The sequence below is a fragment of the Oculina patagonica genome, chromosome 5 (genome assembly GCF_052425735.1).
Source record: "Oculina patagonica isolate OP01 chromosome 5, crgOcupat, whole genome shotgun sequence".
Lineage (NCBI taxonomy): Eukaryota > Metazoa > Cnidaria > Anthozoa > Scleractinia > Oculinidae > Oculina > Oculina patagonica.
In genome coordinates, this window is record NC_135762.1 from 3,608,434 (window position 1) to 3,680,522 (window position 72,089).

Here is a 72,089-nt window from a genome sequence, read left to right on the forward strand (position 1 = left end):
TTATACTTGTGTAGATTACAATTTTAATTTAAATGATAATGCGCGCTTTTTTTCTGCGATTTTCAGAAGGCTATGTCTAGTGGCCTTAGTCGTGCTAAACATGTCTGACGATACACACGCCATTGGTTGCTCGAGGGATGTTACTGGTAAAGAGGCCCGGGTGGTAAAGAATCTGTAAAGAATTGCGTGACGACAAAGTTCGGAATACGGATTAAGTCAAATAACAAATTACAAAACCAAATTTAAACAAATGAGTTCATTCCTAGTCGCAGGGTATGTGCGTCTCTAATGGTGGATTTCCACTGACGCGTAATTTTTTACGTGCGGGAAAAATTTAGAGACAATGTATGAACGACTTGCGTGAACGTTTACGCAAGTCGTTCATACATTGTCTCTAAATTTTTTCACGCACGTAAAAAATTACGCGTCAGTGGAAATCCACCATAAGGAACGTCACCCACGCTTCAGTTTTAAACGAGGGGAAGAATGTAAGCTATTCGCCATTGTAGATTCTACCGTCAAATTCGGGTGTGAGCTAAAGAGCCTACAGCCTGCAGCGTAAGTCGGTAAATTCATTTGCTGTTTGTTCCGTTTTGTATATGTAAATGCATTGCTCTTTGTTTCGGCTGTCGCTTTACTGATGAAGTGCGAACGCTCGAAACTCTAATAAATGACCATTTTGACGGCGTTCTACCCGCCCAAATTTTGTAAATTAGTTTCTATGGTTGTCAGTATTTTAAACATTGAATATTTGTATGTGGCACTCACTAACAAATCATTAAAGTGTTCTTTTCATCCATATTAAGGCTGTCGCACAGCTCCTGGCACTGATGTATATCCCTATTTAAACGATATTCAGTCATGGTGTCCACATCTGCATGTTCACTTCGCGTTTCCGAACTAGCACTGATTTTTAAAGTTGAAGAGCACGGCTATACGTTTAGATTCTTTTCTTACAGTAAAACGTTTTAATTCATTTTCTTTCCGGCTCAGTATTTTGTCTGTACTGATCCCGGTTACGGAATGAGTTGCTCTCGGCGCAGCGCTACTAATTCGAATTGTTCGTCGGAAATCAGAGCAATTAAATCTACAGTCATGTACAGTTTCTTTGTCTTTATTCGGATCTTTATTGCATGTTATATTCGGAAATGCCGAAAGCACTCCCAAGGCGGTTTCTCTAAGATTCCCACAGCAATCCCAGGCAAATTGTTACAGGGCAAAAATGTAAAGAAACTAATGTACGAAGAGTTTTATTCACTTCAAAACTCTCCATTCTGCTCTCGATCAGCCAAATCGTCCGCTACAACTCAGTTACAACTCGAAAGAACTGCGACGGAAAAAATCTCCAAATAATTGCGATAACGATGTACGAGAAAACTACTAAGTTTAAGAAGCAATGTACAAAATAATGCTCAAATAAACAATTTACATTTTTCCCTATACAGGTTTCCAAATGGAAGTCGCTTGAACTTTCGACACACTACGCCCAAAATCTTTGACTTGAAATTAAAATATTTAATTTCCAAATCACTAAATAATTCAATTCATCATAAGAATTTGCCTTTCCCTAATTGCTTACATTGCTAGGTCGGTCGAGATCTGCTCGTAAAAGCATAATTTTCAGCTAAATTTCTTGTAACTACCTGAACTCACTGATTTTACAGAGTGCGACTGATGTACTTGGCGAGTGAGCGTGGCTTGATTTGGCGTATACCTATACCCTATACTCCTATGAGGAGTAGGCGCGTCGTTCGCGAGGCCAGCTTTTTCATATCAATTAGGCTCATACAAGAATCTCCGCTATTTTACGGGACTCGATAGAACAGCGGAAAACGGCGGAAATCGAGCCCACGAGCTACGCTGAAACCCTGATATTAACTGAAAATCCGTTAATCTGATAACCGGAGTTTTTTTGTTCAATTCTTCCGCCGCAATTTTCACGTGGCCGGGTGTCATGACTATCATGTGTCTAACATGGAAGTCTATAACTCTAGCGTCTAGAAACACTTGGGTTTTACCCCATTGTCGTCATCTTGTTGTTCAGGAGCTAAAATGAAAAGTACAGGAAGGACTTACTTCACGTACTTACGTGAACACGACTCGAGGCACGCACGCAAGTCTTATTTGACACGCGCGAGTTTTGATAAGCCCAGGAAAGCTTCGGGCAATTCTTCAAGCCCCTCGCCCTCGTTTTTACACAGTGAACGACAAATTGGTTAAATGTTTTTACAAACAGTCAGGTTGTTTTCACTTCAGTTATAATCTTCCGCTTTGACTGAAACGACGGTGTGGCCGGAAATGCCTTTAACGATGACTCATTAAAGTCTGTAATTATGCAGGAATGAAATTCACTTGTCACGAAAGATACTGATAGATCAACAAACTGCCAACGACACGGACGATTTTTCACTAAAAATGCTCCCCTTAGAGTGAAAAGTCTACAAGAGTTTTTTGTAAAATACTCCAACACGTATTTTAGGCCACGCTCTTTAGCGAAAACTTTTAAAGTGGTACTTAAGAAAACAAATTGTGTTTCTAAGTGACCAAATACACCCGCTGACACTCCTTTCTGCTTCGCCCACGATAAAGAATGTGGAATTTGCAATCTAAAGTCAGATGAAAGGCGCCTAAATCTGCCATTCCATGTCAGGCATTCACTAACATAGTGGCAAGGGAATACCTGTATTAAGACGTTTGCTTTCGCCGCCCCTTCAGTTAAAGGTGAGTGGGAAAAGTTTTCTAATCTTAATAATTATTTGCTTTGTCGCTCTCTTTATTAATTTCGTGGAATTGAGATACTCTGGGATGCTATATCTCGGCCTCAGACCTTAGATAATTTGTTGGTTCTTTGCTACTTTAGCATAAAAATCAATTTTTTCCGGACCGAGCTCTGATATTAATCTAACAAGTACGCTACTCTCAACGAGTTTTGTCGTTTAAGAACTATACTCAGGAGAAATCAAAAGAACGCCCTGCAACAAAAGCAGAAAAATTGGCTTCCCAGGGAATCATTTATCTCACGATCATGACGGGAGAGGCAGTCTAAAGAGGATAGACATTAGGTTCTCAGTTATAAGATCCGATATTGTTCAATAACGAACTTTACTCGTAATGTTACTTTAGTAAGGCAGCGTTTTCACTGACACGTGGTAAGGTACTAGCGTCCTTTCGTTTTCATGGTTCTCTGCTGTCCATCAGTTTTTTTTACGGCCGCCAGTTCATGCAAGTTTGAAAACTGGGAAAAGAATACTGAGGTATCAAACTTGCATGGCAATCTTGAATTCGTTCGGGTTAGCATACAGAGTCAGAGCGATGAGCGGAAGACCCAACCATGTGAATCAATTTTTTCCGTTGTTTAATCCAACTGTGTAACCTTGGTGACTAGATCCGGGACGATTTTATATCAACGTTAAACTAAGCGTTAACCAGGTTTCTGATTAGTGGATCTGGCAGCATTACAAGCAAGACTACCGAAACGCCGAAAATTTCCACCGTGCGACATGTCTGAAGCCCGTTGCTGATTTTAAGCGAGACTTTAACGCACCATAGAGTCGCGGGCAATATAGAAATATAGATATGAAGCAATATTTGTAGGAGCGTATGATGCAACAAAACGTTATATGTACTCGAAACACTGCATGGTGTAACAGCAGTCGTTTTTGGTATTTCTTACTTTAAGTTGAGGTATGAGATATTACTAGGGTGCTCATTCAGCTTCATGCTGCAGATGAATAATCCAGGTCAAATGTAACTGAAAGCGGAAATTCAAAAAGAGGAATATTTTATACTTCCTGTGCCAAGGGATTTTGCATACTGTGTGTAAATTTGGAATGAGTTTTCAGAAACAACTAAAGTCGACAAGCGCGGAACTTACTAAATTGGCTCCACTCTGCTTTTTCTATGCTGACAGCGTAAGTATGATGGTGCACAGGGCCATAATGACACGTGCATGTCATGCTTTGTCATGGCACTCGCTTGTACGCAGACTTTACGTCATGGATGACGCATTTTAAACTGATTTCGACTGAAATTTTTCAATATCTTGATTCAATACGTTCGGCTCGAACCGCGTAATGCGTCTCAATCTTAAACATCTTAATTGCTGGTGTATTATAACCTGATCATTTTGATTGTTTGGCGTTTTTCTACATTAGTGAGCTGTTTTTCTGAAGGTATAATAGTTCCATTGAACGGACAATTACAGCTCAGATTCACTTCAGTGCTCCAGGCCATTATCTGCGTAAACTTGAGTAAACGACATTGTTGACACATTATAAAGGAGTTATCGCTGTCAGGTTTCCGTGTTTGGAGTACATGTAGTTAAAAACTTAAACTGCATCATCATCATTCATCATCAATGGCATTGGCTTGGTCTGACTGTGGTCAACCGGCGTGGAAATCATCAGTGATGATGACTCACGTCCAGGCTGGTGGAACAAATGGTGCTTTCGTCGTTATGTAAAGAATTCTCAGCTATCTCGAGTTTGTTCAGTTTGTTTTGTCGACACAATATTCACTTAAATGCCACAGACAACGTCAACTTCAAATCGGCAGTCTTGGCTTGAAATAAAATCTGGTATTCTGTAAATTTATATATATAATTTTTAATTTTCATGGAGCCATTCAGTCACAGCACAATGATAACGACGGTTATAACGAAGCCATGGTTGTCTTGACTGCTGATCATGAGGTCCTGCGCCCTTCAAATAACTCCGGTTACGGAACAATAACGTAACTTTAATTAAAAGTCCTGGGAGAATCCCGCAGAGTTGTCGCCAGGGCGTATACTTTATAATGCAATTTTTGGCCAGATGACATCATCTTTGACTTAAACTACTTGAAACTTTTTTCCATAGGACTTGTTTGGTTTGTTGAAACCCTGCGAAAGGAAACAGACATGGCCTCTTTCTATGAACCAATGTCCGGACAGGCATGGCGTGATGAGCTCCACAGTTTTCTTCCTCATGCATTAGACTGCGTGGATTCTAACTGTCTTCTTCCTCTCTGTGTCAACTTGAAACTTACCTTGAGGCATGTGCAACTCTGTGAAAAGGTAGACAAGTGTACCATATGCCAAGGAATGAAGTCCCTCGCTGCAACTCATTCCAATTCATGCAGAGACTACTACTGCCGTGTGCCATTCTGCATGGAAGCCAAGGTGACTACGCAGCAGCAGATACTAATGGACCAATTAGTAAAAACATCTGATGCAGGTCTAAAAAGCCAAACGGAGGACGGTCAAGAAGGTGGAAAAGACAATGTCTCCAGCAAAGTCACAGCTGACTCTTCTCTCGTGCTAGTTGCAAGTAAAGCAACACCGAAACCAGTTGATTCTCGTAAGGCACCGGATCTTGACGGAAGTCCTGAGCAAATAGCACCTTCAGACAAAATCTGGCCTACGGCAGAGTGTCCACAACCTGGCTGCAAAATACCTACGCAAAGCCCTGTGTCAATGGAATCTGTCCAAACCGAATGGATGGAGCGTTCGCCATTCAGATCAAGCGCGAAGCTTCCAAAAAGTTCCCATCCAAGTGCTCAGGGACAGTTACATGGTCGCTTATTGGTCAACAGTGAAACATCCAGCCCACGAAATTGGTGTGAACAGACATCAACTGCAACAGCAACAGATCACGCGAAAGATCATGCCGGCGTAAAGAGAAAGTTACAGAGTTTTATCTCTAATAACAAGTCCACTCCACCATCCAAGGTTCGTCGCCCTTCTGCAAACGAGCCAGACACGCAAAAAGAGGATTGTTTCGAGATCGAAATTGTAGAGAGCAAATCGTCTGGACGATTTGCCCGCAAAGCAAATGGTGCAGCCACTTCAAATGATGCCAAAAACCGCCATCAAAAGCGAAAACCAAGCAATCTCGAGTTCTTGCCAAAAACGCCCTCAAGACATGTCGCCATTAAGCAAAATAAACAGGCAAGCACAATGCCAGTGTCATCACTTCCACTCTACGCCACAAAGAGGAATTCGTTATCAAAGACCTCCACTCTTAAGACCTCATCGCCTGGTCTCCAAGTTACTAAAGACCCCGTGAAGGCTTGGTATGCTATGTCCGACTCTTCCGAAATGGACCTTGGCCCAGATGTTCAGGTTGAAGATCATATCACTGATGATTCAGTTGACTGTTATATCGATGAGATGTTCTCGACACCCCCTCCGTCACCAACATTTGGAATGTGGCTTGGCGAGACCATTCAAACCAATGATAGTACCGCATTGAAGACGGTCCTCTTAGAAACGTTGTTTCAACTACTAGGCGTTGTGACTCAGCCAAAGACAGAACAACAGGAAGCTGTTTTCGTTGAACTGTTAGAACGGACACTTCGTGTGATGAAAACAGCGATAGCAAAGTAACCACGGAGAGTTAAAGGACACTGTGTGTGATAAAAGGACATCACGAACAGAACATTCAGTATTACTCAGAACATTCAGTATTACAAATAATTTTGGCATTTCATCTCAATGAGCTGCAGCGGCAACCTTCGTCAAAATTGCTATATTTTTCGATTTCCGGACATTCGATTTTCCACTAAACCATCTTTGTAATTCAGGAGGTGTAACACCCTCTCTTCTTCAGACTCAGAGGAATGATAGGGGGAGACTATCCGGCTTTTAACATGGCATGCTTTGATCGTACAAATAGAATCCATTTGCCCATAATTTCACTATTTCGTGAGTGTCTCTTTTGACAGAAGTTGTAAGCTACAGTTTAATTTGGAAACCTGTGATGGAAGAATGTTATTTTTTTCTGCAACGTGTCTGGGTTTTAGCCCAAACCGGATCTATTTTTTTTTAACTGGTCCGTTTAAGTCCTACTGTGACCTGTGCAGTCCACATCGTGCAAGCTCACGGGTCTATGTTCGACTGTCACTTCCAGAGTGTGTTATTAAGTTTGATAATAATTCTTTTTATAAAAGAATCACAAGTACGCCACATTTAATGGTGCAAAACATAGATATATGCTTAGTTTATTATTCAATTATTTGAAAAGAACAGTTATATTTATCCAGTGTGTGCTTCTTAATAAAACGAGTGTCTTAAAACTAACTGGAAGTTGCGTTTAAAGTTTCATTCAAGTGCTCATCCATCTCTATCGATCTTTAACATTATCTGCATAGGCTACCTTGTTTTTAAATAATCAAAGTTTGCACGAGTGGATAAGACCGCCTTTAGAAATTGGCGAGGAAATGCCTGCAGCCCTGAAAAAAAAGATGCAAACTCAAAGGCATGCGACAGAAAAAGTAAAGCTGCAGAAAAAAGGCCTCCTGAGAAGAAAAACAAAATCTTCACGTGCAAAATACAAACTTGTACATTTCCTCTAGGCCAATATGCAAAATCAAGTGAATACCCAGACCACCTTTCGGTCTTATCGCGTGCAAAGTTGTGCTTTTCTCCGACGATCTTTCTTTCAATCTTTCTCGAATTAGCTGTATAAATTAGGAGTTTGTTATTCGAATTCAATAAAAAAAAACCTTCTCGAAAAATTAGAAAAAGGTCCTTAATTAAGTTATTAAACCGTTATGCGTACTTCACCTTTTCCCCAAGAAATGACTACCGGAAACAACGCTCGACTTTTCTTTTATAAAAAATCAATAAATTTTCCCTAGCCTTCTTAGCAGACCAAATAAACGTCTTGTAGACTTTCAGACTTGGTTCGCAAATAATTATTGGAAAGGAATACTGTTTTTTTATTGATCCAGTATCATTTTATCAGACAGGCAAATATTAGGCAACCCTCGCACGCTATCAACTTATTTATAAACGTTACCTGACCACTTAGCTTGTTCACATAGTTGTTTCGCGACACATTCTTTCTTGCTTGCTGTCTCAAACGTCGAGTGATCTTTTTTTAGCACTATTGTGGTAAAAATAGTCGGGTGCAAAAATAAGAGACCCTCAAAACTCAGTTTATGGGGGGGGGGGGAAATTGTGGAGAGCAAGTGCTTAGTTAGGGGCCGTTTTCAGATCTCCAAATCCTGCATTTAACGTCTACTGGAAGTAAAGATAGGACACCTCTTCCCCAGCACCCAATCATAAATGGCCTAGCTATACAAAAGTCTCTCGAAACTCAGTGAGTAGAGCACCGTATCCAACCGTATCGGTATCAGATTTTTTTCTTAGTGACTGTCCCACACCTCTCACAAATGTATGTTTCATCTTAATCATTTATAAACTGAGCTAAAAGTTTGCCATCTTCATTGTTTACTACAAATATGAAATTATTGTTGTCATTTTAGAAAATTCCTACTTGAAATACAAAATCAATGTTTTTATTTTTTATTCAAATACAATACAGTAACCGTGGCAGAAAACGTTTTTTGAACACTTAGAGATGGGGCTGATTTTTCACTTGTCTTGCTGTGGAATCTGTCAGCGCTCCTCTCATGCCCCAATTAACAATCTTGTTTTCGACTTTCCGACAAGGAAAGGGGATTCCTCAGTCGCGTGTTTTGAACCTTACACCATTCGAATTGTAAAGTAACCAAACTTGTTAATTGTAAAACCTCTTTATGTGTTTTTGCCCCCAACGGGTTCCGCACCAACGGTGATTGTAGATGAGAATACTAACTGATTGAATTAACTGATGGCAACTGTTTTTGACTTTCAATCATTGAATCGAACGAAACGTCAGGAATCCTTCGTAAAACAGTTTTTATTCTCTTTTCTGAGGATATATTATTCGCTCTGATATTCACAGGGCGAAATGACATTTACTAATCTTAAAATAAAATTAAAAGTCCCTAAAATATATTGAAATCTTTAAGTTAACACGTAAGACCTCTTTTAAGAGGTCTTCTTAAAGAAATTTAAAAATTTCTTTAAGAAGATAGTTAAAGTGAAGCGTTCAATATTGACTTTTAGTTTTACAAATGACACTTCCTTCCGTTAGTTTGGCGGATTTTTCTAGCATGGAAACTCTTGCTAAGAAGTGCGGAGGAGTAAAAACCAAAAAAAGAAGCTAATTAAAATGTTTTACCCCGCACTGTTAGCTATCTTACAGTGACAATACACCCAAAAAAGAAGAATAATTTTATTTTAAAGGCCTCACATAGAATTTCTCTTCAAGATTATCCATCAGCAGTTACGCCAAATAAGCGGATGTTTTATCTTTGAGCGTTATTTCATTAATTACTTATATCATTTTCCGTTAGGGACCGTGAATTTACTAAAAGTGAAATGAACCATGTCCTACACTGTAATAGCCGTCAAATGCCAATTAAAGCTGCATGCAAGGCACTCAAACTGATGTTTTCGATTGTTTTAATTTGGCCTCTCCAGTTCTTTGTTTTTACAAGTCTTACAAGTTTTGAGACTCGCAGGTTGAAAATAAATAAATTAAACCTTTACAATTGAGGCATAGTTTTCGACGCTAACGGTACCTGCCAATATCTGAATATAAAAGAAACCCTGACAATTAAGACTGTGGGAAGTTGGAAAATTCCGGAGTGAATCCATCACACATTCCCAGCAGGTACACCCCGGAAAATGTACTTAGTATCCTTGCTTAAAGTAACCAGCAGTTCAGTAGAATTCTAATTGATATCTGAGGCAAACTCAGGCAAACTAGCAGTTTGTATGGGAAGAGGCCTTCGAAGAAAACAGCGAACGCAAGCTTTCGACAATAAAGTGAAGTGATCAATACAGGTACGTAGACTCACTTTAATTGCTTTATCACTGATCTCAGTGTTATCTCAGCTTATATATTTTAATACCCCTCCAAAGGTAGCTAGAGGATTGTTGATATATAAGAGTGGTACTTGGTCACGAGGATAAAAAATAACATGGAACGATTCATGAGTGTGTTGAATAAGTAAAACTTAAAACTGCAATGGACCGCAAACGAAAATGCTCTTTGCGTCGGCTCTCTTAGCTACTGAGCTGGCGTCATTTAGATTTGCTACACTATGCTGACGAGCCCCAATAAGGGCGAAACAGCTGTTTACAGTTGCAATCCTGCTCTATCGGTTCTAGCAGTGTTGGTGTCTCGCAAAGTCTACTTTTTTATTGTTTGTTTTGTGATCTAACGTAAAGCAGTATTTTAAACAAGCAGATCGATGGTTTTTTTACAATTTTTTCCCCAAATTTGTACAATCACCCGAGGTACTTAGATGTTTCAGATTATTATAATAATTTACCGTAACAGTTATCACACTGACAGTCTGAAATATTATAAACGAGTGTCGTACAATCAGAGTATAAGGAAGGTAAGGAAAAGAGCTTGTTGAATCGATCAAAAAAGTGACCAATCCTTGAAGCGAGTAGACAATGCCACGGTTTTGGTACGCATTTGTTGGGAAAGCAGAAAGTTAAAATTGTGTCTGCTTAAATAGAAAAGCAATAGGATAGAATATGATTTCCCCGCGACAACATGACAGTCTCGAAAACCCTAGAAGTGTACAGTAGCGTAATATTGATTAATGCAAGTATCCTAGAAAAGTATTTGCATGAATAAGATAATTGTAGGCGCATCCCGCCTAGACCATCTACTGGGTACGTGGTATGTCGTGGGATAGAAAGGTTCAGCCCACGTGTCTAGACCGAATGGTAGAATGGTTAGAATGGGTACGAACACAAATAATCGCTGCAACAAATGAATACTTAGAACATATCACAACATGTGCCGGAAATATAATTTCATGTTTCCATGAGAAAGCCCAAGAAAACCTGCTACAAAAACAACAAAAATGTAATGAGAAACAAAACGAATACCGTAAAATTCTGAACATAAGCCCTGCGATTATATTTGCCTTTAATTTCAGGCGGGCTTATTTTAAGGAAGGGCTTAAACTAAAATTATTATAATATCTCAATTGACCACTCCTCCATGTAATGGGGCTTTTCCGGGCCAATGTAAACAACACTAAAGAAAATTTTGCACGTGAACGTACAACATAACATGGTTGCAAAACAAACTGGTTTGAGGCAGACCAATTGGCTACTTACAAACGTAGTCAAGAAGTTGAACTCGGGAATACCGAGAACAGCACCAGCTGGTGGTCAGAACGGGATTTAAACCCGCGACCGCAGATTTGAACCCACGAACCACTCGATCACGCTCTCACTGGGGGCTAATATAAGGGGCGGGGGGGGGGGGGGGGTAATTTTCAGATGGAAATTTGCGTTTCAAAAAATATCTTTGGGTTTCTATAAATTTGGACGGGAAACTGTGACTGAAATTTTTTGGTACCTACATGAATACCATGATAGTGAACTCTCTAAACATAACCATATGAAAACCAAAATCCTACAGTAGCTCTGAGCATTCCCCAACAACGTAATGTTAGTACAAAACAAGTCCTACAATAGAGGCTTTTAATCGAAAAAGTTATATCTTTCTTTCAGAGCTTTAACTTAATATAAGTCCATAAAGTTACATTCGGGAGCGCTTATTTTTGGAAGGATTTTTTTGGCGGGAATGGGGGCTAAATTAATTTATAATTCGGGGGAGTGGGTTATTTTCGGGGGGTGCTTATTTTCGAAGATAACTATTCGATTTCTTTCCACCGGCATCACGTAAAATTCTTATTACTAACCAGACCACCATTCGGTCCAGTCCTTAGGCTTACCATTTATAATTATACTACAACGTTTCTTGGGCCCCGTCAATACGTATACATTTTCAAAAGTATGTGCCGCAAAAAATTGGGCGATCCACACTCCCGTTTTTGTATAATTGCTTTTGCCTGTCCACATTAAGGCGATCTCGTTTGAACTGAAACGCATGCAAACTGATCCAAATCGGAGTTTGAGAAAACGCATAATTATGGTACCATTTTACCATGTTAACATGTTTCCATGTAAACATTTAGTGCGTTACCATTTCTGTGTTTTCATACATCGTCCACACTAAAATTCCAGTTTGGATGCCATGTGACCGCGGCTCTTTTGTCAGCATTCAGTTCGAAAGTCTTCGTTTTTACGCCAATGAGACAACCTATAGCCTACGCAGCAGGCGCCTATGTTGTTTTCGTGTAGTTTTTGGGAATGCAAAAGGCGCAAGATGGCAAGACGGCCATTTCCCAAATGCGCGCCCAAAAAATACACAGGCGCCATCTCGCACATCTCCACATTTTAAAGCGTTTAAAGAAAGTATCCGTTTTCAGAGCAAAAGATTAGCGTTAACCTTTTTAGCGTTTTAATGTGGACGAATTTAAAACAAACACACAATAAACTGAAGCACGCTTGAAATCGCATCAGAGTATGCATGGAATAAGACCAGAATTCTTCAAGACGCAAAATCGACCTTTAAAAAATAACCAACTCTTAAACCTTGAAGCTAAAGGATTTCTGTGTGTTGTGAGTTTCGTCTGCGGCGCAGGCTAAAAATAAGCTGGAAGCTTAATTTTTTTCGGGTACTATTATAATATTAGAAAGCAAAAGCTATTATCCAAACCAGCCATCACTTATTATCTATGCTTTTTAATTTTTCAGATCTTGTTTTCACATTCACCAATACAATGACAGAACAAGAGCAGGGACTGGCCAGAATACTCGGCACCAATCTCCAGAAGTTCCTACAACACGCGTTGGATTGTTCAAATCCTAGCTGTATCCTTCCTCTTTGCGTGAACACCAAGCTTACGTTACAACATTCACAGGGATGCAAAAAACACAAGTGCGCCATTTGCCAGGAGATGAAATCTCTGGCTTCAAAACACTCCGATTCTTGTGTAGATTTCCATTGTCGCATCCCTTTTTGTATGGAGGCAAAACTCGATACACATAAAAGAGCTCGAATTGATCTGAGTGACTGCTTAGACGCTATACTCAAAGACAACGAAAACGCAGAGGGCTCCACAGAGATAGAAAGGGTCGACATTGCGACGACAGCAAGATCACCGGGGTGTCTTAAATCTTTAAGAAACAGCCAAGACAGAGAATCAACACCTATCCACACAGCAAGAACACAGGGGTGTCTTGAATCTTTAACAAACAGCCAAGACAGAGAATCAACAGCTATCCACACAGTTGTTACAGTACCAACATCTCCGTCCTTTTTAAAACCCCTTATCAGCATGAACAGCTATTCGCCAGTAGCTTCGAGTACAATGGTTAATCTTTCAGCTCCGTTTTGCAAGACCTCATCAATTGCAAATTTGCCTCGGCTTTGTCCTGACCAGGGTAGAGGACAATCAAGCATAAACACAGCAACTGATACCAATGATTCGCCCTGGTGCGGTTTTATAGAACCTTTTCCAGCATCTCAGGACAGCACGTTCACGACAACTACCCAAGAAAGGGCCACTCCGCGGTCGTTGGTAGTGAAAAGAAATGCGCGGGAAAATACCGCCAGAAATCATCAACCTGTTATGACTGGCCTTTTATTTCCCTCCCCTCCCACACGAAAACAAAATGCTGTAAGTCTCCAAATGAGCAAAAACGCTAACAAAGAGATTCAGGAGTTGATAGTAGATCATTCACATATTGCCTGCTTTTTATCTCGAGCAGAGGAAAGTTTTCGCAGTGGTGGTACGCCGCGAGCGATGAGCTTCGATCGCTGTAAAGCAAGAGACAAAAACGCTATAAACACTCAAACTCTGTTAAAAGCACGCCTTTTTGACGCATTATTCAGTATTCTACGCTTGATTAAGCACATCAAATCTACAGAGGAACTATTGATGTGCATAAGATCATTGAATAGCGCATTACACGAAATAAAAAATCTCAGGTAGTGGATGGATGCAAAAAATGTAATAAATTTTAATTTCCGCCATTTGATTCACTAATGTACTTGTATTTTCACATTTCAAATAGTTCATAACTAAGTTTCTACACTGAGATAGGCAAAGTACAAGATACTTAGTTAAAATATTCTAAACTTCTTCTCGTCGGTCTTCCCAGATTGTTGAAATTATTATTATTATTTTATACAGAAGAGTAGTTGTTTGCCCCCCCGGGGGGGGGGGTAGGATCGGTTAGGTTACAGTTGACGGCGGCCGACAGGCTACTTCCTGAAACTGGTAGAGTTGTGGGAATCGCTGCGTTCCGCCCACTAGCTCTTGGACTCGCCAAGGAAAAATATTATGAATTATTCCTTATCTTAATAGATGATGTATAACTATTACAATAATTGAATCTGTGCTTTCTCTCTGTATTTCCCACGAAATGGTAAATGGTAATGTTAAATGTCACGATACTTTTAAGACTTCAAACCACTTTCTGGGTTTTCGAAAACCGACTAAACACTAACCGAGGATTTAAAGTAGATCGAGGGTTCAATTTCTCTTGTATAAAAGTGTTTTTATTGCTTTTATTGCAACTTTGATTTTTATTACAATGTTTTCGAGTTTGAGATTGGTCGACGTCAATTTAGTTTTTTTTTTTTTTTTTTTTTTTTTTTTTTTAACTGGAGGACAAAAAATGCAAAACATAAATCCTTACTGAAAAGTTTGAAAACTGAAATCAAAATTCTTGCTAATCATGGATTATCAAGATGAAGTATTCAACATGGCACGAGCGTGGGACAAAGAAAAATTCTGAGTCCCCGACGGGAATCGAACCCATGGCCTCCCAGAATACCGGTTGGGCGCTCTAACCAACTGAGCTACGAGAGACTCGTTGTGAGCTAGGCCATTTACTAGGTTGATATGTGACACGCGTCCTGCATACTGCTAGGCCAGCAATGTCGAAATCATCAAGTTTGTAGTAAATAATAAAGACAGAAAGTTTTAAGCTTGGTAATAAATAATGAATATGAAGTGTTCAACATGACACGAGCATGGGACAAAGAAAAATTAATTTAATTGTGCTTTGAACACCTTAGCCTCCTACACAGACGTTTTTTTGGCTCCTCACGAAAGATTGCGTGACGTGACAAAAGAATGTCTGCGTAGGAGGCTGTGAACTCGGAACTGGGCCTTTGATGTACACTTTTACGTTCAAACTCCTAAAGCCTCGACAGAAGACATTTCTCAGGTAAGCAAAACAAAAGAAGTTATAATATACCAAAAATAAACAGGAATGTTTACACCGTAAGCCAGATTGCACGAAAACAGGGCAGCACCTATTAGGCAGAATACCCGGGAAAGAAGGCCGGAAATTTGTGAAGTGCACTCCAGAAAGGAGTAAGGACGAGCCCTCGGGACGAGCCTATCCGTTCCCTGCGCCTTTTGTTACAATAAAATAAAAGCCCTTGTATTCATGTTACCTTGCATGTTCACTTTATTCAGATTACTTAACTTTCAGAACTTGACAGCGACAAAATTTAAATTTGAAAAACCCGTTCCGGATGTTTAACATCCATCGTCAGTTAAAAAGAAGTAACAAAGTGCAGATATTAGACAAAGTAAAAATACGAAATAAAACTAAACGGAGCAAAGTGTAAAAGTGAAATGCATGAATTCATTTGATAAGCGAGGATAGTTCACACTGGCCATGTGTGTGTCAGCTCCTTGATTTTTATTTGAAAGGGTGTGGAAACAGATTCAATAATTTGCGAGGATCGTGACTGAACGCTGTTGGTAAATGGATAGAAGCAGATACTTTCCTGCCTTGAGAACAAAAAAATATGACATTAAAAAATTAAAACTAACACACCTAAAATATTCTTATGTGACAAATGCTTTAAATACAACGTAGATAAATGAAATTACAGTCATGATAATCTCATGACCTAAGGGTTATATTCAGATACTCTCGTTTTGAAAATGCTGTTCAGGTTAACATAATGGAAACGCCCTTTTAAATTGACCACATTTATTGTAACTGATTCCACCGAACGCCTGCGCGCAGCCATCTCCTATTTCTTTGTTGTACGAGAGAAAGGGACACTGTTCAAACTTTCCCCTACGCAGGAAGGAAATATACTAGGTCACGTCTGCACCCAGGCGATCTCACCGACGGCTCAAAAACAATTTTCCATTACGCCCACAACCTTGTTTGTCATTCTTTTGACATTTTAATTTGTCTTGCCTCATAAATATGTCTCACTGGAGTTGACTGAAGTATCCAGCTTGCGAGAAAGTTTGATAAATATTATTATATCACCTCTCCAAAAAATATGTGTTTATCATTGCTATGTAACTAATGCCAAATGATCGCGACTTCCAGCCCCTGGGTCTCCGACGATGATGCGTGATATCTGGAACGTCGATACCGTTTATCGATTATCAGTGCTAGACGTACAAATATCGCTTTTATTTGTTTGCTGGCCTTTCATGCATAACAAACTCAAACGATGGAAAAATACATACATCATAATGAATAACATATCATGACATGATTTTTCGAAAAAAATTAGAAGTGTGTGCTCTTCCATAATGAAACTGGAATTAATTCCAATGGATTGTGCTTATAATGATGTTATTAAGATTAAGTTACTTATACCAATATGTTAAAGAGGCATTATATTCGGCACGTGCACGTCAATACCATTCATGTGAGACAGGCAAATATCGCTTTTGTCTGTTTAGTTTTGGTCTCTTTCATGCGTGGCAGATATAAACGATGCAAAAATACACTTCCCGGCCCGGGATTCCTGCCCTATTGTCGCTGCCCCTTGGCAGATATTTTTAGTAACCTCTAAACGTAGATTAAGATCATTTATTTATTTATACATGAACTTACATAGAGGTATACAAGATTTGATCGAAGCGTAATGTCAACAGCCTTTTATTACGTCACGCGATGAGAGCAGAAACGTAAATGAAATCATGCATATATCCGTGCGGACAAAGCGAATAAGTGATGTGAAAAATTAGTTCCAAATCCTTACAGCTGAGACTAAGCTAAGACATTGCTTTTTGTGCTATAAAAAGGGGAACCTATAGTATACCTTTTTTCGCACCCGAATTGTAATAGTCAGGTTTTCGATATGCGATTTTGAAATGCTGGTGGATATGTGCGGTTAGTTATCAGACCTCATCCACAGATCAACAGGCAAAGCGTGGGTGTACAAATGTCAATATCTATTAACACTCCGGATCACTTAACTTTGTTATTCACATCTATCTGACAAAATCTTACGGTCCTGAACAGTTATTGTTACGGTTATTTCGCGTTATTTTCCTTATTATTTTGTCTTGCCTGTAACTGTGCTCACATTGTGGGTGGCTCCTCCTAAAATGTTCTGTGATTGGTAATAGGATTTAATGGCGCCGAAACCCATTGTGGAATTGCACGATTTTAGGCATCCTACTGATGAACGGTTACGGCAATACGATATTTACAGAAAATATAAACGGCAAACTGATCCTGATGGCTAAAGCGGTCAAAAATAAACAAAGTGGATAAAAAAACTGAAAAATATATTGAAAAAACTTTGCCCTATACAGTATTTCGGTTTGGTTAATACAAACCTTATTCAGGGGCTGGGCGGAAAAAAAAAGGTGATATTGCAGATTTTTATTACGATATTTACAGGAGTGTCATTACGTTAACGTTCTGTCCCCTTTCATTTGTGATCCGCTATCGTTATGCATCGCACAGCTCAGCCCTTTTGCCCAATACTGCTAAATTTCTAATTTATTTCCTTGAGAATTAAGTATATTTGTTTAACATGTGCATAAACTTAATACTATAGCTGGCGAGCTTCCAGGGTAGATATATTTTTATGCCAATTTTTATGCCAATCAGACTACGGCAGATCAAGAACGCAGAGTTCTCGCAGATACGTTTGAACTCCAAACAGTACACGACACGATTTTTAACAACGAATTTCACATGCAACATTTTTGCGATAAAAATCAATGTCTTGCAAAATGACGAGCTGAACGATTTTTAACGCAACATTTGGCTAGGGCAACATGTTGCAAGTTTTTGAACTGTTCTAAACAACTGCAACATTGTTGTACGACTTTTTAACTTTACGTTAAAAATCGACGGGTGTTATATATTATTGCCGCAGCTTTATTGCGCTAAAAGTTGTCTAGGGTAACATGGATTTAAAAAACATAGTCGACGCGAAATTACGTCCCGCGCGAATCACTAGCTTTAGTTGTATTTATTCGTTGCACCGTAGTAAAAAAAATTCATTTCCTATAACAGCAACAAAATAAAGAAATAAATTCTCAAAATGATGATTGACGAAAGGTTCGTAAAAAGAGCGATGACGAAATGACAGGATGTCGCCGGCCCACTCGGTCGTTTCTCGCCTACGTTAAAATAACATTAATATTATTTTATTACCGTTACATATGACCTTTCTAAACTCTGATCGGGCTCTAGATTTCATCTTGTTTGTATAAGACTACGACCTTTATTACAGGTGTAACTTTACGGTGTTTAATAATATTTGGATAATAGTTAATGCTTCTAGAGAGAAAACGAAGGCATTGAAAATTACAAGGAAGCGAATTCGAACTGAATCCGGGCCGCAGGATTCACGCTGACAATCCACCCCGGAAGAACACTTGTTTTTCTAAGTTTAATGGTCTTAAATAATTCCGCATTGCAATAGAAATCGGTAAACTTCAGTGGATGTGAAGGGTATAAAAAGAAAGGAGCTTCAAATTAAACCACTCCGGTCTGGGCTTGAGTTTTTCAGCGAAGTCTGAGCAGCAAAATCCGCCACTGCGGCCGATCAAGTGAGTGAAGATTTCTAATTCTGGATTCCAAAGGTATTATTTTCTTCTTGTATATTATTATTATTATTTTATGTCGTTTTCGAGGCTTGATGGTTTTTTAATTACATTTATTTATCAATAGATTATTACTGGCGAGTGTTATACTAAGCGATTTCAGTTAGACAGAAGAAAGCGAAGGTCTCGATCTTTCGAAAAGGTCTCGCACATTGCTATCTAATATTGTTCGCGATATTCAAACGAAAACGTTGTCTGCAAATCTAACATTTGACTAATCTCGTCACAATTGGTTTTACTAATGATTTCCACAAAAATGCATCTAATATGAATAGTATAATGTCAGAGGGAAGTTTTGCTTTTGAAACAAAAGTTTTTGTTCTGACTAATAGGATGCGACTGTGACAACTGGGCGAACACAATAACGAGGTTTTGGAGAAAAGTAGTCACACAGCTTGAGGCAGTGTGAAGTCTTCCTTTAGGAGTTCGTGCTTAGCAAAAATATTTTGTATAGTCATAGTTTAGGTAGCAAACAGAGAAAAAGATAATGTAAGATTTAACTAAACCGGTTAAAAGCCCAAGGACAAACATCAGCACAAGCCCAATTTCTGATATCAATGACGTCAATTATTTTAATTCAAGCCAAAATATGTAAAAGGTCTTTATGTTAATTTCCCTTCAAATAATCTCCTTACTCGCGATTTTTCTTTTTTTTCTTTGATACCCTAACACAATTTCGTGATAAACTAAGCAAGATGATGAATTCAAACGAACTTCGGTTGATTTACTCGCACATTGACCAATCCTTGCAAACTATATAGAGCTAAAGTCTATTAGTCGGTTTAACACACATGGAATAACTAACAGTTAGATACTGTTTCAGCAGTTCCACATATCATAGTTCATTCAATAACGTTTCGTATCTGATAAACGCCGCCCTAAAATAGGTGATTTGTGACCAACGCCCCTCTCTTAAAACGCCTTGAATGTATATCAGTAACATTAAACGCCTCTTCCGAAAATAAGAAAAAAAAATCCCAATCAAATAATCCAATAATGGAATCCTACGCAAAACGCGCAGATCTTATAAATTGTTTAGATTGTGATGCTGGGTTTGACAGGCGCTTTTAAAATTCTGAAGACACTACCAGCACTTAAGCCACCCAAGGGGTCCTCCTTTAACTGGCTTGTTTATGGATTATAGGGAGGTTAAGCATTACATTAGAGAGGTTAAGCATGACGTTAACGGCAGACGGCAAACGGCAAAGATAACTTCTGATTTTGAGTTCTTTCTTCTAATCCGTAAACAAAGCACACATAAATAGAATAACGTCTCCTACAATTCATTGCAAATACAAATAATTTCACTCTACTGAATACACAACTGAAGTGAGACGGCAAAAGTTTCCTTTTTGCCGTTTGCCGTTTGCCGTAAACGTCATGCTTAACCTCTCTACTCTCACCTTGCGCTGTGAAAACATGACCAATTTACCGTACCCCGAGGGCCCCGCTTTTAGTGGCGTTTAGAAAATTTAAATGTCAATGACTCATGCAGGACTTTTTGAACTAATCTCCCTACTCCTCCCTTATGGGTATTTTTGCTTGTCCCCTTCCACTGCTTTTTCGCTTTTCAGGAGCAACTAATTAACATGTTAGTTAAAATATTATCTGAAGTTAGTAGCTATATAGTGCGTCGGATAGTCCCGGGGGGGTACTCCCATAAATTTCGGATAGGGGTGTGCCGCCAAGGTTCTTAAACCCTGACCCTATTTAAGGATAAAAAAAGCGAAAATTGATACCCCTTTTAAGGCCCAAAACCGAAAAATGACACCCTATTCAAGGGGAGGAGAAGCGTTCCATGACGACCCAAATAACGGCGAACCGCGCACGGCAAGACACAAATCTCTATAAAATCGCTTTACTAATACCTGAACAGAAAATTCAGTTTTAAGATACCTTTTTTGGTTTAGCTGGGCGTTTATTTTAGCTTATAGAATTTAGGTACCCTATCTAAGGATCACACCGGGAACTCATTGCAAAAAGGAGCAAAAATGATACCCTATTTAAGGACCGAGAACCTCAAAAACTATACCCTATCGGGCGGCACATACCTATATAGGCCACATATGGGAGTAACCCCCCCCCCCCCCCCGGGCGGATAGTAGCCCTCGCAAAGTCTCGTCTAAATAGCTCGCTACACTGCCAGCGAACAATAAAACGAACGACAGGAAAAGTAGCGACTGCTACACTGGAGGACCAGTAGAATTACAAGCTTACTAAAGCTGCTATTAATACAACTGTACACAATATAAGAAATCTCTCATAAAATGTCTTTGCATTTTTTAGATTTTTTCTTCGGGGAATTTTACCATGGCAGAACGAGAACCTAAGAACGCAAGAGAAACTAGCCTTCCAACAGCCGCGCAAGGACGTCTTGAAAACGTCCAAAAGTTCCTGCACCATACGTTAAGTTGTGTAGACCCAGAGTGCTTACTTCCACATTGTGTCAACATGAAGCTCGCGTTGAAACACACACAGGGGTGCAAACAGGCAGACTGCTCAGTCTGTCAACAAATGAAGTCTCTGGCTTCAAAACACTCTGAGTCCTGCGCCGACTTTTACTGTTGCATGCCTTATTGCATGGAAGCAAAACTCGGAGGGTTCGTACATTCTCACTTTGGTCAGATTGAGGGCTGCTTAGACGCAGGATCCCAAAGTCAGAAAGGAGAAGCAATCCCTGCAGTATGAAAGCAGCAGCAGCAGCAGAAACCAAGACGGTTTGTCCAACGCCCCTGGCAGAAGCGTAAAGGAGACTACCACGCGTCAGATTATCGAGGAGCGTCCTCCTTTCAACCTAAGCAGCAGAAATGAATCGCCGCCAAATCAGACTACATCCACACAACAAGAATTCTCACTACTTAGAACGAACAGCTATCCGCAAGTAAATTTGAAGAGAATAAATCGATCTGCTTCTCTGAACACGCCCGCCACGTATGCCAAGACTCCTCGCCTCCAGTCGGAGCATCGTAGATGCAAATCACTCGTAAAACAAAACTCTGTGACGGCCACTTCCCAGTGGGACCCTTTTATGGAACCCAGTTCCGCATCTTGCGAGGACCCGTTAACGGCAAGAACACAGGCAGTCCCCAATCCACTGTTTTCTGTAAAAGGAAGTATACCGGGAAATGTAACAAGGAAACAGCAAAGTTTGAAAGCAAATTCATCAATTTCTACTGTACAAAGCGAAAACGCTCAAAGTCAGCAAGTCAGACAAAGCACTGACAGAGAAATTCAGAAGACGACATATCTCTTGAATACTGCTTGTTTATCTTCTGTTGCACAAGCTTCCCACAGTGCATCACGCGCAATAGGCATAAGCGATCACGTGTCAAGAGACTCTCGAACTTTGTTGAAAGCACGCCTTATCCACACATTATATCATCTTCTGCATCTGATTATGCAGAAACTGGAAACCAGAGAGGAGATTTTTATGTGCATTAAGTCATTAAGGAACGCTTTACACGAAATAAAAACTCTGCAGTAGGCAAAAGCTGAAAAACACGATTGGATTTGAGCACCTTTTGAGATTCAATTCATTTAATTCCAGTGCTGTCATTAATCTTAAGTCCTCGTATATGTCAATTATTCTGTTTTTAAAAACCTCAACAACCAATAAAATAAAGAAATTAACAATGTACACGTAGTTATTTTGCACAGACCACGTACATGTACAGTGGAACCCCGATATAACGATATGCCAGGGGAGCAGTACAATTATATCGTTATACCGTACCCAATCGAAGCGAGCGGCACTGCCGAACCACGAACAGTGACGAAGCCCCAAACGGACGAGAGGGGACGAGAACGAAGAGGACCAAAGGAAGCGCCCAAACCGCCGAGGAAGCGTACCAAAAAGGTAGATCGTATAAATATCGAAACTCCCGATATAACGATATGGCCGTAAAATAACCGAAAATATCGTTATATCGGGGTAAACCTAACATATGCCTTTTTTACTGGATAAAGAGGCTTAGAATACAGTATCATTTTCGTATATCATCGTACAAAGCTGTTGTCAGAAACGTTGAGATTACTCGATTACTGTTATGTTGTTGGATTAAGGACGTCGCGCGATCTCATGCTTAGAGCAGGGGAAAGTGGGGGTACGACCGGAACGAAGAAGAGGGCGCGAGGATTCTGTCGAAGACCAGCGGCTCGGGCGATGAGAGGGGGGCGCGGAGCGGACGGATGGAGGAACGAGACGGAGTGACGGGGGGGGGACAGCTGGACGAGAGAGAACGAGGGACAGGGGGGACGACGAGAGAGGAACGAGGAGACGCACGGCACCACCCAAGCGGGGCGGGCGCGCCGTGTGACGGGCGGACGTGCGATGAACGGGCAGAAGGAGCGCTAAACAATTAGCGCGAACGTCCTTAAATTCAATATTTTGCCTAAATTGTGACTGTGTACTGATAATATTATTATATCGGGGAAGATTTGACGTTCGGTTCGCTAAATTCTCATCGTAATAGAGGATTCCTCAGCGGAAAGCCATCATTACTTTTAAGAATAATCTAGTTTTCTTATCGATGGATATTCAATAAACAAAATCATTTTCATCATCACGCGATGATTTTCCAGGCATCTAGGTCGTCGAAATGTCTTATAAGTAAGAATTGCCCAAAAATTTTAATTGGTCCTGTAAAGGAGATGTTACACGAAACGATTTTTAATGGCGATTTTTAATCCATGTTACACAAGGCAACTTTTAACTCAAGATTGCCGCGACAACAGTAAGTAAGTAAGGCATGTCGATTTTTAACGCAACCTTAAAAATTCGTATAACAATGTTTCAGGTTTTTAAAAGCCGCTCAAAACCCTGTTTCGTGTTGCTAAACAAAACCTGTCCGTGAAAATCATCCAGTGCGCATAATCCAGGCGTACGTACCATTCCCATTCCCGCTCTTTCGATTTGGCGCGAAATTTCGTGACGTCACCGACTGACATACAGTGGCTCTCTAGCTGACACACAACCTGTTCCCAGGCCCTTCGCGTACTTCACAATCATCCATGAAAGGAAGATATTGTTTAGAAACTAGCCTGCTTGTCAGGTTGTTTGACCTTTCTGACTCTTGATTATTATTTATTCGTAAAGGTGTTTGCCACCTGACAACCTCTAAAAGAAGCTCTTCCAGAAAGACACGCTCACGCTCTACCCAACGGATAACGCACCTAAATAACGCGCACGTATCAAAAGATTTTCGTCCCGTGGTATAACCTTGATGCTCACCAAGGGTTCATTAACTTTGACCAGGGCAGACAAAAAACCTTCAAAGTGTTTCTTGACCCTTAAAAGATCATATAACCGCAGATTTCAATTGGACAAAATATGTATACCTGTATACCAAATTTACGCGGATATATTTTTTTATTATTTCCGTGCTCCGAACAACAACAACAACAACAACAATAATAATAATAATAATAATAATAATAATAATAGTAATAATAATTTAATGATTATTCCGCGCAAATTAACATACGGATATGACCAAATGTGTCTTACATAAAATTAATTTAAAACCTAAAAAAATTACAATAGTAATATACAAGAATACAGCTAAAAACTTTTCTAGAATAAAAATTAAAAACTTGATTAAAATTATAACTAAATCTAAAACTTAAATTCGTGAGAAGTCATGCTGTAACAATCAAATGCTTTCTTAAACAAGTAAGTATTAATTTCTCGTTTAAAAAGATCGTAGCTTCTGATCGCTCTTATTTCAGATGGTATTTCATTCCACAGTCCAGGGGTTGCTGCTTGAAATAATTTCTCTCCAAAACTGTACAGATGTCACTGTCTGACGCGTTCTACTATTTTTTCCTTGGTTTCTCTCTTTTCGAGACCATAAAGGGAAGCCCAATCACAGTTTACTCACAATTAAAGGAGATGGGATCACGGTAATCCACAGGCAAAACGAACGTAAAACTGCGCGTGCGTGATTTAACGTACAGCGATGTATGCGGTGACGTAATAATTGACTATACGTCACAAATCTTAATATTGTAATTACATTTTTCTCCGTTTAGTTCGCGAGTTAAATCAAGATATTCACGCTTCCGAGTGCAAAGCTTTTTTGTAAGGTTCCGCAGGTAAAGAAAAAAAGAGAAGCAACATTTCGAACTTTGGCATACCCAAGGTAAGGTTGAAACTGACCATACTGACCAAATGTTAAGCATGGAAATGCAACTCAAATTGAACTAATGAAAAAAGAAAATGTTATTAGCGCATCGCATACAGGGAGCGCTGCAGATTGCGCGCACTGAAAGAATAGCATATAAGGGAAGAAAAGAAAAATGACATCCATTTTGTCTTCAAAGGAGGCTCCAGATTATATTTTTAAAGTAAAAAATAACTGATCCTTATGCTATTTATTTTGGCCCCTCATTTTTCACAATTTTACATCCTCTGAGCATGGTTGATTCCAATCTTGTCTTCCCTTTTCTTCTCTAGTTTTTCCTTCTCGCCATGGTCTCGATCGAAAATATCGAGTTTTTGTTTCCAAGTTGGCTAACGTCGAGTCTTCACGCTATCATCCACCACTGGGAGACTTGTAGGGAGAACTACAAGAATTGCCAAGCAGTGATCATGCGCAGAGTCAGTCGAGCTAGAGATTTTGTCAGAGAAGCCGCCCAGAGCGACGGGTGGGGGACGGGGGGGAAGAGAAGGAGAAGCCACGGAATTTATTTGCAAATATCCTGTGATCGGAGTATTCCTGGCTGTTGTTGCAGTGCTTGGTTTCATCCCCATTTTCGCCTTCTTATCAATCGTGTCCGGATCCTTTGTGGTCATCTTTGTCACAGCGCTTACTGTTTTTCAGGGCGTGGTTTTGGTATCTCTGGTGCCTTTCCTTACTGTTCTGGTCCCCATACTGATGATTGGAGGCACGACGGCCGTTTTTATTTACACTTTCTACCGTTCTGTTGTGAGAATTCTACAGATCATCAAGCGAACAATCAAACGAATCCACACGGGACCTAAAGAAATGGCCAATCACACGCTCCCTTCACGAATTAATGGCAAACCAATCAGATTTCGTAGCTATAAAGGGAAACCACCTGCAATCCCATACGCATTCCCTCCAAATGAGGAGGAACCATTTGACGAAGAACTGTTCTACAGTTCTCTCAATTGGTGCTAAAAAAAAGCAACCCAAACAAAAAAAAATAAATACAAAATATAAAATATAAAAGGAAAATATAAAACATAAAGCAACAAAAATTCCAAAAAAATATCATTTCATAGTTAATAAAAACCACCCCATTTGAAATAATTCCTTCTGTTAAGTCTTCCTGATGATAAACCCAACCCGATATAAAGATAGAACTATCCCCCATCACTAAATCGAAGTCTCCCTTTTATAAACCCCTTCCCATTTAGAGATATAAATATAAATACCCTCTTTCCCTAAATCCTTGTATTAACCCCCCTCTGATGCTCCCCATTTACAAATAGGAGTAACCTCTTCTTTAAAACCCCTTTTTATAACCACTAACCCATTTATTCATCCCCCTTTTCCATATGAACAAAAAACTATGTAAACACAAATTATGGGGATTAACATTTACCACACCCACTGTTTGCTGACATTGCCTTGTTTCCGTGGATAATTTTGAGCAGATTCCTCAGGCAAGACATAATTAAACTTACGGACAAGTTAAGTGAAAACCATTTAATAATACAAATCTCTGCTAAAGCTGCTGCTGTGTTTTTGTTGTTTTTTGTTTTTGTATTTTCAAATTTAACTCGAGTTAATATTGTACGTCATGGATATTAGTCAACAGGAGAGACAACTTTTCGAACAAATGATTGATGTAACAGGCTGGCATTAAACTACAATTATTGAGTATTTGGTGGATATAAAATACTTTTATGACAATTTTATGACAATAATAAGGCTTTCATTATTTTATGCAATACTTTTTATCTCCCTCCAGCTCTGGCCTTGTAGAAGACTAGTGGACTAGTCGAAATATCGGCCAAATCCAATTAAATTGTCCAATATAAAGTGTCGTCGTACTAGCCGTGCATTTAACCACTAAGCCATTTTCATGAGTTGTCCAGAATTCAATTTTTGTAAAAGATATTTGCCGTCGGATTCCCATACAAATGCTGTAATTTCTACCTACTTTGCCTACTCGTCAAGAGTACTCAAGATGGCGTCGAAAACCGTGATAAGGCCTATTACCTTTGCTCTTGCATGTAGTGGTTCGTGTTCGCCTATAATTCGTGTTTTTGATCAGAGCGCTATTCAGACTGTTAGTAACAAGGCGTTCGGTGCTTGCGTCAGTACATAGTATTTATCGCATGATAAACAAACGGTGAAAAAGCCATTCGGATATTGACTGAGACTCAGATCGAGGTTGATCCAAATTCTTCCAACTCGAAACTAGCACTGGTCAGGATCAAGGGAAGGCCGAAAAAAAAAACGAAGAAATAAATTTCAGATAGTGTTTTTAAGACAGGTGTCCAAATAGTCTGGGTTAATGCGTTGAAGCACTTGTTAATCAGTTGCCGATTGGTATCAACCAATCAAAGAATAGCGCGAGGGCTTACGCGTGCTCCGAAAGGTGACGAAAACCACGAGCTCAGTCTGGTCACGACCAGGGAGGGGTGGGGGGGGGGGGGGGGGTAGTCCGCCGCTGGCCCTATCTCAGACTTGGAAGGTAAAAAATGGGACCCCATCCAGCGGCACATACCCGTATAGGGCAGGGATCTTGCATAGAGGAATCCGCCATCAACTGGTATCTATTTGCTCGCCCGAGTGCAAAACATGATGTGTAGTTTTCCATGTCCCATATACACACAGCAAACTAGACGTGACTTCACATTGAATAGCTTTTACAAATTACCAAAGAAATAAATCATTGTTTAATTTTTGTCGAGTTCACTTTATTCAAAATTCATTCAGTCGGTTTAATTGATAGTAATAATTTAAAAATGTACAGTGGAAATTTTTAAGAGTGTACAGTGAAATATAAAATTATTTTCAATCCTATGTTATGTAATATTTAATATATTACTATGTATAGTATACTGCGTAAACTCAATTTAAAAAATAAAATTGCCTGACATGTAATTATTAATAACATTTTCTGCTTGATTAGTTGAATATATAAGTGTTAAATAATTTGTATTTAAAAACTCTTAAAATCAATACAAATCTCTTCAGATTTGTACAACTCAACTTGAAACAAGTATTCAATGTCAGTCTTAGTTTTTACATCTTTTGAGAATATATAGTTAATATGTTTAATAATTTCAAGTGAACTGAATCGTAACTGATCATTTTTTAATAAAAAAAAACATTCAAATAACAAAGGGAAAACCCCTACTTTATCGTGTCACATTGTGACTACATAATGCTAGTTTAAAATATCTTACTGAGGAATAATATAAATATCTACAATTCCGTGAGCAATAATATACATATCTAACGACTCACTATAAAATACTGTATATATCTTACAACCTTCTCAAATATATTATATACATACCTAACAAATTAGTGCGATACAAGTGATTGATTTAAATTGTTGAAAATTTCCCCGTTCTCCTAAATTCTCCCCACCTGTTTGGAAGGCAGCGTCTTGACATTGTAGGAGAATATAGCTTTTGATCGGATTAACTTTATCCTGTGTAAACGTAGGCGATTGTTATTTCTCGTTGCTTCCATCTCCAGACAGTCAATCCACTTTTTGTATCACATCCATCATTAGCCAGGACTCTGATTGTGTATTTTATAGGCTGGCAGTAATGTTTGTGGGAGCAACCCGGACAAACAGCCCGTATAAGCGATGACGGAATCTCGTTTGGTCTTTTCTTGGTATTTTCCCATTTCCACTGACACGGGGAAGCACCCATCATCCCGGATGTGACGTCACGGAGTTGTCTGACGTCACGTCTTTTCCGTGGCTTCATTCGAAGGATTTCTTGGATTCTGGAATCAGCCCCTACTAAAGCGTTTTCCACAGTCAAAAAGTTTTTCTCTTTTATACGCTTCAGAGCTTTCTTTGGACGTATTCTTCTGTTGCATGGACTTGGTACTGGAGAGGATAAAACTGCTACAAGGAAAGAGGCCAGGATGCAAGGAATCTGCGCGAGAAAAGATTGTTTTTGATTATTAAATATTACATACATAATAGCGTTGAAAAAAACCGTAAAACTGTTATTCTTTACAAAGTTAATAAAGCATTTTTTAGTCAAAGTACAAGTAGCATGGCAAGTGTATTGAGGATTTAAAGGGTCACTGTCACCAGCTTCACTTCAAAAACTCAAAAGCCTTAAGACATATGGAAACTACGAATAGTGGTCCAGTTTTGCTAAAAATTGCTATGCCAGTGACTGAAGCTATAAACAAGTGATATTATTGCGATGCCATCAGAAACTCAGTTAGATCTGAACTTAAAAAAGTCAGGCTGATCTTTTCACGTTCTGCTCTTGTGAACTACGTAGAAAAAACACCTAAAGATTATTATGGCTCCCTTCTTCCTTCGACAACAATTTACTTAATATCTTCATCTCGATTTACTATCATGCTTATGTACGAGAGGACCACTTTGCCGCCAATTTTAGTACTTTTAACCCGGGGGCCCAAATGGGCAATGGGGAGGCCGCGGAGGGGGCACGACTGGACGACAAATGGGGCGCAAGCAAAGGACGAAGGGGCACACGGGAGGACGAACGAGGGAAGAACGGAACGCCGAAAAAATGACCGAATGCGGAAGACAAACGGCCCCAGAAAGGACAGTGGGGCGAAAAACCCAAAAGTGACAAGATGGGGCAAAGGCAAGAAATGACAAAGGGGAGGGGCGAGAGGCCAGCGGCACAACCCAACAAAACCAGACCCCCCCCCCCCGGGACTTTTAACCCAAATGCAGTTAAATTCCCATGGCAGGGTCCCTTTAATTGAGCGTTTTAGCTCAAGATACCGGGAAAAGAGAGTGAACTAGTACTGGCGGCCGGAAAAGTACAATTGCCAGTTAAAGTGCTGTTGATATTGGCAACTAAATACATGTCAGTGCTGATGTAAAAATAACTTGATCAAGACGGTGGTTAGCTAAAAACGTAAATATTAAATGTGTTTTGATGATTCTACGTCAGTTGTTAATCTTGATTTCCAAACTTAACTAATTGAAAATCAAATATTGAGACGAATTGGCGAAAGGAAGTTAAAACGGAAGGATAAATTAATTTCTTTGGGCTCCAGTCGATCTTTCGGCTAAAGTCGGGCTTTTTCAATTTCTTTCTCTATTTTTTCCAATTTTGGGAACCCATCAGTTCTCTACGGTTTCTGAAGACCTCTGATTATTGCCCCTATTTTCAAGTCATAATTTTTATTACTTTGGTTTTTGGTTTTACGCCATTTGATTTAGACAAGTCCACGTGTGACAAAACTAAGTAAAAAAATGCGTGACTCTTGGCTGTACAAAATGACTACCGGCGCGTTTAATTAACGAGGCGCGTTAATTAAATGAACTATTAAAGTTTTCTTATTAAAAGTTCTTGAATGTTTCCGTTCAAGAAACTAAAACTCTGGGCCAAAACTATAAGATTGAATACTTTTTACATGTTTTTAAGAACGTAAAAGAAGTGAAAAAGCGATACTGTAATATATAATATATATGTTTCCGTTTTTGATTAAAAAGCTCTGTGCTGTTTCATTATTAAGTAGTCATTTGTGCTAAAAAAAAAGTGTCTGGCTACAGCAAAGTCTAATTCACCTGAAATCGTACAAAACTTACTAAACGGTGTATCAAATATATAAGGCATATGTTTTCCCTCGCCAACAGTGCTGTCGACAGGCAAATTAAACCGATTATCCAGGTTTTATATTTCACTCGATCGCCCATTTTCCTGAACCTTAACTAAAATACCGTACTTATTAAGACTTTGGCTTACCATAATGAGCTCTGCCAAATTCATATCGGCAGCGTATGGGCCAAGAATAGTCCTCTCTGTTTAGTGCCGTGGATGGAATCAAACTGGCTTAAGAGCTTTCGATCGAGGTTTATATGCATTTCTCATTCGATTTCTTTAAAAACTATGGATTGCTCAATATGGGGGGGATTCCCTTCAGTTGTAACGAAAGCTAAAAAAAGATGGATCACGAGATGGGTGGCCGACAGGGTGGGTGAATGTTTTCACATGAAGCCAACCGTACCGAAAAAGTATATTTCCGTTTCCGCGTTTCAGATTCCACGAAATACTATTTCTACCCCTTCATCTCGCACAAAAATTGTGTAGATTTTGGTTTTGCTAAGATGTTTAGAGTATAATATGTGAATAGCCCACTATAGTTTACTCGATTACTCATGTCGTTTAAGCTTTTGTTTGAGTTTAAACGGTCGTGGAACGCCATTGTAATATACCTGAAATGTACCTACATAAATTATTGTCACGCAACAATTCACTGGCTGTCACGCTGATGACTACTTTGACCGTAGTTTCAAACGTTCTGGCACAAGTTTGAGCAACGGGTTTCTATTTTAAAGTATATCTCTCGTGTGTGCCTTGAACTCTTTAACATACCTAATCCGATTATTTCCGAGCCAAAAGTACCATAATATAAGTGCTGAAGGAAGGGTCTTTAATAGTGAAAGAGGTCTTTAAAAGATTGCATCAGGCTGGAGTTTGCGACTCATTCACAGTGCGTACATGATTCGTGGGAATTTTCCCGCCACGGTTAATTATCAGTGAAGTAGAAAAAACGATCCAATGCAGATTCGAACCCGGCCGGTAAAATTCCCAGTGCACTACGCGAATCAGTGAACGTTCAGTGACATCATCTGTATATCATAAAATATTTTTTTAAAAGCTATGGCAACACGATAAGACAGGTCAGCATATTTCACAGCCCTCGCCAGAATACTTCACATGTAAGAATACAATTAACATTTTTTTAATGCCAAAATAGCTCGTTGCAAATGTCACAAACAACGCGACGCTGGCAAAACTACAATATCCCGCTAGATCTTCGCAAAACATAAATTCACGTATAAAGTCTTTAAATAAATATAAAAGAAAGTCCGTCTCATGTATTTGAAACTTTTATTTCAATTTATTGGGACTTATGCTCTCATATCAACTGAGAGAACTAAACGACGACGTTTTTTCACTATTACAAACAATTTGCGCGTGTAGCAGGAAGTGATTACAGTTCCCGAACATGCGGAAGTAGATGTACAGTATTGCGTTACATGCTTTGTTGTGATACAAAGTGTGACACGCCTCGTAGTCAAGGTAACCCTGTTTGCGTATTAGCAAGCAGACTTCTTCCGGAAACAGAAGCTGAACGGTTCTCCCTTCTTTAGTTCTTCCAGGAATTCGTTCCCATCGGTAGCACGTACTTCTTCAGAGCTATTTAATAACCATCGATATCTTGTTTCGCCCGTATTATCGGGATATAGCTGAGAGCTAAACGTTTCTTCCTTCTTTAGTTCTTCTAGGAATTCGTTTTAATCGGTAGCACGTATTCGTTCAAAGCACTTAATCATCGATATCTAAATAGTTTATTTTCTCCCTTATCGTCGATGTTTATCTAACAGCTGAAGGAAAACCTTAACAAGATGTTTACTGTCAAAGTCGGTCCAGTGTAACATGGCTGAAACAGACTACAGTTTTTGCAAACCCGAAACCGACATGGTCCATTGAACGTTCTGTACAAAACTCATGCGGTAGATTGAGTTCGACTACGTTTGAAAACTGATATTATAGCCGAACTTGAAAAGCATTGTTGGACTGATCATGAAGTCCACTGTTCCATTTTTTTTATTTGTTTTATTTTTTTTTTTTTTTTGGGCTGTCACGTTTTAAAATCCGTTTAGGCGACTCCCTCCATTGGATGAACTGTCTCGAGTTGACCCGAAATGGTGGCACTGCACAGCTGCATTCCCCAGCCTACAGGCACGGCGGAGCCGAGGGGGCGGGGGGCAGCCCCCCAGAACCGAAAAAAAAGACACAAGAGAAAAGCAAGCCCCCCCCCCCCCCCCCCACTTCAAGCACAGCAGCCCCTCCACTGGAAAATTGCCCGCCGTCCCGGCCTAGCAGGAGGTGCAGATTTATCTGAACGCCGCCAACTTTTTAAGGAAAAAGGCGTCAGGCTTATGTTCAAGCCTTGATGTCCTAATTGCATACCCCACACGTGAAAATTGTTTAATCTTACAAAGGTTATGTTTAATCAGAACTAGCAATTTGAACCATCATGGAACCAGGGTGCCATCCATTCGTGTTCAAAAAAATAAATTTGAAGTCGCATCTTCACAACAGTCCTACCCCTTCTCTAAAGGAAAAGGGTCCTGGGGACGAGGTTGTTCCCCCCTCTCACCCCTACCCCGCCCTCCTTTCGAGGACATCTGGTTCCGCTGTTGGACAATTGTGGCTGTTGCAGTATTACGATATTTGATAATAAGAGGAATTCTTGGCAACTTAAAGTCCTGGAACCTTGGGTAATGAATGAACTGGAAGAAGTAAATCTCATTTGCGGCCGCGCCCAGCAAAAGGGGTCCAAGCCTGAGCGACAATCTGGCTAATTTCCGCCAGTGGTTATCTTTAGTTGCATCAACAACAAATATAAATATAGGCCAATATAATGAAAGAAACCTTAATCTATAGAGGAAGGACAGATAGTTTTAAGTCAACTTAGTCTTTATTCCACAATTTTAAAAATGCTTCAGAAAAAACATTTCCATTTTCGATTGATGTCCTAAACTGTAACTAAACTAAACTTCGAACATGGCCACACAAACTGGCAATCTTTACATCAGTTACATGTATCACCTGACAGGAACTCAAATCGTGATAAATAGTTCAATACTGCAGAGCTGTATTGTATCGCCCTGTATCTACATATCTATAAATATATCTTCATATCTAATGTTCTGTTGAGATAAACACGACTTCACGCGATGAATTAAATCTGAATATATAATAAAATACCGCACTTTCTGTGCATTTGTAGAAACTGTTTCCCGTTGGAGACAACTTATTACTAACTCTTTGAGTCAACTATACGTACTTCCGTGCTTTGCACAAAATTTTCTCAACTCCGACCGGACAACTGACATGTTTTGTCGTAGTATAGTATTGTCTACGTGGAATGCATAATCGATCATAAATACTCTTTGTATAATAAATATCAATCGTTTTACGTTCAAATCAGTACTAATAAATAAATCCTAACTACTTTTGGTGGTTATTTTAATAACATTTTTTTGTGGACAGTGTTTGAATTCAGGTAGATATATAATCTTCTAATTCTTCTTTCTCTTTTTGTCTTTCTTCTTCTTCTTCTTCTTCTTCTTCTTCTTCTTCTTCTTCTTCTTTTTCTTCTTCTTTTTCTTCTTCTTCGTCTTGAGAAGAAGGCGTCAATATTGTTCAAGACGATGTCACGCAACGTTCACTTGCGTGACCGCTCAAGTTCGGTTTTAGAACTTTCGGATGTTTCGTAATTTTCTCCTAACTGTAGTCAGGATCGTACACAAACGCAACAGGAAGAGTTACTCTCCCCCATTTCCACACGTCCATTTTTTCTTTGTGAGTTCTTAGCGTATTACAATCTCTCACAAGAACCCGGTGATCATAATCCACCGACTTACAGTACCAGTGACAGCCTTTACACACTGCTTTTGATAAGAACCTTGGTTTTCGGTTCACATTGTCGTCAACTTCAACAGTCCAACTGCAAAAACGTGATCCCGTCCGGTTCAAGCTTCTTCTCTGACGAGGTTGAAGATTCAAGCTGTCTTTGAGTTCTTGCCATGAATGTCCTTTCACTAACAACCAGCCAGATTTGGAAATATGCTCAACTACTTTCCGTGGTGTCACTAACCTTTCACTGCAAGGCGCTGAATGGATAACTTGAACGACGTAAAGTAAGGCAATGACTGCTTGTAAAGTCTGAAAAATACGAACAACCAAAAATTACTAACACTGCAAAGTTGCAGAATTTGAATATAGCTGAGTAAGGAAAATGGACATTATACGTGTACTTAAAACAAGCTACAAAAATTATTCTCAACTTTACAATTTACGCTGAAGGCTGCTGAAAGCGTGTTACATTGTGATAAATCGACGAAAGTTTTTAAAACTGTGAATTTTACCTTTCTCTTTTCGTTTCAGGAGTTTCAAAATACCGACGCTCGAGAAATGATACACTTGGCTAAACATAAGCTAACATACGAATATGTAAATTTTTTTCACTTAGTTGGCTAAACCTGACAAATACAATGGGCCCTGCCAACCGTGAAGAAATTTGACAACAATAAGCGATATACAAATTAAAAACAGCTTAGAAAGGGATTTAAAATAATTTATCTTAAAAAGACAAGTTCTAGCTAAAACTTTAAATTCATGTATAAAATGATAAATTAAATTGAGTGCAAAATTAAATAAACAATAAAATGATTTCGAAAGTGCTGGGATTGCCGAAATGTAGAATTCAAGTTATATAGGAATTTCTCCGGAACATATTTAACACTACAGTAGCCAATTTGCTATAACTATGGCTAACGCTATAAAGATTTTAGACTGCTTGACTTACCTTATAGATTGAAAACCACATATTTTGCAGATGTACCCACGCTTTTCAATTACAACACTCGATCTCTTTTTTAGTGCGCTTTCTGCCCCCTCGTTCCGTAAAGGAGAATTGAATTTACTCTGAAATTCGCAAAGTTGGCGCTTATATATCACAGTTGGCCCCATTTTCCGCTCAGATGATTGCGTCACCGAGATAAACCCTTTCGTTCATTATATTTCCAACAAGGAAAATTTCGCGCGCCTAAAATAACAAACTAAACAATGTGTACCACATATTAAGTAACACATAAGGACACCAAGGGGAATCCCATCCTCGCTGTCCATACTTCCGCTGCTGAAACGTTTCAATTCATCCGAAGGCAGACGATTACAATAGTTTTATATATAGCGATTTCGTAAGCGGTCCCGTTTACGGCGAAATCGGGTCGTAACCGGTTCGTAACTTTTCCGAGGCTTCACGACTCCCGTGGCGCGCGCGCGTGTCGCAAATACACCGGCTGATTGAAGTTTGTACATGTTGTATGATAACCGTTCCTATTTTCGAATTTATAATGAAGTTAAATTTCGAACGAGTACGTTTATTGTTGTTCCAAGTGGCCAATTGGCTAGAGTGGTGCATTTATCACAGTCGTAGCGAGCCATGTCCTCCCTCCCACGAAATATGAACGAGAGCGAGAGTTTAAAACCCCATTGAAAGGTGCCTAATATCCGAGTTGAAAACTTAATTGCAAATTAATTTTTCAAAAGTGCGCCGCATAAAAGCACTACTCGTAGCTTTCAAAATGATTTGCCATCATATTGCAGACTTTTCCATCCAGAAACATTAAAAGTTAGAACCACTTTTCTAAATTCAACAGTTGACTCAGTATTGATAGCGTCAATTTGATTATCGGCTACATTGCTCTAGAATTTGCATTATCCTATCTTCCGCTGTCTTCGCTTTTTCGCTCTTTGAGCTCATTTATGTAATAATTGTCACTGCACTATCAGCAATTTTAGGAACGCCTTTCAAACGTAGCTTTGTGCCACACCTATTTATATGAATTGCAAACGCAACTAAATTTAGGAATGACAAAAAATGTTGATCAGTTTGTTAAATCAGCACTCTTTACAGGAAAAGTGATAATATTGATTGTTATTTACATGCCGCCCGGCATCGCGTCAATTATATAGTTACAATTCAAAACATTGACCATTATCAAGCGGTGGAAATTCTTGTCAGTTTTCTGGTAATTTCTGCTGAAACGACTTCATAACTGCATGATCCTGACTTGTAAAACAACAGGAAATCTTGAATTCAAGAATTCCAAGTTCAATTGAAGCAATGTCACTTTAGCCGGCGATTCTTTGAAAACAAATTGATGCCACGTGCTTGAAAGAATTAGCCGAACGATCCTCTGAGTTTAACTCATTTTTTTCGGTTAAGATAATAATGTTTATTGCTCCAACAAATGGTTCTATATGCGCAAACTAATCAGCTATGCACAGGTAAAATTTACCACAGTTGCTGTGAAATAAGCGCCTTTTTTATTTCGCGTTTGCTCTATATTGTTCAGTTTCGATGGTTTCGATGGCATATGTAAAAATTTTCCCGAAAACATGACGTCTTTTAAGTTAAGTACATACACTTAATGGAGTGATGTCACGGTATTTTAAATAATTTCTCTGATTAGTTAAACCAATTTGAAGGAAGCCTCAAAATATAGTTTACCAACGTATAAAAATATCAACAGAGTAATTGAAATCCAAAACTAACCAAGACTGGTTTTGACTGACGACAAACTTGAAAAACTTTGCTAGCCAATTTTTCCTGAACAACATTCGTCTGTGCCTGGACGTAGCTCCTTTAATCAATATCATTTATCACTCCCCTTCCAATTTAGATTGATTTTTTTCGTCATGTTTTTTTTTTTTTTTTTTTTTTTTTGTATTAAATAAACCGCTATAAACTTGACTATTCTTAATAAACTAGTTTAGCCTGAAATCAGAATATTTTCCGACCGATTGTCTAGGCTTGGTTGGTTTTCTTTACAACAAGCCCTAATACTGACTCAAAAATTAAATGCAGAGAATTAATTATATACGGTAAGTCAGTTTTGAAAGACTGGAGAATTTTCATCCCACATATTTTGAGTAGTAGAGAACCCACGCTCGGTAAACATAAAGCACAAATTTAAAGGAGTTTTATATAACATCCGCTAGGCTTATGGTGCTCCAAATCCTAATTTAAAATTAAACAACAAAATAAGGAAGCAAATGCTAAAGGACACTGCTTGCATAAACATCAATTAACATTGGTTTTAACTGTACTCTGTCGGCATCTTTTAGATCTCTGTACATGTAGTGGTTTTTTCGTGTTGATTTGCGAAAGAAGGTCAAACTCTGAACATCAACAATTGACTGAGTGCCAGATATAGCTAGATATACAGATAATCAACAAAGAATACAGCTTTTAAAACAAAGTCGCGTGGACGGAAACATGACAGGAATCTCCATCTTTAAATATATTTACATCTGAGAAGGTACAGTAACTGAAACTAAAATTATACATATTTTCGGTCAGTGGGCCTGAATTTAAAGGCCTAGCAGGCCGGCGAAGAACTCTGGATTCTTCAACATGAAGGCACAGGGAGTCGATTAGAGATATACTACCCTTGGAAGCAAGGCTAACCTCTATACTATCGCCCAGCTTCGTTTTATCAACGAGGATGACCCAATATTTCGCTTGCCTATATCAGGGTACCCCTGGGTGACGGTAGCGGCACCGTAAAACAAGTCTGGTCCGAAGAACACAACTCAGCGATCCAGGACAAGACTTGGATGCGTACAAACCCAAAAATAAAATGCCAAGTGTTCAACATTGCCTAGCCAGTTTTACGAGAAAATGGGTATATAAATATAACAAAAATTCCGCCTTTTTCATATTATACCAGCGGCATCTTTTGCAAATGATGAGTACAAGAAAACGTTAAGAAAACGTTTAAAAATATCTAAATTAGTCCAATTTGTACAATTTTAATTTTATTATCCACAAGCTATGCATTACAGTTAATTTAAAGTCATCAATTCGACAACAGTTTCAAGCAGCACGAATTGAAACAAAAGCACTCAGCTGAAACTGGCATCCGCGCAAAGACCGTACCACACCTTTTCCGGACAGGCTGTTTATTAGATTATTATTTTCAAGTTTGTGATTGTGAGATCAATTCTATTCGGAAATAACCAGATTATTCAGTTTTTTAAAGCTAAACTGGACTTCCTTTTCTTAAAATATTACATTATTTAGTTGTTTAGAACCTTTAAAGGAAGGATTAACTTGCTTATATGAGGTACTGTGGAACGGTTTTTACGTGTCCAATTTGCAGCTGAATTTGTAATACAATATAACTGGAAAAATATACGATGTTTTAAAAATAGAAACGTTGTAACGTTCCCAAAATAAAAATATCGAACGGGACCTTTCACATGCGACACGTGTTCTTTGAAAGGGTTGCATGCTTTGTCTAGTCAAAATGGTAAAGAAAAAACTGGTCGCCCCGTGCAAAACGCACTTGAAAAGAAAACAGTTGCTCTAATCACGAGGGTTGGTTATTTAACATTATTCTCAAAGAAAAGGTAAGGTAACTATATTGCCCGTTTGCCAAAGTCATCATCGCAAGTCAAGTAGCCTCAAGTAGCTTTTGCCCACCACTTTCGTTTTGCTGGAGAATTTTGCAAAACAGTTATATTTGGATATGGGGGATCTTAATCCTCCGATCAAAAAAATACGTTATAGAACAATTTTGGTTCAGTTTATTTTCAAAAAAATTGAAAATTGAGCTTCCCTTCACTGATCTACAAGTATGCACGTTTATCGACAACATTTTCAGCTATACTTAACCAATGGCGGATTCAGACCTTCCAGGCAAGTGGGGGCCCCAATAATCAAAACCCTAGTATAAGAAGGGTCTCGCTCTCGAAAATAATTTTTCTTGGCCCTTCGGGCCTCAGTTTGGTCTATAAATTAGGTGGAGGCCCCTCCCTAGATCCGCCACAATCTCAACAATCTCCTCAATAGTCACATTTAACGCATGTTGCCGCCCGAATTGAAGGAAGAAATAAGAAAATTGTTCAAGTCATGCCCCGTACCTTTCCGATCCCGATAAGACAAAACATCACACGGCACGCCACGGCAGGCGTGGGCAAGGTACGACACCACAAGACACGACACGGCACGACACAGCACGAGAAGACAAGACAATTTACTTTACATACGTACAAGACGAGGCAAGACAGGGGCAAGACAAGGCTAGACAAGGCAAGACAAGGCAAGGCAAGCACAAGCACAAGCACAATTATTATAATACATGCATAAGCGGATACGGTACTCATTATATGCTGTCCTTACAGTAAGCACTTGATAGAGAAGGTGCTTTGTGTGCTTATGCTTGCCACGTAAGGACAACATAAGAAAAGTGTTCGTTCTTCCTATGAGCTTATACTTCGATGCTTGTGCCCAATGAACTCCAGCCTTAACGATTTGATACTTAAATAGTTTGAATCTATAATTTCTCATCACTATTGAAGTACGCAGCTTGTAGAAAGTGGCCATAGGGGGTAACTGACTGTTTATTTAGTTCGTGTTTTGCGTTGAATTATTATTGCAAAGCTTGATTTCGACTTATTATCTAGAGCCAGCGGGTGCGCTGATGAAATTTATATTTATACGTTCAACTTGAAAAGTAGATCTTACTTGTATTCACTTATCCGTGAAATTTCTTGTTACGCCTATAACATTCGCAGTGGATTGAACAAAATTGAGTTTTTCAAGTTCTCTCTGTAGTAGCGTGATGTGGTTACAAGATTATTCGAGACACTTCCTGATACAGTACATACACACATCCGGCGTCAGAGCTTACACAAATAGAGTGAAATACTGTATGAAACACAACAATAGTGGCGACTGAGATTTCAATATGTAAATTTTCACCTCATGGCTCACAATTTTCCAACGCGCGCAAATTGAAAAAAATATATCAATTTTCCACATTCTATTTTATAGAATGTGCTATAAAATTCTTTTCCTATTTTTGACAAGTAAGTGGTACATCTGGACAAAATCCCCTGATAAAATGATCAGAAAATAACAATTGTTTTACAATCAAGTTATACCCCAAAACCTTCTAGTTGCTTATTTCTCAGCTTCATTAAAAATGTGTATTTCCTAACTGTGGTCAGGAGCGTACACAAACGCAACAGGAAGAGTTACTCTCCCCCATTTCCACACGTCCATTTTTTCTTTGCGAGTTCTTAGCGTATTACAATCTCTTACAAGAACCCGGTTGTCATAATCCACCGGCTTACAGTACCACTGACAGCCTTTACACACTGCTTTTGATAAGAACCTTGGTTTTCGGTTCACATTGTCGTCAACGTCAACAGTCCAACTGCAAAAACGTGATCCCGTCCGGTTCAAACTTCTTCTCTGATCATGACGAGGCTGAAGATTCAAGCTGTCTTTGAGTTCTTGCCACGAATGTCCTTTCACTAACAACCAGCCAGATTTGGAAATATGCTCAACTACTTTTCGTGGTGTCACTAACTTCTCACTGCAAGGCGCTGAATGGATAGTTTGAATGAAGTAGAACAAGGCAATGACTGCTTGTAAAATCTGAAAAATCACAAAAAATCAAAAATTACTAACACTGCAAAGTTGCAGAATTTGAATATAGCCGAGTCAGGAAAAATGGACATCATACGTGTACTTAAAACAAGCTACAAAAATTATTCTGAACTTTAAAATTTATACTGAAGGCTGCTGAAAGCGTGTTACAGTGGAACCCCGATATAACGATATACCAAGGGAGCAGTAAAATTATATCTTTATATCGAGGATTCTTTATATCGAAACTCCCGATATAACGTTATGTCCGTAAAATAAACAAAAATTTTTTTTGGGGGAAAAATATAGAAAAAAAAAAAAAAAAAAAAAAAAATATAAAAAAAAGAGGAAAAAAAAAAGAAAAAAGATAAAAAAGAGGAAAAAAAAATTTTTTTTATATATTAAAAAAAATTTAAAAAAAAATTTATTTTTTTTAATTTTTTTTTTTATTTTATAATATTTTAAATTTTTTTTTTTTTTTTGTTATTTTGGGGCCCATTTTTTTTTTTTTTGGGACAAATAATATTTTTTTAGGATATTTAGGAGGATGGGGGGCTACATTGTGATAAATCGACGAAAGCTTTTAAAAACTGTGTATATTACCTTTCTCTTTTAGTTTCAGGAGTTTAAAAATACCGACGCTCGAGAAATGATACACTTGGCTAAACATAAGCTAACATACGAATATGTAATGGTCAATGCCTTCCAATTTACCGTAGATTGATTTTTCGTCATATTTTCTTTGTATTAAACCGCTAAACTTAGATATTCTTTGTAAACTAGTTTAGCCTGATATCAGAATATTTTCCGACCGATTATCTCGACTTGGTTGGTTTTCTACACAACAAGGCCAAATAATGGCTCAAAACTTTGCATACAGATACACTTTTTTTTTTATAAGAATACAGTTTTTCCGACCCGGGCTGAATATTCTTATTTTTCTGCCGATTTTAGGCTGAAAATATTCTTATGAACATTCTTAGAAAATACCGTCTGACATTTCCGTTTTAGCAAGTATTGGGTCATCAATTACAAGTGTTTGGTAGACTCTCGATTTTTCAGCGCTCCCCGCCCCCCACCCCCTTGCTTCTTTCGTTTTACGCTGGCGCCCAGTTCTCCTGCCACTCCCACTGTTTGCTATCTTCGAAAAAAACATGAAAAATTAGAGGGCTGTGGACAGTCTAAGTGTTTGGTGTCCAGATCTGCATCGCGTTACATTGTGCACATGTACCATTGCTTTTCGGTGCAGCCGGCCTGGCCGTTTTGGCTTTAAACAAAGCATTCCACACAGAGGTAAAGTTACTAAAATGAAAATACCTGATTTTGTTTCAACTAAAAACTATATTCTCTTCAAATCTCCCTCGGGTTTATTCTAAAATTTCTTAAAAATTCGCAAATTCAGCCTCAATATTCTTATAAACTAGATTCTTATAAAATAAAAAGAGTGTAATCAATTATATACGCTAACGAAGTCAGTTTTTAAAGACTGGTTTCAACCCCCACATTTTGAAATAGCAAACCCACGCTCGGTAAATATGAAAAAAAAAACATTCGCTAGGCTTATGGTGCTCCAAATCCTAATTGAAAAGGCAACAAAATAAGGAAGCACTGATGCATGCTAACGGACGCTGCTTGTATAAACATCATTTAACATTGGTTTTAGCTGTACCCTTTCAGATCTCTGAACATGTAATGATTTTTTCGTATTGATTTGCGAAAGAAACTCGAACTCTGATAATCAACAATTAACTGAGTGCCAGATATAGCAATAATCAACACAGAATACTCAGACAGCTTTTAAACAAAGTCGCGTGGACGGAAACATTACAGGAATCTCCAACTTTATATTTATTTACATCTTTTAGTAGATACTGAAGCAAATTATTCATATTTTCGGTCAGTGGGCCTAAATTTAAAGGCCTAGCAGGCTGGCAAATAACTCTGGATTTTTCAACATGAAGGCACAAGGAGCCGATTAGAGATTACTACCCTTGGAAGCAAGACTAACCTCTATACTATCGACCAGCTTCGTTTAATCAACGGGGATGACCCAATATTTCGCCTGTCTATATGGGTACACCTGGGTGGGTAGCGGCACCGTAAAACGAGTCTGGTCCAAGAACACAACTCAACGACCAGGACAAGACTTGGATGCGTACAAACCCAAAAATAAAATGCCAAGTTTTCAACATTCCCTTACCAGTTTTACTAGAAAATGAGTATATAAATATAACAAAAAATCCGCCTTTTTCGTATTATACCAGCGGCATCTTAATTGCAAATGATGAGTACAAGAAAACGTTAATAAAATATACTGTCCACAGCCCTCTATTTTTCCGTGTTTTTCGATCGATGAGCGCGCGGTGAGGACTGTTTTTTGCATTGAAAAATCGAGAGGCTGTGGACAGTCTATTAATAAAACGTTTAAAAACTTTAAATTAGGTCAATTTGTACAATTTTATATTTAATTTCCACAAGCTATGCATTACTGTTTGTTTTAGGTCATCAACTCGACAACAGTTACATGCAACACGAATTGAAACAGAACGCACTCAACTGAAACACGCATCCGCGCAAGGACCACTCCTTTTCCGGACAGGCTGTTTATTAGATTATTATTTTCAAATTCGTGATTGTGAGATCAATTCTATTCGGAAATAACCAAACTCTTCAATCTTTAAAGCTAAACTAAACTTCCTTTTCTTTAAATATTGAATTATTTAGTTGTCTAGAACCTTTAAAGGAAGGATTAACTTGCTTATATGAGGTACTGTGGAACGATTTTACGTGTGCAATTTGCAGCTGAATTTGTAATACAATAAAATTGGAAAAATATACGATGTTTTAAAAATAGAAACTTTGTAATGTTCCCAAAATAACAATATCGAACGGGACCTTTCACATGCGACACGTGTTCTTTGAAAAGGGTTGCATGCTTTGTCTTAAGTTGTCAAAATGGTAAAGAAAAAACTGGCCGCCCCGTGCAAAACGCACTTGAAAAGAAAACAGTTGCTCTATCACGAGGGTTGGTTATTTAACATTATTCTCAAAGAAAAGGTAACTATATTCCCGTTTCTTCTTCTTTCCTTTTTTTTTAAAAATTAAATTTTTTAGCTATACTTAACCAATGGCGGATTCAGACCTCCAGGCAAGTGGGGGCCCCGATAATCCAAACCCTAGAAAAGAAGGGTCTCGCTCTAGAAAATTATTTTTTTTGGCCTTTAGTTTCTTGGCCTCAGTTTGGTCTAAAAATTAGGTGGAGGCCCCTCCCTAGATCCGCCACAATCTCAGCCATCTCCTCAATAGTCACATTTAACGCATGTTGCGCCCGAATTGAAGGAAGAAATAAGAAAATTGTTTAAGTCATGCCCCGTATCTTTCCGGTCCCGATAAGACAAAACATCACACGGCACGCCACGGCAGGGGTGGGCAAGGTAGAAACAAGGTACGACACCACAAGACACGACACGGCACGAGAAGACAATACATTTACTGTACGTACAAGACGGAGGCAAGACAAGACAAGACAAGACAAGGCAAGGCAAGGCAAGACAAGCACGAGCATAAGCACAAGCACAATTAGCATAATACATGCATAAGCGGATACTCGTTATACGCTGTCCTTACATAAGCACTTGATAGAGAAGATGCTTTGTGTGCTTATGCTTGCCACGTGAGGACAGAATAAGAAAAGTTTTCGTTCTTTCTATGAGCTTATGCTTATGCTTGTACCCAATGAACTTCAGCATTAACAATTTGACACTTATAGTTTGAATCTATAATTTCTCATCACTTTTGAAGTATGCAGCTTGTAGAAAGTGGCCAAGGGGGTAACTGACTGTTCATTTAGTTCGTGTTTTGCGTTGAATTATTATTGCAAAGCTTAATTTTGACTCATTATCTAGAGCCAGCGGGTGCGCTGATGAAATTTATATCTGTTTATATTTATACGTTCAACGTGAAAAGTAGACCTTACTTGTATGCACTTATCCGTGAAATTTCTTGTTACGCCTATTGGCTTGCAACTGACGTCCGGCGGCCTGTTGGGGGGAAAAAGCGTTCCCCCCGGGGTTTTTTTTTTTTATAAATGAAAAATATTTTTTTTAACATTCGCAGTGGATTGAACAAAATTGAGTTTTTCAAGTTCTCTCTGTAGTAGCGTGATGTGGTTACAAGATTTATTCGAGACACTTCCTGATACAGTACATACACACATCCGACGTCAGAGAGGCTTACACAAATAGAGTGGAATGCTATATAAAACACAACAATAGTGGCGACTGAGATTTCAATATGTAAATTTTCACCTCATGGCTCACAAATCCAACGCGCGCAAATTGAAAAAAAAATATATCAATTTTCCTTTATAGAGTGTGCTATAAAATTCTTTTCCGATTTTTGACAAGTAAGTGGTACATCTGGACAAAATCCCCTGATAAAATGATCAGAAAATAACAATTGTTTTATAATCAAGTTATACCCCAAGACCTTCTGGTTGCTTATTTCCCAGCTTCATTACTGATGTGTATTTCCTAACTGTGGTCAGGAGCGTACACAAACGCAACAGGAAGAGTTACTCTCCCCCATTTCCACACGTCCATTTTTTCTTTGTGAGTTCTTGACGTATTACAATCTCTTACAAGAACCCGGTGGTCATAATCCACCGGCTTACAGTACCACTGACAGCCTTTACACACTGCTTTTGATAAGAACCTTGGTTTTCGGTTCACATTGTCGTCAACGTCAACAGTCCAACTGCAAAAACGTGATCCCGTCCGGTTCAAACTTCTTCTCTGACGAGGCTGAAGATTCAAGCTGTCTTTGAGTTCTTGCCATGAATGTCCTTTCACTAACAACCAGCCAGATTTGGAAATATGCTCAACTACTTTTCGTGGTGTCACTAACTTCTCACTGCAAGGCGCTGAATGGATAGTTTGAGTGAAGTAGAACAAGGCAATGACTGCTTGTAAAATCTGAAAAATCACAAAAAATCAAAAATTACTAACACTGCAAAGTTGCAGAATTTGAATATAGCTGAGTCAGGGAAAATGGACATCATACGTGTACTTAAAACAAGCTACAAAAATTATTCTTAGCTTTAAAATTTATACTGAAGGCTGCTGAAAGCGTGTTACATTGTGATAAATCGACGAAAGCTTTTAAAAACTGTGTATATTACCTTTCTCTTTTAGTTTCAGGAGTTTAAAAATACCGACTCTCGAGAAATGATACACATGGCTAAACATAAGCTAACATACGAATATGTAATGGTCAATGCCTTCCAATTTACCGTAGATTGATTTCTCGTCATATTTTCTTTGTATTAAACCGCTAAACTTAGATATTCTTTGTAAACTAGTTTAGCCTGATATCAGAATATTTTCCGACCGATTGTCTCGACTTGGTTGGTTTTCTACACAACAAGGCCAAATAATGGCTCAAAACTTTGCATACAGATAATCAATTATATACGCTAACGAAGTCAGTTTTTAAGGACTGGTTTTCAACCCCCACATTTTGAAATAGCAAACCCACGCTCGGTAAATATGAAAAAAAAAATTTGCTAGGCTTATGGTGCTCCAAATCCTAATTGAAAAGGCAACAAAATAAGGAAGCACTGATGCATGCTAACGGACGCTGCTTGTATAAACATCATTTAACATTGGTTTTAGCTGTACCCTTTCAGATCTCTGAACATGTAATGATTTTTTCGTATTGATTTGCGAAAGAAACTCGAACTCTGATAATCAACAATTAACTGAGTGCCAGATATAGCAATAATCAACACAGAATACTGACAGCTTTTAAACAAAGTCGCGTGGACGGAAACATTACAGGAATCTCCAACTTTATATTTATTTACATCTTTAAGTAGAGACTGAAGCAAATTATTCATATTTTCGGTCAGTGGGCCTAAATTTAAAGGCCTAGCAGGCTGGCAAATAACTCTGGATTTTTCAACATGAAGGCACAAGGAGCCGATTAGAGACTACTACCCTTGGAAGCAAGCTAAGCTCTATCGCCCAGCTTCGTTTTATCAACGAGGACGACCCAATATTTCGCCTGTCTATATGGGTACACCTGGGTGGGTAGCGGCACCGTAAAACAAGTCTGGTCCAAGAACACAACTCAACGAAGGCCAGTCCAGGACTTGGATGCGTACAAACCCAAAAATAAAATGCCAAGTTTTCAACATTCCCTTACCAGTTTTACTAGAAAATGAGTATATAAATATAACAAAAAATCCGCCTTTTTCGTATTATACCAGCGGCATCTTTTGCAAATGACGAGTACAAGAAAACGTTATTAAAACGTTTAAAAAACTTTAAATTAGTCCAATTTGTACAATTTTATATTTAATTTCCACAAGCTATGCATTACTGTTTGTTTTAGGTCATCAATTCGACAACAGTTACATGCAACACGAATTGAAACAGAACGCACTCAACTGAAACACGCATCCGCGCAAGGACCACTCCTTTTCCGGACAGGCTGTTTATTAGATTATTATTTTCCAATTCGTGATTTTGAGATCAATTCTATTCGGAAATAACCAAACTCTTCAATCCTTAAAGCTAAACTAGACTTTCTTTTCTTTAAATATTGAATTATTTAGTTGTCTAGAACCTTTAAAGGAAGGATTAACTTGCTTGTATGAGGTACTGTGGAACGATTTTACGTGTGCAATTTGCAGCTGAATTTGTGATACAATAAAATTGGAAAAATATACGATGTTTTAAAAATAGAAACTTTGTAACGTTCCCAAAATAAAAATATCGAACGTGACCTTTTACATGCGACACGTGTTCTTTGAAAAGGGTTGCATGCTTTGTCTTAAGTTGTCAAAATGGTAAAGAAAAAACTGGTCGCCCCGTGCAAAACGCACTTGAAAAGAAAACAGTTGCTCTATTCACGAGGGTTGGTTTTAATTATTTAGCTATACTTAACCAATGGCGGATTCAGACCTCCAGGCAAGTGGGGGGCCCCGATAATCCAAACCCTAGAATAAGAAGGGTCTCGCTCTCGAAAATAATTTTTTTTGGCCTTTAGTTTCTTGGCCTCAGTTTGGTCTAAAAATTAGGTGGAGGCCCCTCCCTAGATCCGCCACAATCTCAACCATCTCCTCAATAGTCACATTTAAGGCATGTTGCGCCCGAATTGAAGGAAGAAATAAGAAAATTGTTTAAGTCATGCCCCGTATCTTTCCGGTCCCGATAAGGCAAAACATCACACGGCACGCCACGGCAGGGGTGGGCAAGGTAGAAACAAGGTACGACACCACAAGACACGACACGGCACGAGAAGACAATACATTAACTGTACGTACAAGACGAGGCAAGACAGAGGCAAGACAAGACAAGACAAGGCAAGGCAAGGCAAGACAAGCACGAGCATAAGCACAAGCACAATTAGCATAATACATGCATAAGCGGATACTCATTATATGCTGTCCTTACATAAGCACTTGATAGAGAAGATGCTTTGTGTGCTTATGCTTGCCACGTGAGGACAGAATAAGTTTTCGTTCTTTCTATGAGCTTATGCTTATGCTTGTACCCAATGAACTTCAGCATTAACAATTTGACACTTATAGGTTGAATTTATAATTTCTCATCACTTTTGAAGTATGCAGCTTGTAGAAAGTGGCCAGGGGTAACTGACTGTTCATTTAGTTCGTGTTTTGCGTTGAATTATTATTGCAAAGCTTGATTTCGACTTATTATCTAGATCCAGCGGGTGCGCTGATGAAATTTATATCTGTTTATATTTATACGTTCAACTTGAAAAGTAGACCTTACTTGTATTCACTTATCCGTGAAATTTCTTGTTACGCCTATTGCTGGCTTGCAACTGACGTCACGGCGGCCATGTTGGGGGACAGGAACAAAGCGTTTCCCTCCACTGGGAATTTAACTTTTTTATCATACAAATGTTGCGAAAATTTATTTTATTGTTTTGACCCCCAACATGGCCGCTTTGTCACGTGGATTGAACAAAATTGAGTTTTTCAAGTTCTCTCTAGCGTGATGTGGTTACAAGATTTATTCGAGACACTTCCTGATACAGTACATACACCTAATTGCAATAAGGTTGTCATAGAAAAAAGGAAAAAGTCAAATAGAAATTAATTAAGCGCGTGCATGGAATTTATTTGTACAAATGGCCTCAAAATGCTTCAAAATACGAATAAATCAATTAATCTTGTTACAGCATAAAAATGTGGACTTAAAAAGTGCAGATAAAACTCGTGAAATTTCTCTAAATGCTACCAGTTATGAAACTAAGCTAATTAATTCCTATTTACCTTTCTTCTTTTTTACTTTTTTCTATGACAACGTTATTGCAATTAGGTGTACACACATCCGGTGTCAGAGCTTACACAAATAGAGTGAAATGCTGTATGAAACACAACAATAGTGGCGACTGAGATTTCAATATGTAAATTTTCGCCTCATGGCTCACAAATCCAACGCGCGCAAATTGAAAAAAATATATCAATTTTCCACATTCTATTTTATAGAGTGTGCTATAAAATTCTTTTCCGATTTTTGACAAGTAAGTGGTACATCTGGACAAAATCCCCTGATAAAATGATCAGAAAATAACAATTGTTTTACAATCAAGTTAATTATACCCCAAAACCTTCTGGTGGCTTATTTCTCAGCTTCATTAAATGTTTTTTGGGTTTTTTTTTTTTAAAAATGTGTAGAGTTATTGGAAGAAATGGCGTGTGGGTTTTTGAAATAACATTGAAACCGAGATTTTCTTTCTCAATTTCTTTTGTTTTGTAACGTGAAAAGTGATTTCTTACCTTACGCAAGTTAAAAGTGTGTATGTACATTTTTATTTGCGCTTTGTGTATATTCCAAATGCAAAATCCCCAAGGTAACGTGAATGGTAAAGAAGCAGGTAGCTTGTGGACAGAACTTAAGATGTCTGGTATTAGCAACAGACAGATTTATTCTCGAATCGAAGCAGTCTTGAATTATTATATACAATTACTTTATGTCTTGTCACACAGCCTCTAGTCCTTCCTCAACACAGTAAATTCACACAGCCTCTTGAATGCGCTTCTCAACACACTGCTCGCTTCGACTCCTTGTGAATCGTAAGCTGAGCGCCGCTCATTTATATACTTTTACATGATACTTCAATTCAACCTATTTTTAGAATCATACATCATAAGTGTGCTATTTTAACCCGTTACTGCATATCCGCATCAGTGTTTTTACTTACTATAATACTATTACCAGGCACGTAGCGTGTTCTGCTGGAAATCCGTGAATCTGATTGGTTTTCCCATTGTTTTCACTTCGCTGACGCGTTCGTGCAGGCGTTGTTTTTAAAAGGGAAAATTATTCTTGCTTTTTTGGCTTTTGAAAATATATAAAATTGTAGGTTTTGGACTGCAATTTATTAATTAACAATTAAACTACAAGACCTAGTTTTCTTAAAAGTTAAAGTCTGCGAACGCAGACGTATTTCCGGCTGTCGCTTCTCTTCGACAGCCGGAAATGCGTATGCGTTTGCAGGCAGGCTACAGTTGAGTTGGCTGTCGCTCAAAGAAAACTTAGGCAGGAAGTCTAATTGTTAATTATTAAACAAAAACTAAGCGTCCTAACTTATAAAAGCAAACACAAGATAATTTGCTAAACATACTCTTCCCTTAGTAAGTAGATTTTAGAACGCCAAATCGATTGTGTGAATTTTATTGTTACTTATTTTTCGCGGGACTTAATTTTCGCGTATTTCGAAAAATCGCAAAATTAAAGACCCGCGAAAAAAGGTTCTCGCGAAAAATATACCCTTCTATATAATTCGTTATGATTAATCTGATTAATCAACGTTGCCGTCAGGTTACTACATAATTATCTTGGTACAGTCGTCAAACTAGCTCTACTTTCGTAAAATGGAACATGTTAAACTGTTTTAAGTTTCGTTTTGTTAAATGGTTTTGTTCAGTGTCATTGGCAACTATTGCTGTGGAAAATTAAAGTCAGTTGAGCCAATCTTGAGACTTAATTTAAACCAATTTTGACAATTTTCGCGAAATTTAGTTTCTTTTCTTAAATTTTTTGGCCAAATCGCGAAATTTAAGTCCCGCGAAATATGCCCGTTCCATTATCGCGAAATTAAGTTCTTGCAAAAATAAGTAACAATAAAGTCAACGAGAAGGCAGCTAGAACGGAAAAGAAAACAAAACAAAACAAAATTATCATAATGATAGCCAAGAGCCTAAGTTTGTGAACACGAGGAAAAAAATACTAATTCGATTTTTAACTAACTACACCAAAGTGATCGCATATGACCATAGTTTTGGCTTTTACTACGTTACCATAGCAATGATTGTACCAAATTCTTATTTTCAAAAACTGCACCTTGAAGGTTAAGTAAAGTACATCGAAACGTAAGCTTTGAACGGCGAAGAGTCGGCGTAGTTTTGTGGTTAGAACGCTCGACTTGTTACGCTAGTCTATTATTGTAAACCGGAGGTCCCTGGTTCAAACAAACCCCTTTCAATACTGTACTAATAGCAGGATTTATGTTTTGGGTGGTCCCTTATCGATCTCCTCTACGCTTTGTAAATAGCCAACTGGTCAGCCTCCTATCGGCTGAGATTTTATTTTCACGTACACGGCACCACATAAGTTGCTTTACGTTACTTCTACTTTACTGAAAATGTACAAAATAATTTAATTATCGTCATCCACTAGTTTTTCCGTGTTGTATCTTGTTGTTTTGTCACTGTATTTTTACAAATTATGTACACATTACGGACCAAAGTCGTTCAAGGCAACAAAAAGGGCAATTGGGGTCGAGTTTTTGCGTTTGACCGCTATGCGCCAAAGCCGCCCTCTTTGGATTCAAATCGCAGATTTTACTTGGATAATCAAGCGGCTCCTCTGAAAGCGTCACGTCACTTGCGTGACGAAGCAAATTTTATGAACTAGGCTGTTTTTTTTTTTCTTCAAGGCTTAAATTTGCTTGGCTCAGTAAAAGAATGTGTCAACAAAAAGAACAAAACCGGAGCCAGCACCAACGTGAACATCGGTCCATGTATTGGAGGGTTACTAAGCTGCGTGACTGCCAAGATCCCATACGCATGCGCCAGCCAGTGAGCCATGATGATGGTCACGTGACGTTTACTTCTGATCAACTGGCGGACATGCTAAAAACAAGACAAAAGAAAACATGTCAGATATTATCCGGGGGTACTCCCTAAAATTTACTACGGGGGTGTGCCGCTGAGTCCCTGGGACTCTGGACGTGTTACAGAGAAAAAAAGCTGAATTTGCGACTCTGTTCCAGACAAACATTGCAAAATAGGTACCCCGTTCCAGACAATATCCACAATGGAAATATATGTAGATAGATATAAGAACACAAGCGTATATCACAATGCGCTCACTTGAATTCGTCTGTGGCTCGGAGATAAAGCGATGAGAGGAGCGGAGTTTCATAGCTAAACTCGATCGAGTTTAATCAGGATTCTGGGAAAAAATCGACCCTGTTCCAGAGTCAAAAGAGTGATTTTTATACCCTGTTCCTGAGTCAGAGAGGCAAAAAGAGTATCCTTTTGAGCGGCACATACCCGTATAGCCCTTATATGGGATTCTCTCCCCCCCGTATATTGTGCAGTGTCAGGAAACACGTTGCAGCAATACAACAGTTTAACATCAGGTGACACCGTGTTAAAGCAAATTTAAGTTTATTTCCAGTCCGTACTGTGCATCCTGCGCATTCAATGTTATATAAGCTTCACACGAAGGAATGTGTATTCGCCGAAATAAATATTCCGGGAAAAACTTACCTTTTTCTTCATTATTAACGCCAGATAAACTTGCAAAACAGTAACAACGAGTAGAAAAACCAAGCCGACATTTTAGCTCATCGTGCATTCCCGAACGAAACGACCCGTAATGGCGGACAAAAACGCTTCTTGTACGCTATTACCGAAGTGTATCGCATCAAGCAAAGATGAAAACAAACCCCGAGACTGCGCAGTATGGACTGGAAATCACCTTTGACTAAAATACTCACCGTCACTTTGTTTTTGGCCAGGACCGTGGCAGTGCTCAACACAGAAATAACTAATGTTGCATAGGGGTAGGAATAATCTGGAAAAAAAAAAGAACACAAAACTGAGGAACTTTAGAAAGCGCCTCCATCATTGTATCTAACCTTAGTCTTTTCGAATTTTTCGTGTATCTTTATCATCCTTGTTTCTTTTTACAAGTTGTAACTCAGTTGATAGAGTAACAGTCATCTAATCCAGAGGCTGTGGGTTCGACTTCCACCGACGTCAAAGAATTTTCTCTGCCTCATGTGGTCTCTGATTTCCTTTATAGGGCCAACGCTCAGAAAGAAATTCCTGGATTACTTTACATTCACTTCTTTCAGTTTCTAATAATTATGAGTGCTGCATGGTGTGCAACATTGCATTTACGATTGTTCAATTGTCAATAAACTCTACTGAAATATATCTAGTTAAAAATCCTTTTAGGGAAATAATTTTCAGCCTTTTTCTTTTAAAAACACATGAGTACCATATTTACTCAAATAAGCGCCGCCCCCGAATAAGCGCCGCCCTCGAATAAGCGCCGCATTTGGGACAAAAAAGATAATAAGCGCCGCCCCCGAATAAGCGCCGCAGTCCCGATGTGACGCTTATTTGAGGAATTCCGTTAAACTAGTAACAGCACTACAACGCAACTCTAAAACAAACTGGACATTTTTTTTTCATCAAAACCGATGTTTTGCAGTTCAATGTTGATTTACGGCTCGCCCATTAGTTCTCTATCCAACATTCTGCAATACGCAGCTCTGTAAATGTTGTAAAGGCTGTGAACTTTGCTAAGACAGCTAGCGCTACTTCTTCTCAGCAAGAGACGAAGGCTGACAATCAAAGGATGCAATTTTCAATTACTGTAAAAGATCAGATCTATGGCGTCCAAGTTTTAAATAAGCGCCGCCCTCAAATAAGCGCCGCCCTCGAATACGCGCCGCACTTGAGGCGTGAAAAATTTAATAAGCGCCGCGGCGCTTATTCGAGTAAATACGAGTACTTTACGTTATGAAAAATGAAGTACTTACAAATGAGACCACCAAACAGAGCATGAAGCACTGCAAGGCATGGCAGGAAATACAGAGCAGCATAGGTGGAGGCACGTCCCTGACCGCCACAGAACTGGTGCGAAATGATGGGCCGGAACAAAAACAGGAGCCCAACAGAGAGTGCATAATACATAAGCACTATGGTGTACCTGATGTGAGAGAGAGCCACACAGAAAGTGATCAAGATAGACAATGCAAGCTCATGAATTATATGGAAACAGAGAATGCACTGTATTTGAACTGCATCAGTCACCTACTGTAGTTTCCTGTTTTGTTTTTCGCTTTTCCTTCGGAAAGGGTAGCTATCTGCATTTATTCCATGCTTTTGATGGTAGCAAGCTTTTGTTTCCCATGAGTCTAGCAATAATTTCTAACTACCATCAGTAGTGGGAGGCGCAGTGGCCTAATGGACTCTGGACTCTGGATCGAGCAGTCTGGGCTCAAGCCTCAGCCAGGGTCATTGTGTTGAGTGTTTGGGCAAGACACTTTACTCTTCAAATTGGAACCCGCTTCCATCCACCCAGCATTCTCGTCCCCATAGCCCTTTCATTTCTCTTAGCCGGCTTGGCACGAGAAAACGGAGGGCTATGGGGACATAGGATTTTTGAATTAATTCGAATATTTTTGATTGGCTGTTTGGAACAAAGAATTCCTAAACGGAAGTCAAAAACATAACGACTCTCTCATACATTATTTTGAAACGTCATTGACTGCATACATGAAGACCGGAAGTCCTAGAATCTAGGACTGGAAATTCTCTGTCCCCAGAGCCCTTCATTTTCTCGGGCCAAGGCTCAGCCGGCTAAGAGAAACCAAAGGGCTATGGGGACGAGAATGTCCACCCAGGTGTATAAATTAATGAGTACCAACGTTTACCCTGGGGGAGGGGGGTAGCCCTGTAGTGGACTAGCATCCAATCCAGGGGGAAGTAGAAATACTCCTAGTCGCTTCATACTATTAATGATTGTGTCATCGAGCTTTGAAATGACTGGGTCCTGATAATTAATAAGCCATATGGTGAAGAATAAACCCTACAAGAACCCTAAAATAATCTACCAAAATCTACTATGTACAATATGTACCAGCATTTTTAAAAAAGTACAGTGTAAGGTAACTTACAGAGGATAAACAGCCTCTTGTGTGCAGTGAAGAGTGTTGACATAATCAGGCTTGGGATTAAAGAATATTGTGTACCAGTCTGCAATTTCCTTCGACTTGCAGGATGTCAAACTTAGGCTTCCTAAATGTCAGAAGATAATAAACTAATGATCTTTGGAAATGATTCTGAATGTATGCTGCCTATCATTGAGCCAATGAATGCCTCTATTTCTGGACTTATATCTCTGGACATGATAAAAGCTTGCAAAATGTTGTGGTTCAATTTTACCCTTGGTACAATCTGATATTTTCCTTTGTTTTATATTCGTTATCATATATTTAGTGCTTCCCTTGTTAAATTAAGACTCTACTTGCTTAGTTACAATATTACCATACACCAGCAAAAAAGGAAAAACCCAAAAGGGTAAAATTGAACCCACCCTGCGAGCAGAGCCTCTTTTAACTTCCCTGCGGTTGAGATTTGGGAAGTAGAATGAGGCTCTGCGTAAATCGTGTCATTTCTTTGAAGTCGCCGCAGCCCCAAAGTTTGGGCCAGCTGGTCAGCCCAGATTAAACTGGTTTTTGCTGTGCAGGCATTATTTTTTGGAAAACCTGATGACCAAGAGGGAGCCCACAGTACGCTCTCGAAAGCACTAGAGCTGACGATTGCTCTTGCCATCTGCTACTGTTTGTGCGCACGTTTAGTCTGGATCATTTAAGATCTTGTTTTTTTCGCAAACCAAGAAAAAAATTCACGGTTAAAATCACACATTTCTTCCATAAAGTCACTAATACGACCTCAAGCGGTGCTTGACATGTTTTTACCGAAGGAACCCAGACGCTTTTTGAAGAAAAGAACTTGTATAACAAACACTTTGTTCACACTGTCGTGTACGATCCGAAACGGCATTACGCGCGCGCATGCTAAGAGTACGTGGTCCTCTCGCAAGCTAAACGCGCAAGCATCGCCTAAACCTCGCACATGCTCAACAAAGATTTGACACGATTCTTGCAGAGCCCTTTCTTGTTAAGCATATCAGTGGAAAAGAAAGGGCTCTGCTTGCAGGGTGATTTGAACCGCAAGGTACAAATACATAGTCAAGAATGCTGTCGCAAAAAATTCAAAGAATTTTGTGATCATGTTCGTAGGGTAGCAGCCAGATGTTTTTGCAAATAATCTTACAATATTGTTTTTTGATGTTACTCTGTACATAATTATTTGTTTTTTGTTAGATTTTGCTTATATCAACTTAATTTCGCATTCTTGTTGTGGAGAATGATACCATGGGCCTTACCAAAACACATACTTAGATAATATATATTTGTATTCCTTATTACACTGTATATGTAGATGCCCTAAACTTACCACGAGGTTTGCTTGCAAGAAGAGAAAATATGGCGGCTAAGGCACTTTCAACAAAAGCACTCAGACAAAGAACAAATATACTGCAAAAGAAATAACATTGACAAAAATTCACAATAAAATAATTGGACTCCGCAAATAAACAGATGGCTAGATAATCTTGATTATATTGTTCTCAGTGGAGACAAATCAAGTAAAATGCCAATTGGTGACATTTGATTTTCAATAAAATGTTGTAGTTTAAATTTATCTTTGGTTTAAAATTTTTCAAACCAGTTTTATTTTTATTTCCTTTTTCTCATATTCATAAAAAAATCAAACCGGGTTGACAAATTTAAAATAAAATGATAAATTTAAACCATAGCATAAAGACATGCTAATAAGGGTGCAACTCAAAATAAGAAATTACGAACTTTTCAAGTTAAAATTAAAAAAACATGTTAAAGTACAGTACAAACACGCCACAAAAATTTTACTGAACAAAATTTCCAATTCAATACATACCATTTTCTTTCGGCCCGTTTAGCAAAGAAGTCAATAAAGAACCAATGAAATATCAGCGACAACAATGCCATAAACCCCAGATATAACCAGTCATACAAATCAGGAGATGATGAGCACTCCAGACAGACTGTACCATTGGTACCATAACCTCTTGGGCAAGCCTGAAATAAGTATTTATTTCTTGTGTTATGTTGACGGTGCTATTACTTCAAGGCTATACTTGTCTAATACACAATAAAGTAAGGTTCCCATAACAAAGTTTGTATAGATTGTGTTGTTTCATGAATTATCCATACCTCCCCAAGAGAAGGGACTTTTCATAAGGACCACCCACCCCAACCCCTCTGGAAATTCCAATTAACCTTCATACATTTTTCTTAAAGTTTTGGCCTTTGATTCCCCTTCTTCCCCCCAGGAATTTCCAATCCCTTTTGTGGGGGGAGTATGGACAATTTTTGAGAACCACACATTTTTGAATACTTTTATTACAGAATATTTTCTAACTTGCTTTCAAATCACTTTTTTGACTTCATGCCACAAGTCAACTCATGGCATTATATTATGAACAGAATTAACAACAAGATGGTCACTAGGGGAAAATTCCTACAGCTACAGGTGAGTCAAATTTCACTCAAAGTCTAAATTGGATACAATTCCAGATTAAATTTTAATTGGTTCTTTATTTTTGCCCTGTAAAATTTTCTATAGGCGTCATACTCATTCTCATTCCAAGGGCAAATTTGGTCTGCCCCAGAAAACCAACCTGCGGCCAGTTCCAATTTGACAGGCTATGACTCACAGACTAACACTCAAATCACACAGGTTGGCAATCAAAAATGATTATTCAGCACATACTCAAAAAACAGTTTTGACCAAAAGGATCCTTATCTGGTATACATGTGGAATGAGGATGTGTCTAATGGAGAAGGAAATTGACCAATCTTGTAGTCACTACCAGGGTAATCTCTGTGAGTTTGCCAAAGTGGTGTCAAGAATTTCTTTCATGATACATGGAAGAAACTAACAGACAAGTGTATTAAATGCATGCCGGTTAATTAGGGTGTTTACTCAAAAATGTTTAAAAATAGTACCAAAAGTAACCATCATAAAAAGGCTTCTAATTATATGAACCTGTCTAATTACATCAAAAAAGCTACATGTACATTGAAAATAAGACATTAATATTATAAAATCATTATAAAGATGGTAAATTTTGAGCTCGGTGATAAACAATAAAAACAATAAAATAAAAACAATGAAAATGTATTTTTCAACAATGCCACGAGCATGGGATAAAGAAAAAATTACCATCTTTATTATTTACTACACACTTGGTGAATTGGACATTGCTGATCCTAGCAGATGCAATTGCACTTATCAACCTAGTAAAATGGCCCAGCCACAACGAGTCTCTCGTAGCTCAGGGAGTGGCCACCAGATCTGGGAGGCCATGGGTGATTCCCGTTGGGGACTCAGAATTTTTCTTTGTTCCATGCTTGTGTCATGTTAAACACTTGATCTTTATTATATTTGTCACATTAAAATTTATATCTTCATTATTTACTACAAACTTGATGATTTCGACATTGCTGATCCTAGCAGTATGCAGGACGCGTGTCACATATCAACCTAGTAAATGGCCCAGCTCACCACGAGTCTCGTAGCTCAGTTGGTTAGAGCGCCCAACCGGTATCTGGAAGGCCATGGGTTCGATTCCCGTCGGGGACTCAGAAATTTTCTTTCTCCCATGCTTGTGTCATTGTTGAAAAATACATCTTTATTAGATACTTGTACTTACCCCACAATCTCCAATTTTCCCATTGTCTTCAATAATCCTTCCACAGTATTGACCAGGACATGACTCAGATGCACCTGAATATGACAGCATTATGCATGGTTAAATAATATTAAGCATCAGGGCACAAAATAATGTTTAGATTTCAGCTCAGTCATGTGTCATTTCTGACCAGGCAAAACACTGAAAATAGCAAATTTTAACTACCACTATCTCTTGCTTTTTGGCTTATCTAGCTTTATCTGCAGGTGTTTGTGGTAAAATCCAAAGCAAAATATACATGTAATATGGACAAATTGTCATCTTGACTGGACATTTTTCCATTGACCGGCTGTTATTTTGAGCCCTAAACATGGGGGCTAAGAACTGTTTACAGTTAAGTTTTGTTTCAATTTAAAATTGTGAAAGTACAAATTTTGTTATGATGTTTGTACTGCTCATTATTTTTAAAAGATTCATGTAACTATGATGACACACAAACCCCCAAATTTGGGATAATCTAAAGTATAATGTTTTTCCATAATTAAAGAAATTCTAAACAAATTTGCTTAAGATTTGCCGGTAAGTATCACAAAATATTGTCATCCAAAATTGCAAAATTAAGTTGTATCAGTGAAACATATTTTTTGTGTAAACAAGGCAAAATAATGATTAACAGCAGAATACCCTGCCACTTAATTATAAACTACATGTAAGTTGAAAATGTAGCTGCCTAAGCAGTACAAAGAATTTTTGAAGCTTTCAGTGGCTATGCAGCATGCTGTAAAACAAAAATAGCATCGAAATTTCCTCGTCTTATAGACAGTGTGACAAACCAAAACTATATTCCTTTAATTAAGGAATCGAAACACAAGCAATTTGCCTGTTAAAAGCTAAAAATTCACTTGATAATTACTTATTAAGTTATTACTTTTGGAATATTTCAATTGCCTGTTCTTTCCCATTTCTTACCGTTTGTGTTCCTTTGTAACGACGAAAACCAGGTAAACACCACAAGAAGAGAAGACAGCAGACGTTTATCGCTCATGCTAAAAAAATGCTTGAAACTACATCTTCAGCAGCTGCTCGCGTACAACTTGCTATACCAAACGTCGCTATTACACTTTGTTGACTTTTAGAACGATTTAAAATGTCCTTCTGAGATTCTGAAGCGGAAATTAGACAGCGGATGCAAGTGATCCAAAATTCAGCACGTCGCCATCTTGAATGCTTTGTAGCCGAGCCTGTTTTGGAAGGGATAAGTGGCCCGGGTCGCCCGCGTTATGTAAACACACGTGAATTTTCTTTCACATTCTGCATGTGTTGGTGGACTGTCGCCCCTCCTCTAGCCTGTTCCAGGCTCTTGGTTCGTGGGGAAGAGCGAAAAAAGCGTGCGAGCGCGGAAAAGACGAGCGGGGAAGAAAAAGGCTACCCCTCCTCTAGGCTGCGAACAGTCTCTTAATTTCAACTCTTTCGGTCGTGCGTAGCAATTCAGGAGCAAAATCTGACTGCTCGCAGTCTACAAAATTTTCCCCTTTCCTCACCCCTCAGTGGTTGCGGGAATTACGTTAAAACCCCTGTTGACGCTCTTCCTTCTTACATAATAGGTCATACATAATAGGGAGAGAAAGCAATATGTCGCAAAGGAAAAGGAAGCCAAGTTGCAGATTGACCTCTTGCAAAGTATTTCAAGACTTCTGCGGAGCCTTAGTCCCCTTGGTCTTCTATTAGACTGTCCACAGCCTCTCCCCTTGCTTCTTCCGTTTTGCGCTGGCGTCCAGTTCTCTAGCCGTTCTCACCGCGCGCTCATCGATCGAAAAATTAAAAAACACGAAAAAATATCGAAAAAAAAACACGGGAAAATAGAGGGCTGTAAACAGTCTAGTCTTCTCTGCAATGAGTCTGGTGGAAAACCTACGAACGTGCCCCTCCTTCTAGACTTTTTCTTGAGCTCGACTTGTAGGCAAGTCCATACAAGTCTACCTGCCTCCCTACTTTTCATCCAGGGGCCGGAAGAGCGCAGGCTAGTGGAGCCCTTGCGCGTGCATGATCTGCATGATCTCTTCCCAAAGGCCCGGTGGCCTGGAACTAGTGTGTGCACAACGTCACTAAACAGACTGCAGAGGTCACCCTACTTGACCGGACAATGACAATGATTACTGAACCGCAATCAAACAAACATGATTAGATAAATTCCGCAGCAAAACCGACCAATCAGCATTTTGTCGCATTGTCTACATCAAGCGAAGCATGTGGAAGCGCTATCAGTATTTTAATACAAGTTGGAAATAGAAGGCGAGAGATTGTTTCAAACAATAATAGCTGGATCAGATTTCTTCACATTAGCTCCATTACAAGCTGGGCAGGACCTTCAAAGCTGTTCAAAGCGAATGTTACACTGACGGGCAACAGGTAACAGTTTATAGCGACTCTGCTTTATAGTTTTGCACTCCTCAATTTGTAATTCCATGCTACTATTGCCATCAAACTCCTCTGCGTCTTGTTCTTTGTACTTTTTGTTACGTGCTTTTATCATGACCGCCAGTGTATATGCACGAGAGAACTGACACCAATAATATTATAACACCTCGCGTCACAATTTAGAAATGTCTAGAGAGGTACTGGTGCACTCGGATAATGTGCGTTCCCATACCGCCTTCGAGTTGTCCAACGGCGCCATCTGATCTGATGATTAGCTGTTAATTGTCTTCATTTATTATTACGGCATCACACATGTTGTTGATAATTAATTCAGTTTTCTCTTGGCATTTCCAAATTCCGGATCCTGATTTCCGAAGTGTTCGGCCTAAGTCTTTTATACTAAATACAGTTACCTTATGTGCGCTTTGATAAAGGTGTTTTTAGCTTCACTGCAAAATGTTAATCTGTGGTCTTTCACTTTCAATGAGCTCCATTGCCCCGGGGGGGGGGGGGGGGGGGGGCACCCGGTACTTGTTGGGTGGGGGTGTGCCGCTGGGAATTTGAAGCCCTTGCCCTATACCAGACCATGTTCAGCTGATTTTTGCAACCCTATACTAGACAGACACGAAAATCCCTACCCTATCCCAGACTTGCATTTTGTTAGAACTGTATCATTATCAGTGTTTTAATGGAAAACCACCTGTGAACAACGATGCCGCGATGATTTTATTTACGTTTGGAAAGCCTCTTCTCTCCGAGCTGGACTATATTCGTCATACCGTCGATCGGTTTCCCGGCAAATGCTACCCTTCAGACCAAAACTCTCTGATTTCATACCCTATCCCAGACTAAACGCTTGAAAACCATACCCTTCACAGCGGCACATACCTATATAGCTCATGTATGGGAGTGCCCCCCCCCCCCCCCCGGGTTCATTGCGCGCAAATGGTGAACAACAAAAGCTGTAGGGAGTGTTTTCTTTATTCAGGTTATTGCATTTTTATTTGAGAGATGTCGGTTATAAATTAAGTATTTTGTTGCTAATTCAATAGACCAGTATAAGTACAGTAGAATATTATTCTTCTGCAAAGAGGGACAGACCAGGGCGAAGCCTGCTTCCGTTGCATTGCGTGAATTGTATTTCTTTGTTAATTCTTTTTAGTCACGCACTAATCACGTTGTCAGTGACTGTCAAAGATATTTATCCGCAGGTCGTCACGCAATATTTCTTTTCTTTGTGACTCGCTTTGGTGACGGAACTTATTAAAACGAAAGTCTGCGTAAAAAGGAATACAAAAGATTTCATCAACGTGACTTTGGTATTGGGTCTCAGCATGTTTAAGTAACTTTCAGTTTTGCTTTGTTTGTCAATTGTTTGCCAGGTCCGAGTTCATTTCCGGTGGAAGGTTTAGTTTATACAAAACGCCTTTTCCGGACTTTCCGTGAAGGGAAGTACACGTTGATCAGTTGTCTTTGAACCATTTGACTTTTCGATTACATGCTGATTATCTCATCAAGTGAGAAGTCGCAAGAAACGTACATGGGCAAGTATACCACGGACTCAGTTTAAAGGGGAAAAGTGAAAATACATAAAATCCACATGTCCGGAAAGTTTTTATTTTATGACGTCATTGATTAGGGAAGAAATACAGGAAGTACCAGCCTCGCATTCATTATCCGTCGGAGCGAGGTTAGGGAAGTGTGATGTAAAGCAAAGCCGGTCTGCATTTCAGTCATTTCAGCATACTTTTAGTTTTCAAATTGGAAGTCAGTCTGTCAGTGATTAGCTGTGCACGAGTGAAAAGTCCGGTAAGTTAAATTCTGCCATTCAACACTGTGTATTTGTAGTTATATTCAGGATCAGGAATCGCCATTTAAAAATTTTCTTTATTGTCCAAATCTACTCAGTAGAGTACAAATGAGTGCGAAATCGCGCGAAATATCGCCTGAATTAGCGACTACAATAGGCCGTAGGCCGAGTCAGTAATGGTTTATATCAGACAACATCGGATCCCGGGATCAGGCGATATTCCGTATATTTTTACATGTAATAAGATAGGTCATTCTATTTTGGAACTTCTTGTTTGATGTCTCATTCACTGTATCCCTGCCTGAGAGTGGTTGTTATAAGTTTTTATCAGTGAAGAAATATTACTTTCAAAATTAAACAAATAATGGGAATTGTCTGAAATTGAATTGTCTGGCTGTACAGTTCGTGCATCGCTTTATTTATTTTTTACTTCAAAGCTTACTGATAACGACAAGAAACACTTCGTTTGGTTGTCTGGCAGCGTGACACAGCAACGGGAAAACTCCCTAACTAAAAATATGGTGACTTGAACATTCAGGAATGTTGACACACGCAGAAATGGCGGCAGAGGTTTTTTGCAGAACGCAGAATGCAGAACGGAGGGGGACATGGGGGGGGGGACCCTAAACATCGCAACACCGCAAAAAAATTCACAAAGACCCCTCACCGCAAGAAAATTTGGCGAAACACCGTCACCGAAGTATAGTCAAATTACTTATCATTGACAACGGCTTAAGCGTATTTTACTGTATTTTGTTACACATTAAACACATGGTACGTGCTTTTAACAAAAAAGGACGGGCTAATGAAGATAAATTTAGTTCCCTAACACCGCTAATACTTTTGTTTCACCGAACACCGTAGGCTTAAAAACACAAAAATCGCATACCGTAGGGTTTGAGATCACTGCAACACCGCAAGATGGGAAATTATTCGTCGCAACACCGCATAAATTAGCAACACCGCAAACCCCCATGCACGTCCCCCTCCAAAACGCAGAATGATGGAATGGCAGAATGACGGAACGGCGAAAGTGTACTGCTAAACAACAAATGAGATAAGATGCCAACAAATAAAAGCTAACCACAAGCAAACCGCTGACCATCATTCTGCATTCTGCATTTTGCGTTTGCAAAATACCACTGCCGCTTCACAGCGGTCAAACGCAAAAGTTGACGTCACATCCGGTCTTTGCCGCCTCGAACTTTTGACTCGAAAGTGGGCAATCTTTTGCAAGAAATTGTTAAAGAAATAGTACGGTGAAAGAACAGTTCAAGCTGGGACACTCAGTGGAGATGAATTATCAAATTTCCAATCCATAAGCGGCGTATAAACCTTAACTTTCCAGGGACGGCGTTAACTTTTGGCTTTAAAGCAAAAGTTTACGGAAAATTTAAGACTTTGTATGGAAAATTTTGGCGGCAATTACACATGAACTGCGCACGCGCGCTGCGTTTGACCGCTGTGTGCACTGCCGCAGAAATGGGTACGGACGAACTTAATGCTGGGAATAACCCTGTGATGGACTCACGTTATCTCATCCACGGGGAGTAGAAGAAATACTTCTAGTCGAATAAATGAACAGAGTCAGCGATTTTAGCCAAATTTAGACATAAAAAACTGGCCACCAAATTGAGAGCAATATATATAAAAATAGTAAAAAAACACACCAAATATAAAGAGTGGTATTGATAGAAAAATCGAAGAATTGTCAGGCTGAACGATTTACAAAGTTAACCTTGTTTGTTTGTTACTGTACTTTTAATTTTGACGCCCGGGAGACATTTGTTTGTAATGAAGCTATGGTTTTGTTAAAGATCCATAGAAGTAAATTCTTCACTATATTTCATAGGTAGTATTTGGCAAAACTTAATTAAATCAGTAGACAAAAGTCCCTTTAACGCTACAGGAACTGGGATGCGCTCTGACGCATACGGGTCACTTTGGCCCAATTCACACTTAACCACTGATTTTTTCAACAGCGTGAAAAGCGTAATCTCGTATCTCGCGCATACGATTTTTTTAAGATATTTTGTCCCTGGTTTTAGCCAATCTCGTTCCTAGAGTCTACGTTTCCCGTTTCCCGATCGCTGGACTCTGGGAACGAGATCGGGTTTTTGCCCATTTTTTGCGGTACTCAGGAGTGCGCACTTGAAATAACCCCCATCATGCATTCCCTCTATGGGACACATTTACAGAAAATCGGGGAAGTTGTTTTCAGCGTTGCCAAGTATTGCACATGTTTTGTTTAAGGGACAGTTTCACGGTACGGCGCATGTACAAGTTATGACGCAAGCCATTCTCGTTCCCAGAGCCTCCGTTTCTTTTGGTCACGTGGTCGGCGAAACGAAGGGCTCTGGAAACACTGACTACCGGATGTCGTAAAATCCACGACATCCGGTAGCGCATGCCCTCTGCATAAATGTTCGTCTGCGCCTGCTCAGTAAAAGAAAGTGGAAGGCTGGGGCTGACTGAGACGTGAAGAAAGCGAGAATTCAAGTCGTTGATATTTTAACTTACACAATTGGATTCGTTTGAAACTCATTGAATTTCATGGCTGATAGATATGTTGATGTTGTTGTGTCGTCTCTACACGCAACATTATCTGACGGCAGATAGAAAAGTTAGAATCCAGAAGAATTGGAGTTAGGGCCTGTTTACAAGCAGGTAGGGTAACCCTAGGTGCTAGGGTTACCCTAGCAAGAGGGTTAGAAGATAGCCCGGGTTTACAAGCAAAATTCGCAGGTAGGGTAACCCTACTTACCCGGGTCAACTTAAACCGGTTACGCTTCAGTTAACCTTGTAAAATTTTGTCGTTAGAAACTGTTATTCGAAAATAATTCCGTTCCATTGCAAAAATACGACAAATTGTGAATGAACACGATGTTTCTTGGTCACAATTCGCTGTTTTTGTCGGTATTTTTAAACATATTTAGCTTTTTGGAGCCAAAATAAAGTTGTCCCGGGGTAGGCGAGTTATCCCTAGCAGAGCGTTTACAAGGCGCTAGGGTTACCCTAGCAGCTAGGGTAACCCTAGCACCCTAGCTGCTAGGGTAACCCTAGCGCCTTGTAAACACGTCGATGAAAAAAAGAAGAAATGTGGGAGCGCTAGGGTAACCCTAGGTGCTAGGGTAACCCTATGTGCTAGGGTTACCCGCCTCCTTGTAAACAGGCCCTTAGTGTAGATGGAGTCGTGGATATCATCAGCTGATAACATTCCGACGGTTGATGATACTGTGAAATTTATTTATGGCCATGCGGAGGTATTGTAGAAAATTCAGAACCAAAAAAGCCGCTGATCGACGAGGTATCATTCTATTGAGCAGCGGTAAGAAATATCACATTGAATTTCAAAATCTTCATGTATTCATGAACTCCATTTAGTGTGTATATCTTGTATAAGCTAAGTTGATGGTGCAAATGTTTGCAATATTTTTAATGCAATAAAAAGTACAATCGAGTTACACCTTGCAAGAGATGTACTTGTCATTCGTTCATAAACGAAGGTCTGCTTCGTGAATACGTTATTCCAACAAACTCCCAGTGTTATTCGGTCTTTTTCCGGTAACATTTTTAAACTTTCCGCTGCATCTTCAATTGTTTCGATGACCGGAAGTATAACCAAAATTGCGTAGAAGCGTTTCGTTTTTTTACCTAATTACGCATGCAGTTTTTATCAGCCAATCAAACAAATCATATTTTTTACCGTTACCAGGGCCACTACGTCATGTCATTTAAAAAAATACGCGTTGGCCTGGGGAAGAGGATGGACGCAAGCAAAATCACTTTCTATTGTTTATAGAACAATCGGAAGCGATATGTCAATATGCAAATCTCTACAGCTACAGGCGTGTCTCATAGAGGGAGCTGGGGAATTTTCCCACGCTCCTGTAACGTAACGAGAGCGCGAAGAGCGCTGAACAAATACGGCTTGATCGTAGATTGACATCAAGTACTCGTTTTATATTTAGTAAAGGAAAAGTAATCCAAATTGTTCTGTTGCTTTTCAAGGACTAACAGAATCATCACATTATGCCTGAGGAGAGGATCGGCCTTGCGTGCTCTGGTGGCGGGATTCGATCAGCCGCCTTAAGTTCCGGCGTGTTGAGAAGGCTTCTCCACCGGGGCGTCAAAATCGACTACGTAAGCTGTGTATCTGGCGGAAATTATGTAGCGGCTGCTTACTTGGATTGGAAATACCGACACAATCAACAAGATGACCACAAATGGCATAAAGAGTTCTTTGAGTACATGCGCAGCAGAGTTGGCTACGTTTGCAACTGGGAACGGCCCTTTCAAGGCATCGTGGAGACCATAATTCTTGTTTTACTGCTCATCACAGTCAACTTTGTCAGCCCTTGTGTCATGTACAGTGTTGGAGCGTTCACGGCTGCTTACGTCATCGACTACGTGTTTGGTGATATTATGCGTGAAGGCTTCGTGTGCATTGACGTGCCCCTGAATTCGACCGGAAGTGTCGCTAACAGCTCTGCTACAGAACGGCACTGTAAGGCAGAATTTGCCATCAGTGACCCGGAAGTGCGAGAGCAATGCGTTCTGTTCGTGCTGCTGTCCATTGCATCCATCATGTTCTACTGCATCAAGGTTGTTGCTCCGATAAGATTCCGCTCCATTGCTCGATTCTTCCAAGTTCTAACTGGAGCGACGTTTATGTTCACATTTATGCCGTGGGTAATTCAACAGTTTGTTGAGGTACTTCCCTCCTGGCTTAACACCATGGTGATCGTTCTAAGTATCTTCTTCTGGCTTGGATTCCCACCCTTGAGAAGGAAAGCTTCCCTTGCACTTGTGTTCTACTTTTACGCCTTCGTGGTGAAGTGGAGAGTGTACCAGACCAAGGTGATTGGTATCGCTTACGAGGATCACCTTTTCTACAAACTCTTGTTAATTTCTGGAGGCTTCATCTGGTTGAGTCCTTATTTTGGCATGTTCAGTATGACGGCAATTTTCACCTATTACAAGTAAGTGACTTTAACTTAACAAGCTCACACTATCGGTGTCGTTGCATCGTGCTATTATTGTTGATGATGATGATGATGATGATGATGATGATGATATTTCTAAAGCGCCCTTTCCCAAGGGTCGTAATGATGATGATGATGATGAAAGTGTGTTTGTTACTGGCGGCTCGTTTATACAAATAAATGAATACAGCGAGACTACCTGAACGCCCTAAGTGTATAGTCGAGAGGTGTTTGATAAATGTTTGGTTTATCATTGTCAACGTTCAGATTGCTTCCGTTTCAAAATCAGACCAAATAAAATCTCAGAATTCGAGTGTACTGTGTTGCCATGCCATCTTCACCCCAACGCTCTGAGATTTTGATTCGTCAAATTAAATAAAGACGCCCTGAAAAACCTTTTTCGCGTGCAAAGATACTGCGTACCTCGGGAGGAGAGGCATAATATTAATTTTCACATGGGGTTTTCTTGATTTTCAGGTGGAGGCTTCAGAGAGCGTTCTTTACAAAGGAGAGTGTTGGATCGTTTGGCTGCAAAGGGATCAGATGCCGAGACTTCTTTCCAATCCTCTCTTGTTGCCGCCACCAGCACGATCCTGCTAAGCACCCTCTAATCATGTCTGACCTTGAGCAAGTCCAGCCACAATACATCAGCAACGTAGCAGTTGACTACTGGCGCAAGAAACAGACCTTGAAGGAACCTTCCTACAGCGTCATGGCTCTGTCACCGACTGAAAATGAACGAATCGATCACCAGCCGGGAGAGCCTGGTGTAGAAGATACACTGTTGCCATGCAACGTCAATCAGGCGGATGCCATGGTAACGTCTGCTGCCGTGATGGCGATAAGTCCTGAGCAAGAAGAACCATTCAGAGATCTCCAGATTCTCTTGGGACTGACTCTCAGGAAAGGTATCAGAAGCAATCCTCATGATTCATTCGGGTGCGTTAAGCAAGGAATAGTTACAAAGGTAAGAAACAATGGAAATTCTTAAAATAATAAACATGATCTTATCAGAAAATTGTTTGCAGTTATACGCCTATGTAGGTCTATATATTGTTACCTTCCCAGTTACCTTCACAGAGCCCTCACTCTTCCTGATACTGACCAGTTGAAAAGTAGACTGTCGATACGAGATTGGTGTGAAATGTGATAATCGAAAGCATAAGCACTAGGCTTGAAAAGTCGACGTACTCGTACTCCGATCTAAGGGTCGCTAATGATGATGATGATGACAACGACGTCGATCGATAATGGTGACGACTGTCGCGGCGACGACAACAAAGAAAAAATTAAGGAAATGGATGGTTCCTCCATTTCCCCTCATCCCGCTTTTTCAAGATGGTAGCTCGACAGTCGAGCAAGAAAACAGTGAAGATCTTTGCACATTCAGTAACAATGTCGTTCAAAGTCGATAAAATTGTCTGAGTATAATCCACTGGCTATCGAAAACACTGACATATTGACAGCTTTGCTTAATACTTTTCAGCATAATACCTTAAAAACCCTGCGCGCTCGCTCCTAGGGCCTTCTATCAATCGACAGTGGCATGTAGCCAATCAGATTACAATTTTACCAATAGTCAGAAACTGGGAAATGTTCCAATGAATGCTTTCTTTTAGCCTTCTATCATGTTCAGACTGTTACAAAATGTGGTCGAAATAAACCCACGAAAGAGCCGCCAGACTGAAGCATTTATAACCACGAGGTTCCATTTCTTTTCCATGATGTACTAGTTTCATTTTTGTTTCAGATTTTATCAGTTTTGATCCAGAGTATCGCAGCCTTCCCTGTAATATTTCTTGCTGTCATCTCGTTATCTCACTGGAACATGAAGCAAGCCGAGGGTTACGCAGTCGCTGTGTTTGTGGCATATGTGGTGGTATTTTTCGCCATCGCTATCATGCCAACTGGTGGTGAACCGCCATGGTTCCTTGACAAATTTGCCAGGTAAGATCCCAAATTGTTTCGCTTTCGAGTTTTGTTTTGTTTGCGAGCAATTTCTCAATTTTCACCTTCCGCAAATCATTCTCGCGGGCGCAGCAATTAATGATGCGTTTCAGTAGTAGTGTTACAGTGCTCGCCCACACCGTTGCCAGGTGACAGCTTTTTGATGGCTTCTCTTTCAACTGGCCAATCAAAATTCAAGAAGTGAGAGAGACAGGATTGACAATTGTCGAAAATTTTCCAGAAAGAGCCCAGAACTGGACTATTGCCGACGCTGCCTCTCACAGTTCTTTTTTGCACTTTGTTTGGCCAGATCACATGAAATTCGTCACAAAGTCGTCAAAAAAAATCAAAATTAAGTCAAAGTGGCAAAGGCGCACCGCGCAGTACTGTATTGCAGTACTCGTTTGCTAAACGTTTTGTAACAATGCCTCAAATAGTTTCTTGCTGTAATTTTATAACGGTTGTAAATACGGAGTCCCTTTATGATATCGTCCGTCATACATCCATGCAGTCGTTTACGTTTAATGTTCTTTTATCTTATTATTTCAGTGCTAATTATATTGCAAGCTCCAAATCCCATTACAGTCAACTCTCTCTAAAACGGACACCGTCGGGACCGGCTTTAACTGTCCGTCTTAGAGAGGTGTCTGTCTTATAGGGAGTTTAGTTACAGTAAAATGACTGAAAAACGGCAGGGACCAACACCAGGTGTTCGTCTTAAAGAGGTGTCCGTTAAGAGAGAGTTGACTGTAGTTTGTTGATTTCTAAAACTGTCCAAATTAATTTTACGCTTTTGTTTGAAAGAAGAGGATTTCACAAATTTGAGATAAATATTTCAACTTGGCAGCAGCAGTGATTTTCATTTTGCTAAATTTTCTTACTCGCAGTGTGTTTGACCGCAGCATTCTTTACAGACTGTCTTTGGGATCGTCACGAAATGCTTCCTTTCCACGAACGTTCGTGTTGGGGGAATGCGTGACGAGTTGTATTGAAGGCTATTTTGATTTAATACTGCGTGACCCTGGTTGTCTTTCCTTCCTTCCCTTCTAAATTTTACCGCAGTTGTCTTAAGGGAGAGGGGGGGATCCGTTTGGAAATATTCTGGCATAAGAATCTATTCCGGAATATATGGAAATCCGACTATTCCGGAATAGGAAGAGCAGTGAATAGGCTTTTGTACATTATGCTAGCATTTTTCGAGCATTTTAGTAAAGCAAAAGCATTGAGCATTATTCGAGCATTTTAGTGGCATTTTCCCGGAAATTTTTTTTTACCGAGAAAATAAAAAAGAAATTATTTTTTTTAGAGAACATGAAGACTAAAACTCAAAAATTCAACTACAAATAACTTTCGAGAGATAGTAAAACTACTTTCTGTACTTATAGCCTTGTAGATGATTTCGAGGATTATTTTTTGGCTGTATTTATGAACTTGTATACGTTGTTGTTGTTACTAATAACCCTTGCAAGTTCTTGTAAGTGCTAACAGTTAACACCATGTTAAAAACCAGTGGAATAATGAGCATTATCCGAGCATTTTAGTGACTTTTTTGGGCGAGACCGAACATTTTAGTGGGAAAAATGGAGCATTAAGGTGGAGCATTTTAGTGGGGAAACAAAAGCATAATGTACAAAAGCCTAGCAGCCAAACGAACGCTAACTCGCATTATTCCAATTAAAATTATTCTTATGCCGAATTGATCCCAAACGAACGCGCCCTTAGTCGTCTTGGCTTTTTCGTACACACACTTCATTTTCTTTTTTCCTTTTTTCTTTTCTATGCAGATGGTGCCACGTTCATCTGTACCACATACGATTTTTACGAGAGGTTTTTCAAGTCGACAACGTTGGTCCCAGTCCCCCAGCGCTGTTGTCTCTCAGCGACGCCGGGCGCCTGGAGAAATTTGGTTTGCTGCCTCTGCTGAAAAAAAGACTCAAGAGAATTCTCATCGTCGATGGAAGCTTCATCAGAAACGACGAAGATTACTCCAAACACATCCTGAGGTCATTGGATCAAGCAAGGAGTGAACTGCACTGTGAGTTCGTCGGATCGAAGGGTCGTGACGTCATAGAGGAGATGAGGAAGAAGTACGTGGACGTCCCGAGGGGCCACCAGCCGAGACATTATCGATTTAAGGTTCGGTATTACGAAAAGAATCCGAGAGGGGGTTACTTGGAGGTCGGCAAAGGCAAGATAATGATCATTGCTCCTCGTCACCCTGACAACGGAGAGAAACCTCCACCGGACATGGAGACAACTTGGGGCCAGTACACCCGCGACACCGGAGAGGAACTGGACACGA

The 72,089-nt window shown here is 39.3% G+C and overlaps 5 protein-coding genes and 1 pseudogene across 7 annotated transcripts in view; 3 read left to right on the forward strand and 3 right to left on the reverse strand.

Moving 5' to 3' along the window:
- The first annotated feature begins 2,651 nt into the window (after nt 1–2,651).
- On the forward strand, nt 2,652–6,422 carry LOC144654666 (uncharacterized). The gene is made up of 2 exons (XM_078514864.1): nt 2,652–2,721; nt 4,857–6,422. Exon 2 carries the CDS (start codon nt 4,898–4,900, stop codon nt 6,362–6,364), a length of 1,467 nt encoding a protein of 488 aa, XP_078370990.1. The 5' UTR covers nt 2,652–2,721; nt 4,857–4,897; the 3' UTR covers nt 6,365–6,422.
- A 14,476-nt stretch (nt 6,423–20,898) lies between these two features.
- Nucleotides 20,899–22,072, forward strand: LOC144654867 (uncharacterized; annotated as a pseudogene).
- Nucleotides 22,073–27,897: 5,825 nt separating this feature from the next.
- LOC144654887 (uncharacterized) lies at nt 27,898–30,536 on the reverse strand. The gene is made up of 2 exons (XM_078515130.1): nt 30,491–30,536; nt 27,898–28,684 (listed from the first exon to the last, which is right to left on the reverse strand). The coding sequence occupies exons 1-2, from the start codon at nt 30,512–30,514 to the stop codon at nt 28,220–28,222; spliced, it is 489 nt and encodes a 162-aa protein (XP_078371256.1). The 5' UTR covers nt 30,515–30,536; the 3' UTR covers nt 27,898–28,219.
- A 2,699-nt stretch (nt 30,537–33,235) lies between these two features.
- Nucleotides 33,236–35,232, reverse strand: LOC144654015 (uncharacterized). Of its 2 annotated transcripts, none has more exons than XM_078514137.1 (2): nt 35,130–35,232; nt 33,236–34,486 (listed from the first exon to the last, which is right to left on the reverse strand). In XM_078514137.1, exons 1-2 carry the CDS (start codon nt 35,148–35,150, stop codon nt 34,046–34,048), a joined length of 462 nt encoding a protein of 153 aa, XP_078370263.1. In that variant the 5' UTR covers nt 35,151–35,232; the 3' UTR covers nt 33,236–34,045. The 2 variants fall into 2 exon arrangements, 1 of the variants encoding a protein (XP_078370263.1); XR_013570863.1 differs by lacking the exon at nt 35,130–35,232 and adding an exon at nt 34,690–34,894 and having other exon boundaries at nt 34,349–34,486.
- Nucleotides 35,233–49,587: 14,355 nt separating this feature from the next.
- Nucleotides 49,588–59,851, reverse strand: LOC144654873 (JNK1/MAPK8-associated membrane protein-like). Its single transcript, XM_078515107.1, has 8 exons — nt 59,597–59,851; nt 58,649–58,722; nt 56,851–57,011; nt 56,350–56,429; nt 55,005–55,125; nt 53,865–54,034; nt 52,812–52,888; nt 49,588–51,939 (listed from the first exon to the last, which is right to left on the reverse strand). Exons 1-8 carry the CDS (start codon nt 59,670–59,672, stop codon nt 51,739–51,741), a joined length of 960 nt encoding a protein of 319 aa, XP_078371233.1. The 5' UTR covers nt 59,673–59,851; the 3' UTR covers nt 49,588–51,738.
- Nucleotides 59,852–60,825: 974 nt separating this feature from the next.
- Nucleotides 60,826–72,089, forward strand: part of LOC144654858 (uncharacterized) — a 12,843-nt gene continuing 1,579 nt past the window's right edge. The window contains exons 1-5 of one of the 2 annotated variants that reach the window (XM_078515085.1): nt 60,826–61,036; nt 66,867–67,837; nt 68,318–68,807; nt 69,591–69,787; nt 71,572–72,089. The exon at nt 71,572–72,089 is cut by the window's right edge and continues 1,579 nt beyond it. In XM_078515085.1, the coding sequence (XP_078371211.1) occupies nt 66,888–67,837; nt 68,318–68,807; nt 69,591–69,787; nt 71,572–72,089 (2,155 nt within the window). In that variant the 5' untranslated portion in view covers nt 60,826–61,036; nt 66,867–66,887. Of the gene's footprint in view, nt 61,037–62,739; nt 62,855–66,866; nt 67,838–68,317; nt 68,808–69,590; nt 69,788–71,571 lie in introns of those variants that run through there. The other variant, XM_078515086.1, reaches the window with a different exon arrangement.

Coding starts and splice junctions, on each gene's coding strand:
- LOC144654873 (XM_078515107.1), bottom strand. CDS start 59,672: ATGAGCGATAAACGTCTGCTGTCTTCTCTTCTTGTGGTGTTTACCTGG. Junction 58,723..59,596: donor GTTACAAAGGAACACAAACG/GTAAGAAATGGG, acceptor TGTCATATTCAG/GTGCATCTGAGTCATGTCCT. Junction 51,940..52,811: donor TGGCCAAAAACAAAGTGACG/GTGAGTATTTTA, acceptor TCTTGTTTTTAG/CATGTCCGCCAGTTGATCAG.
- LOC144654666 (XM_078514864.1), top strand. CDS start 4,898: ATGGCCTCTTTCTATGAACCAATGTCCGGACAGGCATGGCGTGATGAG.
- LOC144654015 (XM_078514137.1), bottom strand. CDS start 35,150: ATGTGGTTTTCAATCTATAAG. Junction 34,487..35,129: donor TGTGGTTTTCAATCTATAAG/GTAAGTCAAGCA, acceptor CGTATTTTTCAG/ACTTTACAAGCAGTCATTGC.
- LOC144654887 (XM_078515130.1), bottom strand. CDS start 30,514: ATGAATTTGGCAGAGCTCATTATG. Junction 28,685..30,490: donor ATTTGGCAGAGCTCATTATG/GTAAGCCAAAGT, acceptor TTTCTCGCGCAG/ATTCCTTGCATCCTGGCCTC.